Source organism: Leopardus geoffroyi, chromosome B2 (assembly GCF_018350155.1).
Source record: "Leopardus geoffroyi isolate Oge1 chromosome B2, O.geoffroyi_Oge1_pat1.0, whole genome shotgun sequence".
Taxonomy (NCBI): Eukaryota; Metazoa; Chordata; class Mammalia; order Carnivora; family Felidae; genus Leopardus; species Leopardus geoffroyi.
Window position 1 is genome coordinate 47,650,760 of NC_059332.1, and position 72,089 is coordinate 47,722,848.

The window sequence follows — 72,089 nt, forward strand, 5'->3', positions numbered from 1 at the left end:
CCATTCTCTTACACCATACATAAAAATAAACTCAAAATGGATGAAAAACCTAAATGTAAGACAGGAAGCCATCATAATCCTCGAGGAGAAAACAGGCTAAAACCTCTTTGATCTTGGCTGTGGCAACTTCTTACTCAACACGTCTCAGGAGGCAAGGGAAACAAAAGCAAAAATGAACTACTGGGACCTCATCAAAATAAAAAGCTTCTGCACAGCAAAGGAAACAATCAGCAAAACTAAAAGGCAACCGACAGAATGGGAGAAGATATTTGCAAATGACATATCAGATAAAGGGTTAGTATCCAAAGTCTATAAAAACTTATCAAACTCAACACCCAAAAAACAAATAATCCAGTGAAGAAATGGGCTAAAGACATGAATAGACACTTCTCCAAAGAAGACATCCAGATGGCCAACCGACATATGAAAAAATGCTCAACATCACTCATCATCAGGGAAATACTAATCAAAACCAAACTGAGATACCACCTTACACTTTCAGAATGGCTAACATTAACAACTCAGGCAATAACAGATGTTGGCGAGGATGCAGAGAAAGAGGATCTCTTTTGCACTGCTGGTGGGAATGCAAGCTGGTGCAGCCACTCTGGAAAACAGTATGGAGTTTCCTCAAAAAATTAAAAATAGAACTACCCTATGACCCAGCAATTGTACTACTAGGTATTTATCCAAGGGATACAGGTGTATTGTTTCTAAGGGACATATGCACCCCAATGTTTATAGCAGCACTATGAACAATAGCCAAAGTATGGAAAGAGCCCAAATATCCATCGATGGATGAATGGATAAAGAAGATGTGGTATATATATACAAGGTAGTATTACTCGACAATCAAAAAGAATGAAATCTTGCCACATGGATGGAACTGGAGGGTATTATGCTAAGCGAAATTAGTCAGAGAAAGACAAATGTCATATGACTTCACTTATATGAGGACTTTAGGAAACAAAACAGATGAACATAAGGGAAGGGAAACAAAAATAATATAAAAACAGGGAGGGGAACAAAACATAAGACACTCTTAAATATGGAGAACAAACAGAAGTTTACTGGAGAGGTTTTTGGGAGGGGGGATGAGCTAAATGGGTAAGGGGCATTAAGGAATTGACTCCTGAAATCATTGTTGCACTATATGCTAATTTGGATATAAATTAAAACAAATAAAATTAAAAAAAAAAGTTCTAGACAAATATAAACCACCAAATTTTTTTTAAAAAGGAAAAAACACACAAATTAAAATTTAAAATTTAAACACTAACGCTGAAAAAATATAACATAAAAAACATGTTAGAAATGTTGAACATGGTTAAAGAGTCTGGCATAATCTGGGTTGGAGTCCCACAAAAGAAGCAAAGAGAGAATGGAGCAAAAGCAATGTTCGACAGATATCAACAATTTGTTTTACACTTTCTGTGGTGTCATTAAAATCTTCAAAGAAATAGGAAGACAATTTGAAGTTATATTTTCAAATTAGAGTACCTAAGAGCTAAAGTGATAATTTTTTGTTGGCATGATTCAATTCTTCACATGATATACTGCAAGAAGTATGTTCCTTTGTAAGATATGCTGTAGTAGTCAACACATCTGGTTCACAAATCTTCCCTTTTGTATCCCCACAGGATTATTTTAGTTCTAAATTCTGAATCAGAAAAATGTAACTTTACTCAATTACACAGGCAAATCAAGAGAATGATAATATGGGCTCTAGTACATGAGGCAATTCAGCAGCTTCTATTTTTGACTGAGCATTGGTGTTTTTTGGGGGAGATGAGTAAACTTTTGATTTTTCAATAAAAAAAACAAAAAAATATTTTAGGATTGTAGGATTATAGAAGAAAAAACTTCAACAATTGCAGTAATTGAGTATTTTTAAAATTAAAGAATTAACCACATGGTATGATTTGATAGAATTAGTGATGGGTGAATGTGTATTTCTGATATATTGTTTATTTTTTTGTTTGTTGTCAATAATTCATAATAAAAAATTAAAAGCAGAAAAAAATAAAATTTATATTAAAATCCCAAGCACTGAATAAGGCCAAGACAATTTTGACATAAAGAACAATGCTGGGGAACTTATACTACTTGATTACAAGACTTACTATAATGCTGTATAAGCAAGAAACTGTGCTATTGGAAAAAAATAGTCATATAGAACAATGAATCAGAATAAAGAGTACAGTGATAGATGAACACACATTTGGTCAATTGATTTTCAAAACAGGTATTAAAGCAATTCAGTGGGGCAAGGATAATATTATCAACAATTGAGGTTGAAACAATTGGATATAGCCATATTTCAAAAAATCATTCTCATCCCTTATGTCACAAAACATATGAAAATTAACTTGAAAACCATCATACATCTAAATATAAGATACAAAGAAAACTGTGAAATAAAATCTAATATAGTAGACTTAGTGAAAAGTAAAAATGTTTTCTAATATCACTGTTAAAAATGTAAAATTGTTGGAGCACCTGGGTGGCTCAGTTGCTTAAGTGTCCGACTTCAGCTCAGGTCATGATCTCATGGTCAGTGAGTTCAAGCCCTGCTTTGGGCTCTGTGGTGACAGCTCTGAGTCTGGAGCCTGCTTCAGATTCTGTCTCTCTGTCTCTCTCTCTCTCAAAAATAAATAAATGTTAAAAGAGTATAAAAATGTAAAAGCTTAAGTCATAGACCAGAAGAAACTATTGCAAACAATATAAAGAGGTTATATTACATAAAACAAATACTAATTTCTAGAATATGCAACAAACTCTTAAAAGGTCAACAGTAAGAAGCTAAGCAAAAACAAACCAAATCAAACAATGTTTGAGCCACACATTTCACCAAAGAAGATGTAGAATAGCCAGTAAGCAAATGGGACATGTTTAACATAATTAGACATCATAAACTTGCAAGTTAAAAGCACATGGAGAAACTACTCCACAAACACTAGAATGGCTATGATTGAAAAGACTGACAATATCAAGTGCTGGTGACGGTAAGGAGCAACTGGAATTCTCATCTATTGTTCATGGGAATTTAAATGGTACAATCTCTTAAATTTGGCAATGTATTACAAGTTAAAATTATTCTTACCATATGTTCCACACATCCATACTTTGTATTTACACATGAGAAATAAAAGCATGGATCAACCCCAACTCTTGTGCATCGATATTCACAGTAGCATCATTTTTAATATTCAAAAACTGGCCAGAGATCAAATATCCATAGATATATGAATGAATAAAAAGAAAAACAAATCTATAGTATATCTGTACATGGAATGCTAGTCAGGAATGATAAAATCAAACTACTGATGTATGCAACAAGAAATAAATTCTGATTTGTTAAGTAAAAAAGTAGGATAAATAAAAGCACATATAATTCCATTTACATAAACCCAGAAAATGTTGATAAATGTACAGTGACAGAAAGCAGATCTATGATTTTTCAGGCATGGCAGAAGGGGAAAAATTGATTAAATAAAAGACAAAGAAAACATTTAAGGTGATAAGCATGTTGATTATCTTGATGGTTATGATGTTTTTCTGATACACACATATATCAAAACTCTTCAAAAGTTCTTTTTAATTTGTGAAGTTTATTATATGTAAGTACAAACTAAGAAAAAGGTGTTAATAAAAAGTGTAAAATGTCACTAATGACAACCGGTATTTTCAGCATCCAACACAATTGATGTTGACAGTTAATTCATATCCTTCAAGTCTATTTTTGTTATGTATATGCTCAATAGTTTATTTATGCAATGAAAATATAATGTATATAGAATGTTTTATCATTTTTTTTCAAACGACTGGCATTTCCCTTATTATTATTCATTTATGATGCAGAAGACAAAGTGAATATATATAATATATATGAGTATGTATTTATATAATATATGATAATTCAATGAAGCTAATAACTCAAATAACCTATTAACTCAATGCAGTGTGATATAATCCAAATAATACTTATCCTTAGTGGATTTAAAAACTGCAAGTATGGGATGCCTGGGTGGCTCAGTCAACTAAGCGTCCATCTTCGGCTCTGGTCTATGATCTCTCGGTTCATGAGTTTGAGCCCCGCATTGAGCTCTGAGTTGTCAGCTCAGATTCCGCTTCAGATTCTGTGTCTCCCTCTCTCTCTGTCCTTTGCCCACTCACAGTGTCTGTGTGTGTCTGTCTGCCTCAAAAATAAAGTAAAACATTTTTAAAAATTAAAAAAAATACCAAATATTTAAAAAATGGAGGTCTGAACTTAAGTTCTCTTATTATTTGTGATATTGATAAATAACAAATTTTCTACAATTCCACTTTCTCATGTTTAGAATAAAGCACAAAATGGCTCAAAATTAATTAATTACATACTTATATGTCTGTTATAGTACTAGAACACAAAATGAAACTTAATGACTATCATTTACCAAGTAAAAAATTTTTAAAAGCAGTTGAAATTATTTCTGCTTGTTTTATTGTTATTAATCGGTACACTCTTTTCTTTCAGAAACTAATGCTCACAAATCAAAAACTAAATAAAACCAAGCACTGAAAGAGGAAGAACAAAGTTCATTTTTAACATAGAAAATATATAAATATGCTTTATGTAACCTTTTCTGTTTCCAGGGAACAATGACCCTGAAGCTGAAGACACTTGGTTAAGGTGAAGGAATTGCCAGGGTCAGCCAACTCCTAGCCCTTGCAAAGAGCCCCTTATGTGATTGATGTTATCAGAACTCACCCCCCACTCAGAGCATCTTTTGCCTCCCAGATCCCCCCCAAGGTCAGTTAGTTCCTTTTGTTCCATCTCCTAACATTCTCTCAATACAGAAATTTCCAACCAGCAGATAATGATGTGACCCATACAAGCACTGCCATATGCCATTCTAGGGTCTCTGTGAGATTAAAATCCATGAGTTCTCCTTACCTGCACATGGGTAATTCTTGAGTGAAAAGGCTTTGGCTCTGCCACGGTGACTAGGTGCATATGGGGAAACCACATTTCTGTCAATATGATTACATAAGCTGCTGTTAGATGAGACTGGAGCCAAGCAAAACAAATGGAAGAGAAATTTGGAAAGGAGTTAGGAAATATTTGCTTTCAACCTAATTAGAAAAGACTATTTTGACTTCTTGTGTTCACATAATGTTTCTGCTCATCATTTCCACCGGAGGACAGGAAAAATTTAAAGGAAAACTACAGATAGTCCCCAATTTACAATGGCTCAACTTACAACTTTTTGACTTTAAAATGGCACAAAACTGAAATGCATCCAGTAGAAACTGTACTTTTGTAGCAGGGTTCTCTCACAGAGAGTCGTGACACCAAGGCTTTTTTTTTCCAGGAAGCATCTTTATTCATGCCAGCACGACTTAGTTGGCTTCCTACCCGAAGAACTGAGCCCCCAACGCCACGTGGTGGTGTGGTTTTTTATACATTTTTTACTTCTTTGTCTCCCATATATGGTAACCCACAAACAGGCAGTCAGATTAAGTGGTCTCATGTTACAAGGTCTTGATGGATGTTGTCAGGTACTTATGCATAACCAGGTTGCCTTGAGGGTTTTTTTTTCCTTTCCTTAGGGAGGGGACCCTACCACACTTTCAGTTCTGAATTTTGACCTTTCTGGGGCTCACAATATTGCCTGTGACCCTCTCTCTTGATGCTGGGCAGCCACAGTTCCCAGTCAGCCACAGGATCACAAGGTTTAAACAAATGATACATTTACTACTGTTTTGTACCCAAGCATTCTGTTTTTCACTTTCAGTGCAGTATTCAGTAAGTTACAGGAAATAGTCAACACAGCATTTATTATAAAAGCAGGGCTTGTGTTAGATGATTTTGCCCAACTGTAGACTAATGTAACTAATGTAGCCTAGGCTGGCTAGACTAAGCTGTGATGTTCGGTAGGTGTATTAAGTGTGTTATCAACTCACATTATTTTCAACTTAACGTAGGATTATCAGAACATAACCTCACAGTACATTGAGAAAGATCTCTATTAAAAATATTTCCCCCCTGAAAACACTGCAAGCAAGAGTCAGTCTGAAAAATTGTTCTTCAACTTTTTTCATTCTTCACGAAATGAAAGAATCTGCTTTACCCTTTTGCAGTGGTTTCCTCATTTTCATCCCCAAATTGAAATTTGTGGGTATGTTAATGAGAATTTTTTTTGATGACAGATTCAATGTCAGAAGAGTAGAAGTCACATTTAACTCACTAAAGACAGCTACTGTTATTCTTCTGAATTTGCAATTTCCATAACAGACTTCAGTATCCACAGGTAACTCAAAGTATACCTTATTTTATAAATGGGTTCTAATTATTTCAGAAAGAATTCCTTGGAGAACATATATTTTCTGTATTTTTGACAAAATGTGGTGATCTGAGAGTTATAAATAAATATATAATTTTTTCTTCTGTCACAAATACATTAGAAAACATTGTTTAAGGATAAGAATATGCATAGAGAATTAGATAACATTACTGAGCATTGTTGACATAGTTCCAGATATCCTGCACAAGGACTTGAGAGCAGACACTAGCAAATGTATCATCATCTTTTTTCCCTACATCTCCATAAAAATTTCAGTGGAGTAAATTTTTGATCAGAGCAGTATTGTTTTCCTTTGGACCTACTCCTGAGTGATTCAACTGTAGGAAAACATTTGTTTATGTGTGTATGTATGTATGTATGTATGTTTATTTTTGAGAGAGAGCACAAGCATGGGAGGGGAAGAGAAGAGAGGGAGAGAGAGAATCATAGGGCCTGATCTCACCAACCGTGAGATCATGACCTAAGCCGAAACCAAGAGTCGGTTGCTTACCTGACTGAGCCACCCAGAAAATCTTTATTTATAATTGATGAGATCTGTATTTAAAAAAATAGCAAAATTGAAAGGTATTAAGAAATATAATAATTATAGATTATATATTCTTCCATGCATTTCAATTTCATATAGTCACACCTGAAGGGAGAGAATTCTGAGTATTATTTTTTATTGTAAAATGTCTACATACTTATGAAAATTAGTCCTACATGAATTTAATAAAACTGTGTTTTGCTTTCAAATCTCTTCATATCCATTTCTTGCTTCTGTCGATATGCTAACAAGAAATTATTTAAGCCACTCTTCTATATTACATCTCATAATTTTACAGTGGTAAATAGGTCAATTTTTATTCTGGTCAGCATTCTGAATATGGATAGTATTACTGTGTTACTCACTTTCTATGTTGTAATCTTGGGGAGACTCATGGATATCCTGGCCATAGCTACATCTCTATTGTATCTCTAATTTTAATCACAAACAGTAGCTCTATAATGATTTTTCACAGGCTGATGTATTCTCCTTATTTGTGCTTTTAAATGACAGGACTGTGGGGGCGCCTGGGTGGCGCCTGGGTGGCGCAGTCGGTTAAGCGTCCCCGACTTCAGCCAGGTCACGATCTCGCGGTCCGTGAGTTCGAGCCCCGCGTCAGGCTCTGGGCTGATGGCTCAGAGCCTGGAGCCTGTTTCCGATTCTGTGTCTCCCTCTCTCTCTGCCCCTCCCCCGTTCATGCTCTGTCTCTCTCTGTCCCAAAAATAAATAAACGTTGAAAAAAAATTTTTTTTTAAATGACAGGACTGTAAACCTAGTAATTTCTCGTCTTTCTCCAACTGAATGGAAAGAAAGTCACACCTCCAGAACACTTGTTTGCTCCTCTTCACTTCTTGATAGATAGTCGAAGAGTTTCTAGTTTGGGGCTAATAGAAAAAAAATTTGTGGGGCGCCTGGGTGGCTCGTCGGTTAAGCGTCCGACTTCGGCTCAGGTCATGATCTCACTGCTTGTGGGTTGGAGCCCGCATCAGGCTCTGTGCTGACAGCTCCGAGCCTGGAGTCTGCTTCGGATTCTGTGACTGCCCCTCCCCTGCTCACGCTCCGTCTCTCTGTCTCTCAAAAATCAAATGAACGTTAAAAAAATCTTTAAAAAAAAAGAAAAAAGAAAAAAAATTGTTATGGACATTGGTGTGCATCTTTGCATGGGCTGTGATTTCATTCTCTTGGTTAAATACATAACAGTGGAATGGTCAGCTGCCAAACTGTTTTTGATAGTAGTTGTGCCGTTGAACATTCACATAGTAAAACATGAATTGAGTTGGTCCACATTTTCACCGACATTTGCTCTTGTTCATTTTTGTCATTCTAATGGATGTGTAGTTGTATCTCATTGTGATAATAATTTGGATTTCCCTACTGGTGAATGATGTAGAACATCTTTTCCTGTTTTTTTTTGTTTTTTTTTTTTTTTTTTACCAATTATATATCCTCTTCTGTGAATTGTCTGTTCAAAACTTTGAAGATCATAATTGCTTTTGTCTTCAGATTGTTATCAGACTTTTTATATAAAATGGATACAATTCCAGTTTCACATATGTAATTTTGAACCAAATTTCTACTCATCTTTTAATGGTGCTTTGTTGCTTAACTGTGCCTTTCCAAAATCAAGAATTCTAGTTTTGAAAGAGGTCAAATTATCAACTTTTTCATTTATGAATCATATGTTTGGCATCGATTCTAATAAATTTACCTTACTATTGTCACATATTTTGCTTGTTTTTTTTCTATACACTTTACAGTTTTACACATTACACTTTGGTCAAGAATCCATGTTGAATTAATTGTATAATTTTAAACATATGGAGAAAAATTCAAAATTTATGCCTATTAATACCAAGTGTTCCTTTCTCCACTGAATATTCAGCTTTTAAAATAAATTGGTAATTTATGCCTGCATCTGTTTTGGGATTCTATTCTCTTCCACTGAGTATCTTAGTCCAACTGCTATACTGTCTTGATTACCCAGAATTATAATAAGAACTTACTTCTCTAACATAGTTATTTAGCAATTTAAATTTTCTCTCAACACTCCTTTAAATTCCTCTCACACAATTTTGAATTTTATGTCTTTTTTAAAAATTGTATTAAAAATGCTTCCTAATTTTCTATTAGATTTATTTTCAGCTCATGATCTATTTAAATGTGTATTACTTAGTATTCAAAATTTTGAGCATATTCCAGATATATCTGTAACTGATTTATAATACTTTTCTATTATAGACACAGATCAATGCACTTTGTATGCTTTGAAGTACTTTTAAAATATCGACCTCTCTTATAGAACCAGAATATCTTCTATCTTGATAAATACCTGTGTGTACTAAAAAAGTGTATTGTGCCTGAGAGAGTTTATTCAAAGAGCACCACATGAATTTGTTATAGAAATTTGGTCTTGCACAAATGTGTGAGCTGACTAAGCAGTATGTAAGGTTTATTCTTCATATCTCCTGCTGGAGATTAAGGCCACTGGAGAGGCAGTTGGGAAGGACAGATGTGTGAGAGAGAGAGAGAGATCAGACTGGAGTCAACTTCATGGTCTGAAAACCCACCAGGATGGAGGGTGGGTGACAGACACCTGGCAGAAGTGAGGCCCTTCATCTTGGAGTTAATTATGCCTACCCGCCCCAGATACCGTAGAAGTTGAAGGAAGATCCAACAGAAGACGGAGCGGTTGCTATCGACCTGCTACTTCTAACAAATTGATTCAGCAGATTATCAGCAACATCCAAAAGCTACAAAATGGTTTCCGCTTCATTTCCACCCAGAAATCTGCCACAAGAATCTCCTTGGTGGCCCCAAATGACCAGAAATTCATAGGAATGATCATCATGGGAAATGTAGTTCAGTCTTCTTAAGTTCATGCATATCAAAGTGGCTTCATGTTTTCTGCTGATTTGGTTAGATGTTCAATAAATGCCAAATGAGTTTAGTAGTTGATCATATTAAGTCCTGTATATCAATTCTGATTATTTGTCTTTATGTTGTATCAATTTTTGAGAGAGAGGTGATGAATTTTCTAACTATATTTGTGGGGTCCTTTTGTTTCCCCTTGCTTTATTTTATTTTAAAGTTTATTTATTTTGAAAGAGAGAGAGAGAGAAAAGAGAGAGAGAGCAGGGGAGGGGCAAAGAGAGGGAGAGAGAATCTCAAGCAGGCTCCAGGCCCTGGTGCGGAGCCAGACCTCCTGACTGTGAGATCATGACTTAGCTGACATCAAGAGTTGGTCACTTAACTGACTGAGCCACCCACATGCCCCTCCCCTTGCTTTATAAAACAAAAAATTTCCAATAAAAATGTAAAATAGCCACTTAGTCAATGTTTGTTATTTGAGTAATAAGGCTTTGTGTGGGTTTTTTGCTAAATGTATTAAATATTTAAATGGTGAAGAATGGAACTATAAGAAATAATGTGAAAAAAACACTGCATATCAAGGCAATAGTTGAGATTGCTTTTAAAAATTTAAAAATAGTAGTGTTTGCACATACAAGTACATAATAGTCTGTAGGTATACCTAATCCCAGTTTAAAAATATGTATATGTGATTTAAAGAGAAATTGATGAGGGGCGCCTGGGTGGCGCAGTCGGTTAGGCGTCCGACTTCAGCCAGGTCACGATCTCGCGGTCCGTGAGTTCGAGCCCCGCGTCAGGCTCTGGGCTGATGGCTCAGAGCCTGGAGCCTGTTTCCGATTCTGTGTCTCCCTCTCTCTCTGCCCCTCCCCCGTTCATGCTCTGTCTCTCTCTGTCCCAAAGATAAATAAACGTTGAAAAAAAAAATTTTAAAGAGAAATTGATGAGAGGTATATAATTGGTGCCCATTACTGTTAACCTCAGAAACAGGAAGTGGTTTATATATGTTTACTAAGGTTCATTCTATTTTCATCCACACTGAATGGATATTTTTTCCTTTTGGAAAGATTTCAAGCATCAGCTGAATTTCTACAATAATCAAAAGAAAGGGAGGTAATGGAAGACAAGGATTCAGCCACTCAGCTGGTGTTTTCTTTGGCTTATTTATTTACAATGAAGATCTACCTTCATAGTATTTTGTTTGCTCACTAGTCTAAGTCTATTTTCCTGTAGTGGTGATTGAACACAAAGGGAGAGATATCAATACACATTATTAATACAGAAAGTGATGTTTGAAAAATCAACTTTTATATATGACACAAGAAATTAAAATAATCTACTATTTGTTCTATTAATAACTGATTGAAAATTCATGGCATTATTATATCAATTACATTTCTGTTGACAATTAATATGAAATATATGTTTCACTATGCTTTGAAGAGATTCTGGGTACTGAGATGACCATTAACCCGTATGCCTATAATTGCCAAAATGCCCAATTTAGTCACCTGAATTATGAAAAGTAGACCAAGCTCTCATTAAATATTAATATTTAATGATACAGTAAACTCTGTTTTGACACTAGACACAGCTGCAATGTTTGCATTGCAAAAAAATTTCATGAGTTCTTATTATTAAAAGGAGGGGCACCGGGGTCACTCAGTCGGTTAAGCATCCGCCTTTGGCTCAGGTCATGATCTCGCAGTTTGTGGGTTCGAGCCCTGCATCGGGCTCTGTACTGACAGCTCAAAGCCTGGAGCCTGCTTTGGATTCTGTGTCTCCCTCTCTCTCTGCCCCTCCCCAGCTCATGCTCTGTCTCTTTCTTTCTCTCTCAAAAATAAATAAACACCAAAAAAAAAAATTTAAAGGAAAAAATCAGTTGTGCAATTTTTAAAAACTTATTTAAAGCAGAACTAGATTTATAAAGCTACATATCAGATATAACAGTTGTGGCTGGATGTTTAATTCACACTTTTTAAAGTATATGCTGTACCTTCCTAGCATTTTGTTGATTCCCTCACCTATTTATCTTTTTCTCTAACATAGTACTCTTACATAAAGAGTAAGATATCTTATTTTTTTACATTTTTATGTTTCACATATTGTTGTTGTTTTGTTAGTGACTACAAAGGATATCAGATAGAGGGACAAAATAAAATGACTAAACCATCTGAACCACAAATATTTATTCTCTTAAGGTCTTTAATACTGATTCCCTACTAAACTCTATAATGAGTTATTCACTCACGTAGGCATGGAATAAGACAAATCCATGATGTGAGGACTTGGATGGGAATTTTAATTTTATTAAATTGAGGCAAATAATAATCATTTAAAAATAAACAAGACAAATCATCTCCAGCTCAACCTAACCCTATGAGAGAAATGGTGTGCTGCTGAGATTACAGTTGCATTTCATAGTCACCTAAAGATCCAGAGTGAAGCTGCAAAAAAACATGAACAGCCAGAAAAATATGGTCTAAAATTTTTTGTTGCAATGAAATATTTCAAAAGTGATTCCTTCCTTAAAATGTTAACAAAATAGTGATTAGAAGCTATAGAGTTCAAATAAACAGTAACAGGGGCACCTGGGTGGCTCAGTTGGTTAAATGTCTGACTTCAGCTAAGGTCATGATCTCATCTGTGAGTTCGAGCCCTGAGTCTGGTTTTGTGCTGATGACTCAGAGCCTGGAGCCTGCTTCAGATTCTGTATCTTCCTCTTCTCTTTCTCTCTCTCTCTCTCTCAAAAATAAATAAACATTTTAAAAAATTAAAAAAAAACCCACAAACAGTAACAGTTATTTATCATTTTTAAGTTTATTTATTTATTTTTGTTAGAGAGAGAGAGAGAGAGAGAGGGCACAGAGAGAGTGGGGAAGGGGCAGAAAGAGAGGAAGAGGGAGGATCCCAAGCAGGTTCCATCCACACTATCAGTGCAAGAGCCTGAATCAGGGTTTAAACCTATGCACCAGGAGATCATGGTCTGAGCCGAAATCAAGAGTTGGATGCTTAACCAACAGAGCCACCCAGGCTCCCCAAGAGTTACTTTTCTGATACTTCGAACACTAACTTTTTTCAAAATGTAGCTTTAATTTGGTTTTATTATTATAAGATAAGGTAACAAATTGTTTAACCAAAACTTGAAATCGGGGCACCTGGCTGGCTTAGTATGTAGAGTCTGAAACTCTTGATCTTGGGGTGAGGAGTTTGAGCCCCACATTGGGGGTAGAGATTACTTTAAAAAATAAATAAACTTAAAAAGAAACAACTTGAAATCAAATTAAGCATGTGTGTGTAAATGCCTTCTAATATACACACCCAGGAATCTTCTCTTCTTACATAAATTTTTATTACTGAAAAGTTTACAACTTCTAATAGGAAACAGGATAATGTCACTAAGGCAATCTGTCACTGAGTTTTCATAAAACACCTTTCCATCACTATCATAGATATATCCTTTACCTTCTGAAGGCCTGCATAGTGTAGAGCATGCTTTCAAATTAAATGACTATTTGTTTATCTTTTATTATAAGAAAATTTAAAATTTATTATAAGAAATGTATTAATCTATTATAAAGATTATAAGAAATATATATTTGGTCTTCAGCCCTGTTTCTGGTTCACAGTTCCCAAAAACCTTGGAATATTAAAAGTGTTGAGGGTGATAAGGGTGTCTTTTGTCATGTTGACCTTTGGAAAGCAGCCCGCCCCACCCCTCCCCCCCTCCCCCCAGCCCTGACCTCCAGGGAAGGGACCAGGACTGAAGGTTGAATAAGCCAATGTCCACAATCATGACATTGTAATGAAGCCTCCATAAAAACTCAAAAGGGAAAGCTTTTTAATCTTTCTCTTTTGGAGTACTTCCAGGCTTAGGGAACCAGGACATTTTTGAGTGTCATTGAGCCCAGGCTGCAAACTCCATGACAGGAACTTCTTTGTCAGGCACCTTGCCTTATGTATGTCTTCATCTGCCTGTTGAAACATTGTTTCCCTGAGTTCTATGAGCTGCTCTAGCAAATTAATCAAAGGTAAGGAGAAGGTCACTGGAATCTCCAATCTGTAGTTTGTAAATCAGAAACATGCGTAAGAGGGGCACCTGAGTGGCTAGGTTGGTTAAGTGTCTGACTCTTGATTTTGGCTCAGCTCTTGATCTGGTGGGTTGTGGGTTTGAGCCCCATGTCAGGCTTTGTGCTGACAGCACAGAGGCTGCTTGGGATTCTCTGCCACTCCCCTGCTCATGTTCTCTTTCTCTCTTTCTCACTCTCTCTCTCAAAACAAACAAACAAACAAACAAACAAACAAACTTAAAGAAAAAAGAAACAGACAAGGGCTTGCCTCTGATATCTGATGTTGGAGGTAAAGAGACAGTCTTGCAGAACTGAACCCTTAACATAGGGCATCTGATGCTAACTTCAAGTAGATAGTATCAGAATTGAGTTGAATTGTCAAACACCATGGAGTCTGAGAATTGCTTGGTGTTGTATGTGAGGGACCCACCCCTCCCACCCCACATCAGCATTGAGTCCAGGATCCCTAAAAATAATTACATCCAATTGAAAATTTTTGCACTGTGATATAAAATGTGGATTCACCCATTATAATATGTTGAATATAACATTGCCACAAGGGAGAAATAAAAATGAGAGAAGAGAGTTGTAGTCTAGATAAGGTCTAGCTAAAGGAAAGACAAAGAATGAGAATATGTTTCTCTGTGTATACAGCATTATGTAGGACCAAGGAGAATTTTTAGACAGATTATGAAGAGGACAAGGAGAACTCATTCTAACAGCTTTATCAGAAACATCTCTGAAGAATATATATACTACAAAAAATGGCCGGGTGACACCAAGTTTCTTACAAATTAGAGACCTAAACAGTACATGCTTATTCTCTGTCCCTCATCTAGCCCTGGAGATGACAGAAAAGAGACAGGAATTTTGAGAGTCCTTTTTTTTTTTTTTTTTTTTTTTTTTTTTTGCAGTTCTAAAATGGATGCAATGTTTATGGACTGTAGGATGTTTACATCCTTTTGTTTTCTGAGGGGGCACAAAGACATGGCCTCAGTTCTAGAAGTTGAAAGACCAAGAAGAGGAGATGGGCTGCTGTATAGGATAGTCACATTGTTTCTCTCTCCCTCATGCCCTGATAAGGTCAAGCCAGTGACTGAGAAAGGAAGGGCTTAATTGGGGTAGCAGTTGGAAGGGGTGTGAAATTTGATGAAATAAGTACTAAGTACGCCCGGAATTTAGGTTAGAATAGTCAGCAAGGTGCCAAATGAAAAGAAATTGCAAAATTTAAGTTGGAAGAAGAAACTTGTTCCCTAATGATGAGTGTCCTAGAGATAGATTCTAAATATGTGTTACTCACCCTTTGCCAATTACAGAGTAATGTTCAGTGTTAAGACACTGCTGGGGGCAGGTAGAGTGGAGAGCCAAGAACCTAGAACCACAAATATACTTAGTTCTGGCAGCCTCTAGTCCTTTTTAATTAAAAGGGTTGCAGCCAGGAACAGAAGTTGCAAAATACAGCTGCAGTGATGTTATCTTGAGGATGGGAAGTGTGCATTTTGGGGGATAAAGGGTAAGGAGCAGATGACCATTGACAGTAAAATAAAGCCTCTCAGAACTAATGTCTTTTTCCAACTCTGCCAAACACACCATGAAAAAATGGAAGACAAAGCCCTATCTGATCTTTGCAGACTTAACTACCCAAACTAACAAATATGGGGAAATTTTCAGTATATCAAAGTTATCTTCTGATGTTGTGAGAGAAAGATAACAACAGAGCATTTGCCAAAGGAAGCTGAATTATTAAAAAGTCAATACACATTTGAAATAAACACGAATGTCATTATAGAAAAATACACAATGAAAATGTAAATGATCAAATGTTTATGAATCATAACCATTTGGAAATATTGGAAATTAAAAAAAATAGTTGAGATGAAAAACTCAAAAGGAAAGATTGCAAAGTCAATGAGATACAAATGTAGGTAAAGTATAAATTAGTAAGAAAAAATATTGGTGGAGAAATTGCTTACGTATTGGAACATCTTTTTTGATTGATGACTTTTTATCTAGCTTCTGTGCTGAACTATCTAATATAGTTAACTATAAATTTTAATAGAAAAAATATAAAAGTAACTTAAGTGATATTTTTTTGAAAATTTAGAAAAATCATTGTACAGTCTTTTTTTTAAAGTTTGTCTATTTATTTTTGAGAGAGAGAGAGAGAGAGAGAGAGAGAGCAAGAGAACACGGGTGGGGGGAGGGGCAGAGAGAGGGAGAGACAGAATCCAAGCAGGCTCCGTGCTGTCAGCACAGAGCCCCATGCGGAGCTCCAACTCATGAACCATGAGATCATAACCTGAGCCAAAATCAAGAGTCAGCACTTAACCGACTGAGCCACCCACGTGCCCCCATTGTCATAGTCTTTATCATCTTTGTTAATTCTTTGTTAAGTACTCCTAGCATATTATAAATATTCCTTAATATACTGGGAAATTGGAGATAGTTACAGGCTGATCTAAGAATATGAGACATACCACATCCCCACTATTATTCAATGGTTCAGGATATATGATCCCTAAACTGTCCAGGGATCTCTGGGCTCTCACCAGTGAAGGAACAATGATGCCCTTTCCTATTAGAGAAAACATGATTATGAAAATGCTGTCCAAACTGCTTAACCCTTGAGAACATTTTGAAAATTCACAGTGACCCCTAATTTGGACCAGTTGTCAGTCTGCACATCTTGGACTGTTCTATTATACACATCTCCATACAAAACTGCATAGAACCCAATTTTTATCGTAGACCTCTTATAATTGAGAATCAGGGCTGTGTTGTCTTTGCTCATGGCATCAAATAAAAGTCATTAGTCTGGCTTTTCTTTAGGTTTCCCTGTAATCAGATCAACTTTTGTGCCCATTTGCTCTCCACTGTGAATCCAACAACCTAATCAGACTTGTCCTCAATACTGCTCTTTACTAGCTTTGCTTCACAGATCTTATGGACATGCCTCAGTATTACGTGTGCACACGTGTGTGTGCGTATACACACACATACACACACACACACGCAGTTTTAATGGAACAGTGTGTTCCAGCTTTTGAGTCCAATCATGAGAGTGACTCTGAAGTTACCCTGAGATTTCTTTCCATGTGTAAGTGTGTTGCTGTGTGCACAAACACTCCTGATAAGCTCTGGTCATGGGAGTGATGTTGGGAAGTATTCAAAAAGTTGCATTATAATTTGTGTCACATTTCCTTATAGATATTTAGCATATGAAGTTCATTGGGGGCCACACAAACAATTCTCATCCTCAAAGTAACTTGGTTTCTACTGCCTCTTTCTTACACATGATATGACCAATGATGAAAACCTAGAGAATTTTCTTTTATATAAACTTGTAGAAGGAAAGATCATATCTATGGGGGGGAAAAGAACAAACTGAAACTGAAAACAAAATACCAGGTGCTGGGATCTCTGTGTGGTCATACACTTTAGCAGGTTTCTTTAGTGTTGAGATTCACTAATATTTATGTCTACATTTGAAATAAGGGAGACAATATCCTCTATAGATGTATTATATTGTATATAATCAGTGCTGAATATATATTTTGTTAAATTAAGGAAAACAATTCCACCCCTGCTTTACAAATGTAGATATCAAACAATAAGACATTTAAATCACTTCCAATTAAGCAATTGCCTTGTAAGTAATAAGACTGGACTCTTCGATTGCTTTGTGAATTATTTTAATCATCAATTTAAAATAGAAGTAAAGTTAAGATATAAAGAATTACAGTGCATGTTAGTTGGGCAGGAAAGACAAACATCGAGGAGGTAGCAGGGGAAGGAGTTAATGCAAAAAGACAAAGTTATTGTCAAGGGGCCAGTTATACCATGAGTTGAATTTTGTCAACCTGAGAACTACGGGTCACATGAATTAAACGTGGGGCAGGTGTTGGGCTGGACGTTTCACTTCTGTTCACTTCACAACTTTAAACCAGTGTTGGATCAGGACAGGAGTGGGTGGCATTGATGTAAATCTACTGATGCCTGTATGTGCTTAGTAAAGATTAGGGTCTCACATGTAATTAAAACCAAATGAAACTCAGCAAAAGCTACAGAAGCAAAGTAAGGTAGAAGGTGTAATCCAGCAGACATTTTCTAACAGCACATTATACTTGCAAATATATTATTTTATCTCCGTGTCACACAGACAACTAGCTTTGCAGAACTGTTGAACCCACTGGCGGCTGCATCCAAAACTACGTTTTTGTGTCTTACAGTTATTGTATTCATCATAGTAGAGGCAGGGGTTAGCTGGAAGGACAAAGCATGTTTACACCGTATTATCTCAAACATTCACCATCACTGAAGAAACAGATAAACTTCTCAAACACATAAATGAAATTATCCACACCCCACATGTCCAAGGCCTCTGGAAATCACCAATCTTTTCTCTGTATCTGTGTGTTTGGTTTTTTAGATTCCACATGTAAGGGAGATCATATGGTATTTGTCTTTCTATATCTGACTTATTCACTTAGAATATGCCTTCAAGATCCATCCCTGTTGCTGTAAATGATAAGACTTCCATTTATTTTATAGCTGAACAGTATACATAGTGTATACACACACACATACACACACACACACACAGATGCACAGTATACTATACATAGTATATACTACACTATATACAGAGAATATATATATACGTACATACACATACATATATACATATGTACACATATATACATATATATGTATATATATGTACACATATATACAGATATATGTGTATATATATATGTATACACACACACACACACACCATATTTTCTCTATCCATTCATCTGTCAATGGACACTTAGGTTGTTTCCATGCCTTAGCTATTATAGGTAATGCTTCAAAGAACATAGAGGTGTAAATATCTTCTTGAGTTAATGTTTTTGGTTTCTTTTAGATAAATATCCAGAAGTAGAATTGCTAGATCATATGTTAATTATACTTTTTAATATTTTGAGGAGCCTCCATACCATTTGCCATAGTGACTACACCCATTTACATTCCCTTTAACTTCACAGAATGGTTTGTTATTTGCCACACCCTTGCCAACATTTATTATCTCTTGTCTTTTTTATGAGAGCCATTCTAACAGGTATGCATTATATCCCTGCGTTTCCCTGGGGAAATGATGTGATGTTAAATACTTTTTCATGTACCTGTTGGCCATATGGACATCTTTGGAAAAATGTCAATTTAGTTCCTCTGCCAATGTTTTAATTGGATTTTTTAATTTAGCTTTCTAATTTCTTTATATATTTTGGAGATTAACTTCTTATCAGACATATGATTTGCAAGTTTTTCCCCCATTCAATAGGTTGTCTTTTCATTTTGTTAATGCATTTCCTTTTTTGCAGAAGCTTTTTAGTTTGATGCAGTCCCACTTGTTTATTTTTGCTTTTGTTATTTTTGCTTTCAGTGTCAAATCTGAACAATCATCACCAAGATTGATGTTGAGGAGTTTGCCCCCATGCTTTCTTCTAGGAGTTTTATGGTTTCAGGTTTAATGTTCAAATCTTTAATTCATTTTGAGTTGATTTTTGTGTTCAGTGTAATATATGGGTCCTGTTCCATTCTTTTGCCTATGACTGCCTAGTTTTCCCAACACCATTTATTGAAGAGACTGTCTGTTCCCTTTGCATGTATTTGGCTTCTTTGTTGTAAATTAATCAACCATGTATGAGTTGGATTATTCCTGGGCTCTCCATTCTGTTGCATTGATCTATGTGTCAGTTTTTATACTAATACCATGCTGTTTTGATTACTATATGTAGCTTTGTAATATAGTTTGAAACCAGGGAGTTTGATACCAATAGCTTTATTCTTTTGTCTCAAGATTGCTTTGGCTAGTTGGAGTCTTTTGTGGTTTCATATAAGTTTTAGGATTATTTGTTCTAATTCTATGAAAAATACCATTGAAGGGGCACCTGGGTGGCTCAGTCAGTTAAGCAACACATTTTGGCTCAGGTCATGATCTCACAGTTCGTGGGTTTGAGCCCCACATTCAGCTCTGTGCTGACAGTGTTGAGGACCCTGTCTGGGATTCTCTCTCTCTCCCTCTCTCTCTGCCCCACCCCTATGCACGCTCTCTCTCTCTCTTTCTCCCTCATTCTCTCTCTTTCTCAAAATAAATAAATAAACTTAAAAAAATGCCGTTGGGATTTTGATAAGAATTGCACTGAATCTATAGGTAGCTTTGGGTCATATGGAAATTTAAAAAATATATTAATTCTTCTAATCCATGAACATGGAATATATTTCTATTTATTTGTACCGTTTTCAGTACCGTTTTCATCATCAATGTCTTAAAATTTTTGATATATAGATCTTTCATCTCCTTGATTAAATTTATTGTTAGGTGTTTTTTTCTTTTTGATGCAATTGTTTTTTAAATTTCTTTTTCTGATAGTTTGTTGGTAGTGTACTTAAAATAATGGATTTTTGTATATTGATTTTGTATTCTGCAATTTTAATGAATTCACTTATTAATTTCAACAGTTTTCTGGTGGAGTCTTTCTGGTTTTCTATACATACTGTCATGTCATCAAATAGAGACTGTTTAACTTCTGCTTTCTGATTTTAATTATTTGTATTTTAATTTTTATTTATTTTAATTTTAATTTCTGATTTTAATTATTTGTATTTCTTTTCTTGCCAAATTACTCTGATTAGGACCTCCAATACTATGTTGAGTTAAAGTGGTAAGAGTATTCATTCTTCTCTTATTCATGGTCTTAGAGGAAAAACTTTTCACCACTGAATATAATACTTTTTGTGGGCTTGTCATATCTGACCTTTATAATGTCGAGGTAAGTTCCCTGTACACCCAGTTTGAGAGTTTTTATCATGAAAGAATGTCAAATTTTGTCAAATGCTTTTTTTGCGTCTATTGAGATGGCTATATGATTTTTATTTTTCATTTTTTGGTGTGGTATATCACATTGTCTGATTTGTGGATGGTGAGCCATTCTTGTATCCATAGAATAAACTCCACTTGATTGTGGTGTATGATATTTTCAGTGTATTGTTGCAATTGTTTTGCTAAAGTTTGTTGCTCTTTTTGCATCTATGTTCATCAGATATATTGGACTGTAATTTTTTTTTTTTTTACTGCAGTGTTCTCACCTGATATTAGTATCATGGTAATGGTAGCCTCATAAAATGAGTTTGGAAGAGTTTTAGATGTATTGGTATTAGTTATTTAAATGTTTGGTAGAATTCACTGGTAAAGACATCTGGTCTCTGGCTTTTCTAAGTTGGGAGGTTTTTTATTATTGATTCAATCTACTTCTTAGAACTTTGTTCACAGTTTCTACTTATTCATAGAACATAATTATATTCACAGAATATAATTATTCTGTCATTCAGTCTTGGTGGGGTCATGTTTATTTATTCATAATTTAGTCTTTGTAAGTTGTATGTTTCTGGGAATTTATCCATTTCTTCAAATTAGTTGTTTAATTTGTTGCCATACAGTTGTGCATAGCATTCTTATGTTCTTTTTGGTTTGTGTGGTATATGTCTCTTCTTTATAATGTCTCTAATTTATAATGTCTCTTCTTTAATTTATAATGTCTCAGTTATAATGTCTCTTCTTTAATTTATATTTTTAATTATTTGAGTCCTCTATTTTCTTCTTTTCCTTCCTCCTCCTCCCCCTCCTCCCCCTCCTCCCCTTCCTCCTCCTCCTCCTTCTTCTTCCTCTTCTTCTTCTTCTTCTTCTTCTTCTTCTTCTTCTTCTTCTGTGTGACTAAAGCTAAAGATTTTTCTGGGTTATCTTGAACAAAACAGCTCTTTCATTGATCTTTTCCATTGTCTTTTTAGTCTCTATTTTATTTATTACTACTCTGATTTTGTTATTTTCTTCCTTCTGCTGACTTTGAGCTTAGTTTGTTTTTTCTGTAATTGAGGAATAAAGTAAAGTTGTTTTGAGCTCTTTTTTAGCTGTTGTTAATAGAGGTATTTATTGTTATGAATTTCCCTCTTAGAACTAACTGCTTTTACTACTGTTATATACACTATATTAATTTATATAACTTCCCTATTTTATAAGCATGAATTTTGCTTTTAGAAAATTTATTTGAATTACACTTAAGTTGACACTTAAGTTTATTTACAGTATAAATTTATTTATTTAAGTATAATTAAATAAATAAATAAACTTATTTATTTAAGTATAATTACACTTAAGTTTATAAAAGTTACACTTTTATAAAATTTATTTGAATTACAATTAAGTTGATTATACCTACATATCCAGGTCTTTATATTTTTAGGCTTGTTTTCATTCCAGGGTGGCCCAATTTTAGATATCTATCTTTCTTCAATATTTCATATATTCTCATGCATCTGTAGGTGATCAAAGGGTTTAAGATATGCATCTTCTATGTCATAGATTTAACCTTCTTAAGTAATACTTTCTCTTTCCTACTCTCATTTTACTTCTCTGACATTTTTTTTTTCCACTATAGACATTGCTTTTATATTTTGGATTAAGAAAATGTACCCCTTTCAGCAAACATAGATAATTAGTAGATATTTTCTTTCTCAAACAACATTTCTTTCCAGAAATGTGGTGTAAAAAGTGAAGTTGAAAGTAAGACAAAAGGAAGAAAAAGAAAGAATAAAGGAAAACGAGAAAGAGAATATCTATCTATCTATCAAGAGAGAGAGAGAATTTGAGAAAGATAAAAAGAATCCATTTTCCTTACTTTAAAAGTAAATAGGGACACCTATGTGGCTCAGTTGGTTAAGCGTCTGACTCTTGGTTTCTGCTCAGGTCATGATCTCATGGTTTATGAGTTTTAGCCCTATGTCAGGCTCTGTGCTGACAGTGCGGAGCATGATTGGGATTCTCTCTCTCACCTTCTCTCTGTCCCTCCCCTGCTCACACACTCTCTCTTTCTCTCAAAATAAATAAATTAACTTTAAAAAAATTAATAAAAGTAAACAGAATGACTTGGTCAGGTGTAGGAAAATAAGTCTTCTGGCTTTCCAAGTCTGAAGTTAAAAGATTTTTTTTTTTCTGGGTTAGTTATTTCTCTATGAACTTATTGAAAATTTTCTTATCAACATTATCCTCAGGGATTAAGGAATTGTTTTCAGAAGGCTCTAGAAAAAAGAACTTTGCCATCTAAAGGAACTTTTGCTATCTAATTGGATGCCATTTAGTGAATACCACGTTGTAGGTAAGGTTTATTTAAGAATTAAAAGGAAGTAGGGGCACCTGGGTGGCTCAGTTGGTTAAGTGGCCAACTTTGGCTCAGGTCATGATCTTGTGGTTCACAAGTTCGAGCCCTGCATTGGGCTCTGAGGTGACAGCTAGAGCCTGGAGACTGCTTCAGATTCTGTGTCTCCCTGTCTCTGCCCTCTCCCTGTTCATGCTCCATCTCTCTCTCTCTTTCTAAAAAAATAAATAAATAAACATTAAAATTAAAAAAAAAAAAAAGAAAGAAAAGGAAGTATTATAAGGGGACAGTGTGACTATCGTCTAATATGTTCTGATGTGTCAGTAGGAACATAGAAGAATAAAGATCACTCAGTAAGAAATTACCTGCCCTAATAAGTGGTCAGGCAGGTAGGGGAGTTATGGAGTAGCAAGAAAGCTGAGAGTGCTGGTATCCTGAAAGAGTATGTCTAATTCCAAGGCTGCAATGAGAGAACCCAGAAACTTTTTTATAGAGCACAGAAAAATTTATACTTCTATTTACATCTTATCCAGGTTTCCCCTATTAGGGTCATTAACTTTAGGGTGGGAACTTGAGTTTAGGCCTAGACATTCTAATTTCCATTCCAATAGATTTAATCAATCATCTTCTTGGTCACTCTGGGAGAGTGATCTTTGGGAATATTGATCTTTCCTGTGAGATGGTTCGGATAAAAGTTATAGAAAAGTGCAATATTGTCAAATGCTTAATTTTAAGGACACATGGCTCCTGGGTCAACAGTCTACATTAAGCAAACTGAAGGTAAAACTTACTACAAAGTTTATTTTCACAGTCATTTGGACAGTCTTCACATGGATTTCCCACATTATAAGGTTCATTCCTTTTGGCAAGATCATTGCCCCTTAAAAACAGAATAAAGAAAAAATTGATGTAATAAAATTGATGTTTGAACAATGCATATAAAAGTTTACTTACTTTTTATAATAAACTTTGAAAACAGTTTTTGAAAACCACTTCTAGATAATGATTATAGTATTTAAGATCGGTTTAAGATTTCTAGATTTACAATGATGAAAATTTATCTTTTTGAATGTATAAAAGGTAACTGTGGGGTCCCAAGAATGTTTTCAGACAATTTACACCTATTTGGACAGTCAAGTTCTAACAGGATTGGGGCCTATGAACAGTCAAATCTTACCAAGCAGAAGAGCTTTAGAATCACTTATAATAGGTCATTTTTCTTTATTTATACTCATAAGGACTTGGTGAATAGTCATGTAAAAAAGGATGTTAAGAAAATTTTGAGTCTAATTGGAGATGCTCTAACTTCATCTTGCACGATGTCATGAAAAACTTGATACATGTTGCTGCTTGTGTAGAATCACAGGGAGCATTGTAAAAGATGAAAGTCCCTCAGTATGGCTAAATCTAAAGTGATAGAGTTGGGGGAGAGAGAGTAGAGAGAGTCTCTAGTTCTAAGCTAATATGAAATTCAGGGAAGACAGTCTTACCTGCAGACATCTAAAAAAAAAAAAAAACAAAAAACAAAACAATGTGGATGATAGCCAATTCTTAATATGCTTGGAAAATAAAATAAATGTTCAGCATTCTATCTGATAATTGTTAGAATTGTTTGATATCTGAATTGTTAGAATTTCACTTTATTTCCTCCTACATTTTTTTTAACTAAGCTTTATTCCCAATGTGGTACTTGAACTCATGACCTTGAGATCAAGAGTCTCATGCTCTACCAACTGAGCCCTCTAAGCACCCCTAAATTTCACTTTATAAAAGAATATTATTACTTAATTTAACAAGGGATTTTTGTCAGACAGTTGGGCTAATCTTTGCCATAGAAAATTATCCTACCATATCTCTGTATGTTTTACTTTTGTGTATTGTCAGAAATTCACTAGAGACCACCAGCCCCAGCAAAGATTTAGTACAATTTATGTGTTGTAGATGCAAAGAGATCTTACTGCCTTCAATACTAATTACATAGATAAAATCATAACAAATATTAACTACTGAAATCAAGAAATGATAAGACCACAAAATAACTCATATAGAGCTATTATATGAATATATCTATCGAATCTATACTGATATTGGAGACCTCATTTGAAGTATGAATATGGTAGCATATTACCAGATAAATAGTTTTTGCTGATTTATATTGAACATCTTTTATTTTGCAACAAAAATGAGGGATAACAGTTAAACATCATGTAAACAGATATTTGTGGTAAACTATTGGGAGAATATATCCTGTTCTGAACAGTCTCTAATTTTTCATAATTACCACTGGAGCCATACAGTGTGCCCTTATGGGATTCTGCAATCATTGTCTGAAACTGATTTTACTCTATAACCACAGTTGATAGGGCAAAGGAGTTCACTTATTCTTCACCGAAGCAATCATATTATCTCTTGTGGGAATTGTACTCATACCATGATAACATGGAAATTTAATTTCTAAAGAAAAGACACATACTGAGAGATTAAAAAGCTAACCATGAGAACACTTCAATTTTTGTTTGTTTACTCTTGATATTCCACTATATTTCTGCCCTTGCATTCTAAATATACTCTTGAATTGCTTAAGTAAATATTGTTTCTTTGCTTATGCTAATCAATAACACATAACAAGACTACTGGTAATAGCTTTGATTTTGGACATTCTACTAATGAGATATAAATTCATTTAAAAAATATGATATAAGGGCATCTGGGTGACTCAGTCGGTTAAGTATCTGACTCTTGATTTCAGCTTAGGTCATGATCTTATAGTTCGTGAGTTTGAACCCCCCATCAGTCTCTGCCTGACAGTGCAGGCTTTTTGGAATTCTCTCTCTCTCCCACGACTTTGGTCCCTCCCCAACTTGTGCACATCCTCTCTCTCACTCAAAATAAATAAATAAACTTTAAAATGAATATGATATAAATAAAAATACATGTGTGATATTTTAGGTATTGGCTAAATGACATTTTATCCCTAAAGTTCTGCTTAACTGAAGTGAAATATTTGTGTTTTCTTTTGTAATGTTTGAGAAACTGGATTATGTAAGGAGGATATATTTCTAACAGCTATGTGAAACAAAGCTGTATAATACATACTCATGACAATAGTGGCAAACATAGAGATACTGAGTTGACATTCTTTTGGAGCATGATGAGATTCCACACCCAATGAGGTAAGAAGTGGCCCAAACTACCTATAAAGACAAAGAGATGTTTTTAATTAATAATTTGATGTTTTGCTAAATGATTAAAATACGTATATTGTTACCCATGGCTTAAAATAAACATGTTTGCTTCCAGTATTCTTTGAGCATGACTTATTAGGAATTCATAGAAATAGCAAGATTTCCATGTGTCTGGACAACAAACATGCATATGCACACTTAGTGGCCATCCCTAATCCTGGCTCATTCCCTTATCAAATCTATGTGGACAATCAGATAACATGATGAAGACTGCTTGGTGGTTATGTAAAAAATCAGGGGTGTCTGGGTGGCTCAGTCGGTTGAGCATCTGACTTCAGCTCATGTCATGATCTCACAGTTCGTGGGTTTAAGCACCGCGTCGAGCTCTGTGCTGACAGCTCAGAGCCTGGAGCCTGCTTCAGATTCTGTGTGTGTGTGTGTCTCTCTCTCTCTGCCCCTCTCCTGCTCATGCTCTGTCTCTCTCTCCCTCTCTCAAAAATAAATAAAGATTAAAAAAAATCAAAGCAGGAGGAAATTTACTTAATCATCAGGGAAAAGGCATAGTGTAGAGCTATGAATTGGCCTTTGAAGCAAAATAACTCAAGTTCAAATTCTATCTCTACCACTTTCTGGTTGTATGGTATTTACCAATTTGATTTATATCTTGAATTTTTTTTGTTTTTAAAGTGGGATATAATAATATCATTTTCTACATCATAGGTGTGTAGTGGAAATTGAACAATAAAATTTTTAAGTGTTTGGAAGAGGAAATATTATTATCTGAGTATGATGTAACTAAAGGTCTTATGATGTAAATAGTGGGTCTAGTCTACCTTTATCTGAAAGAAATAGAAGGTAGGAATTGATGTCACAAATTTGTCAGATTTTTAGCTCTCGGGGTGACCATTTTATTTTTATCTTCTGTTGATAAGGTAAATTATATGAATACATAGTCTAATGTTATAACATTCTTGGATTCCTAGCACATACCCTTTTTGTACAAGGGTATCAATCTTAAAATAAGAATTCTACTTGCTAATCTTTTATTTAGAATTTCTGCATTGTTATCTATAAGTGATTAAGTCTATGATTTTAAATAGGCAGATAGTCTTGAAAAGCAGAACAAAGCTGGAAGTCTTATATTTGCCAATATCAAACCTTACTACAAGCAGTGGCACTTGCATAACAAAAGACAGATAAACCTATGAACTGAAATAGAGATTCCACATATAGATCTTCACATGTATGTTCTAATGATTTTCAAGAAGGGTGCCAAGACCATTCAAGGAGGACAAAAAAAGTGGGAAAAAACTAGATATCCACACACAAGCAAATGGACAGTACCTTATACCATATTAAAAACTCACTCAAAATGATCAAATACCTAAGTGTAAGAGTTAATATCATAAAAAACTCTTCGAAGGAAACACAAAGAAAAACCTTCATGATATTGAATTTTGCAGTGATTTCTTGAATGTGACACCAAGAGCACAGACAGAAAAGGAAAAAATAGATAAATTGGACTTTACCAAAATTAAAATTAAAAATTTTTAAATTAAAAATCTTTGTCCATTATAGCATACTATTATCAGAGTGAAAAGGCAATCCATGTAATAGGAATTAATATTTGCAAATACTATACCTGATTAAGGATAGATACCTAGAATATGTAAAGAACTCTTATAACTCAACAACAAGAAACCAAAGAACCTGATTTAACCCAGCAGCTCTAATTAGAGATGGAATCTCTAAGGAATTAATTTACAAGTTATAAGTGTGGGACCATGATCTGATAGGATTTGTGTCCTTACAAGAAAAGGCACTAGAGGCACTAGAGTGCTAGCTCTGGTTCTTGTACTCTCTCTTTATTTATCTCTTTCTCTCTCTCTCTCCACTCCGCCCCTCTCTCTGCAAGCATTAGCAGAGGAAAGGAAAGGAAACTCCATGCAAGGATATAGTGAAAAGAAGACAGGAAGAGAGCTCTCACAAACTATGCTGCAGAAATTCACAGACTTCCAGCCTCTGGAATTATGAGAAAATAATTTCTGTTGTTTAATCCATCCAGCCTGTGATATTTGTAATGACAGCCCAAGCAGACCAATACAGTGTGTGGATGTGAGAAACCAGAAACTTCATTGCTGCTGGGAATGTGAAATAATGCAGTTGTTGTGGAAGACAATATGCCAGCTCCTCAAATAATTAATTATACATAGAATTTCCATATGATCCAGCAACTCCACTTAGGGGTGTATACTCAAAAGAATTGAAAGCAGTATATGCACAAATATTTGAACTCCAAAGTTCATACTAGTCTTATTCTCAACAGCCAAAATTGGAAACAACTTAAATACCCACCAGTGGATGAATGGATAAACAACCAGTAGTAAACAGATATGATGAAATATTATTCAGCCTTAAAAAGGAATAAAATTTTGACACATGCTACAACATGGATGGATGTCAAATGAGAATATAATGCTAAGTGAAATAGGGCAGACACAAAAGGACAAATTTTTTATGATTCTAGTTATATGAGGTACCTAGAGTAATCAAATCCATAGATACAGAAAGTAGAAAGGTGATTGCCAGAGGCTGGACACAGAGGAAATGGGAAGTTGTTGTTTAACAGGTGCAGAGCTTTAGTTTGGGAAGATGAAAAGTTTTGGAGATATATAGCGGTGATTTCTGCATAAGAATTTGAATACAGTTAATGCTACTGAACATTAATGCTGCATAATTTAAAAGTAACTAAAATGACAAATTTTATAAAATATATACATATATTATATATGCATATATAGATAATTATTATGTGTCATATATGTATGTATACATAGTATATGTGTATATAAATAACATTATATACATATAATTTTTTACAATAAAAATAAACTAGAAAGAAGAGGATTCTCTGTATTATAAGGTACTGTTATTTTCATTCTTTACAAATATCAGAAATGTAATATATAAGTGACACTGATGTTTTATGATTTTGTTAATTTCCAGAAAATCAAATGTATAAAAACGGAGACTAAGCAGTTAAGCAGCTTCTCCAAGCCAGCTATTGAGGGAATCACACTTCCTTGTGTTCCAAATGATAGCAGGAACTCAGTGGGTCAAGTGTAAGTTTGCAGGAAAAGGTAGAATGATTTTCTCAGTCACCTATGTTCCACACATGCTTATAGTCATTTAAACAATGTGTATATTTGCAAGTATGAAGGTTACCTGAGTATAATGCTCAATTGTTATGCCATTATCCATTGACGTCCATTCCCCATACTTGAAATATTTAGATTCGTTGTACCAGATTTCAATTACATTTGACCATGAGATAGCATAAGATGTCAAATGCATATTTTCTCCACAAAAAGTATCTGAAAGGGAGAAAAAAGTCTGTGTCATACTCTATGAAACCTGGAAATATAAGGACACTTTCCTCACTTCCATTTTACAAATGTTTCTCTTATCATCTAAGCAATGTCTTATAAAAAGAAAGCTGACTCAGCTGTATCTCTGCTGGCAATCATCTTTCCCACTGATGAGTGAATTTGTGGTACTTAGGTTTGGTGAGAAGTCGACAGTAGGAGATGATGTGCAAGCTTGGAAATCAGCTCGACATTTCAGTCTCCAAGCTGATGGAGAAGGGTGAAACCAATCCAAGCAGCCTGTGGGTTGTAACAAGGCCTGTGACATGCAAACAGCTACCCAAAGGTATTCATTATGCAAGGACCATGAAATAAACATTTGCTCATTTAGCCATCCACTGGTGATGTGGGTTCTTGACCAAACATGGTATTCAGGAATTATCTACCTTTCTCTGAGACTCATATTGCTAATTCACAGGTCAACAATATTGGGCAAAGATGCCCAATAACCTGTAAATATGGAAGTTTCATTAGTATCTTTGAAATATTTTGTAACAAGCAAGTATCTCAAAAATGTTAATAATGTCTACTTGTGTAGGAAGTATTAATGGCTTTTCTGGAAACAAGCAATGATCCACCTAACATTTGTGTCATGAGATGGACTCATTTTTGAGCACCTAAATTTGTTCACATGTACAGCCCAGTAGACTTGAATATAACTTACCTATCATCTGTATTAGTATTTCAAAGCCAAAGATATCCCTAATGCATTGTTGTGTGTAGCTGAAATAACTACATAGAATAGACAACTTCCAGCTATCCAGCTCTCCATCCAGTTATCACTGTATTACTCAACTACTCTATAATGTTGAGAGTTTTGATTCTTGTTTCTGATGATCAGAATCTGGAATTTGAAATTCTGAAATATCCAAGTTTAAAAATTGATAATAATAAAAGTGTAGTGGGCCACAATCTACTGCCATTTATGGGGCCCATATAATATACCAAAAGACTTAACTTACCCTTGCCAGGTTATTTAACAATCACCAAAGACTTCTGAGTACCAAGGTGAGTCATGTAGACATATACCTACTTGTAATTCGCCTCCTAGGTCCGCTGCTCTCTCTTAATTCGCACTGTGTTGACAACATTCTGGCATTTTGTGCAGCTTCCTCACTCCAGTCCTACAGTGGAAGAGTAAATATAAGTGCTTGGTCTTATTGGTATTTCCATGATAATATTTTAGTTTATTGTTTCTAAAAAGCCAAGGTTAGCAATATCTTCAATTGTATAAGCTAACAATTTAAATAATATTATTAAACGTTCTGGTTAGAAGAGGAAGACGAAACTTTCACCTTACTACTTTAGCCCTTGAATTTACAAAATCAAAATTTGGTAGTAATGCTCAGAAGTATGAAAGAGTTTAAGTAAATGCTTTCTGTAAAACAGATCAGGGTTAGGACTCCATTCTGTTTTTTTTAAGTTTATTTATTTTTGAGAGAGAGAGAGAGAGAGAGAGAGAGAGAGAGAGAGAGAGAGAATGCAAGAAGGGGAGGGTCAGGGAGAGAGAGGGAGACACAGAATCTGAAGCAGGCTCTATGCTGACAGCTCAGAACCTGAAATGGGGCTCAAACCCATGAACTGTGAAATCATAACCTGAGCTGAAGTTGGACAAATAACTGACTGAGCCACCCAGGCGCCCCTCCATTCTGTTATTTGATAGTAGTTTTATCTCTGAAACATTATTTAACCTCTTTGAATATGTTTCTTCCTCTATAAAATGTGACCCTCAATGCCTAATAGCTTGTTCTAAAGTTTTAATGTAATAATTCATGCAATACAATTATGATATGACAAATCTTATACTATGTGCTCGGTAAATAAATGATGGCTATGTACAGTGTCACACATCTCCATCTAAAATGACAAATGAGGGGCGCCTGGGTGGCGCAGTCGGTTAAGCGTCCGGCTTCAGCCAGGTCACGATCTCGCGGTCGGTGAGTTCGAGCCCCGCGTCAGGCTCTGGGCTGATGGCTCAGAGCCTGGAGCCTGTTTCTGATTCTGTGTCTCCCTCTCTCTCTGCCCCTCCCCCGTTCATGCTCTGTCTCTCTCTGTCCCAAAAATGAATAAACGTTGAAAAAAAAATTTAAAAAAATAAAATGACAAATGATAATAAAAAATAGTAGCTAGTACTACATGCCAGGATCTGTTACCAATTCTGTATGTATATTCCCTTCTTTTGGCTCACAGAATCTCCACAAGAGAAGTACTATTATTATCCCCGTTTGCAAATGGGGAAAATGAGGCACAGAGATGTTGCATAATTTCTCAGGATGACACAACCAATAAGGAACCAAAAAAAAAGTAGGATCCAGCTTATTATACCTTCAGAGTATATGTTCTTAACTCTTAATGTGTGTCAACTGTATTGAGTTGAAGAATTTTGTCAGGTGTATCTCCAAGTAAGTTGAAAGGCAGGAAGTCTATATCACCAGTTACAGGACTCTGTGGCAAAATTCTCCCTAATACTCTTTAATCCTCACAGGGTGTACATCCACTTAAAAGACTGTATCAATATCTTCACGCAACACATTATCAAGAAAAGTTGTAGGCCTTGTTTTGTAATATAGACTGAGACATAGGTCATTCACTTACTCTTCAGAATAAGTTTTGTATGACACCTAACTGTAGGCTTTGATTGTTTCACGCAGCAAAAGTTGTATTTTACTGGTGGATACATTTTAACTGAGGGAGTAGAGATGACACAACACATCCCATTAAGTCCCAGGATCTCCTGGCAGTGGGAATATCATCATTGCATGCACTAGTAATCTTGCCTACTATGACCAGGTTACCAAGTGATTAGGACTAGAAATCATCCAGATAATTTACAACTAGTTGCTTATTGTGCATGTTGTGATGCACTAGCAGGTTGCTTTCTAAACAGAAGCACTTATTTCCTTGCAAGGAGTCCCGCCCACTCACAGCTCTCTTGTCTGTCCTTTCTAAAAATTGTCCTCATCCAGGAGCAAAATCACTTCCTGGAGGTAGTTTGTACCCAACAACTGGTAGATGTGGGAATTGTAAATGACAGGCCACCTCCCTCCAACTTAGGACAATTCAGAAGGGCCATCCTAGCTGTACAGCTTCCTGAAAAATTAGCTGAAACCTCTGTCATGACAATGTCACAACCCAGCTTTTCTATATGCCCAATGCTGCTTCTCTCTCTACCTCTACAGGTAGGTGTCATTCTGGAGATTGTTCTCCAATAAACATCCTGTGTGCTAATCTCCGTCTGAGTATGCTTATCTTGTATAACTATCTGAAACATTCAGTACATACTATCTGTGGTTCAGACCTCTTTGCAGAATCTCTCTAGAATATTACCTCTGATTAATGGTGGTAAGATATTCCTTTTGGAGGGGGGACTCATGGGTGGCTCAGTTGGTCAAGTATCTGATTCTGGATTTTGGCTGAGGTCATGATCTCACAGTTCATGGGTTCAAGCCATTTGTCGGGCTGACAGCACGGAACCTGCTTGGAATTCTCTCTCTCTCTCCCTCTGCCTCTCTCCTGTTCATACTCTCTCTCTCTCAAAATAAATAAACTTGAAAAAAAAAGATACTCTTTTTCGGGTGATGTATCCATGATCAAAATCACAAGTGAGTATTTATGGTTATTGCACCAAAGCTATGAATTCTGTCCTTAATACCTGATTCCATTTAATCAGCTTCTAACCTTATGTATGAAAATTTTTCTTTTTGGAAAACCTCTGCCTGGCAGTTATGACCAGCTCTTTAGCCCTGCTGTAACTCTATCAATTCCTTTCTTTCTATGTCCTATGTATTGTTTATGGGAACAATTCAACTCCCATATTTCCTTTAAAATATGATTCAGTTTTGGGCACCTGGGTGGCTCAGTCCATTAAGTGTCCAACTCTAGATTTTGGCTCAGGTCATGACCTCGAATCTCATGAGTTCAAGCGCTGCATTGGGCTCTGTGCTGGCAGTATGGAGTCTGCTTGGGATTCTCTTTCTCTGTCTGCCCCTCCCCATCTCTCTCTCTCTTCTCTCGAAGTAAATAAGTAAAGTTTAAAAAAATAAAATAAAATATGATTCAGTTTTACTGGTGCGCTTAATTTATTGTCTTGATCTTTCATACCTTTACACTTCAACACTTGAATATATTTATTCTTACATTGTGCTCTATTTCCTTTGTAGTTACCTTTAATTCATAATAAAAAAAGTCTCTGAAATCAGAAGTTATATTTTCCATTTACTCTAAAATTTTTCTTTAGTACCTCCTAACTGTGTTTGCTTTCCTGGAAACCAAGAAGTTTGAGCCCTGTTTGTCTTAAGGGAGGCAAATAGTTAAGAGCAGGTGCCTGGAGTTGGACCATTTGAATCTGAATCTTGACTTATCCAGTACTTATTACTTTGGATGTTAGCTAATTTCTCTGAGGTTCAGATCCATCATCTGCAAAATGGAGATGATAATATAATCTACATCACAGAATTATTGATTTAAATGAATTAATGTAGGGGTGCATGGTGGCTCAGTTAAGTGTCTGACTCTTGATTTTGGCTCAGGTCGTGATCTCATGGTTTGTGAGATTGAGCCCCATGTGGGGCTCAGTGCTGACGGGTGGAGCCTGCCTGAGATTCTCTCTCTCCCTCTCTCTCTCACAAAATAAATAAACTTAAAATAAATAAATAAATAAATAAATAAATAAATAAATGAGTTAATGTAATAAGGTTCTAAAAGAGTGCCTGTCAACAGTCAGCACAATATATATGTCAGTTACATCACTCACAATGCAAGACTGACTATGATAGCTACTGATTTTTATTGTTTTGTTTGAATAACACTTTTGATTCTAAGATGACCAAGAGATAAATTTCAAAATAATTTTTTTATTCACTTACTTTCCACCCTTTGTCATTTCCATGAGAAAGCTGTCCTTTAGAATCATCCTCCAGAGCCTGCACTATTTCTAACTCTTGTACCTTAGGTCCATCCAGGGTTAAAGGAATTGGGATAAAGTTGCCCAGAAACCTGAGGGATACTTCTGGGAGATAATGAATACAAGCCTAATCACCTGGTACATCTGAGACTGCCCTGAATTTGTTTGTTTTATAGCACTTAATCTGCTCACACAGCAGGTTTATAGTGGAAAGACCATTTGTCTTATCTTTTAAGGTGCAAGGGAACTGGGAAATAGATTTGTCAATATTTGTTTATCTAGCAGCACCCCCTGACTTAGAATCTGGACATCTTTCTTCTCAGGTGAGTGTCTAGCCTCTGGGCTGCTCCCCAGTGAAGACAGTTATGAAACGCCTCTCTCACTTAAAGCTCACTATGCTGACAATGCCGGCTGGCAGCATGAGCTTCAGCTGGGAGCTTGTAGTGGTCTCTACCCCAGACTTCCCCAAATCGGGATCTCAGACAGTGGGGCCCAGGAATCTGTGCTTTACCAAGTTGTTCAAGTAATTCTTAGCACGCTCAAGTTTATAAAGCACTGTCCCAGGGTATATTATGAATGGAGTTAAACTGTCTGAGTTGGAATTGTTGCTCTGTCATTTAATAACTGTGATTTTGGGAGAGGGCATCCAGGTAGCTCAGTTGGTTAAGCATCTGGCTCTCGATCTTGGCTCAGATCATGATCTCATGGTTTGTGAGTTCGAGCCCCACATCAGACTCCATGCTGACAGTGTGGAGCCTGATTGGGATTCTATCTCCCTTCTCTCTCTGCCCTGCTCTGCTCACACACGCTCTCTCTCTCTCTCTCAAAATAAATAATAAACTTGAAAACCAACCAAACAAAAAATCACTGGTTTGGGGAAAGTTACATACCTTCTCCATGCCTCTGTTTCTTTTGCTGCTAGGTCAAAGTTTTCTTTGGGAAGACCAAACTTTTAGTAGATTGAAAGTGAATAGAAGTTAAGTAAAAGCTCAGTTAACACTATTACTACTACTGACATCATCGTCGCTGCTATTTAATTAATCTTACCATCTTCAGCATGTTGCTGGCTGATGGAATTACCCCTCTCCTGAGGTTGTTATGTACAGTAACGATTTCTTCTTGGACAGTTGCCAATTCAGTGAGGAGTGTGTTGTATGGAACTGAAGCTGGTTTTGCCTGTTACCAGAAAGCTATTAATTAGTGTTGCTTCTTCCATGTGCAATTTGTCTTATATAATATATCACTGGCAGACCTATAGCAGTATGAATTTGTGGCTTATATTGAATAAATCACGATCTACAGCATTTTAAAATTTACGATAGCTCAGGAGATTAGTTTCCATTTCTCCTGTGCTATTTCTGTGGGTTTCTGAATGTCATCTGACATTTTATAAGTCTATAGCATAATGCACTGAATGCTCTGTGATTCTTTTTTCCCCCCAGTTTATGATTGGTACTTTGGGCCATGTTAAAGTACTTTTTATCAGGCAATATGAATCACAGTGGAAGATATCTTGATTCCCTTGCTTGGCTCCTTCCCCACCCCATTTACTGTAAGTGTTTTCCTTGTTTCCCAAATAAACCACTTGCACTTGAATACAATCTTAAGGATGTGTCTAATCTAAGAGTTTCATTATTGAATACAAAGCCCCTACTATCTCCAATTCAGAGTCTATATTTTTATCTAATGCAAATGAAAAAAGCATTAATGTTTACATCTGTATGTGTACATATAAAGTAGAATGCAAATCAGCTACAATCTGGAATTCCTGACTGTTCTTTTAAGCTGTTTACCTTTTATCCTTCAACTAACAAGAAAACTAAATGACCTTAATATTTTGTGTTAGCATTTGGGGAACCTGGGTGGCTTAGTCCGTTAAGCATCTGGCTCTTGATTGAAGCTAGGGTCATGATCCTCTCACGGTTTGTGGAATCGGGGACTACGTCTGGCTCTGTGCTGACAGCATGGAGCCTGTTTGGGATCCTCTCTCTCTGCCGCTACCCCACTCACACACTGTCTCTCTCAAAATAAATTAATAAACATGTTTTAAAAATTAAAAAAATATTTTAGGTTAGCATTAATTGCTATGAAAAGCAGCTTAATTTGTGTGTATGTTATGTATCACATTTACTCATGCCTTTTACTAAAAAAAAGTGGCAAAATCTAGTTAGTATAACTTGAGTAGTATCTATTTATTCCTCAGCTACCACAGGGCTATCAGCAGTCTCTGAATGGATGAGATCCAACACCATACCTTATTCAAATAGAGTAGTTATTGTCATTTACTTTATGCCAACATAAAATGGTATGGGGGAAAGGCAAAAATATGAAATCCGGAGGACCCCTCTAGAGACTGTCCCCTGTGAACATCATTTTCAAAAACACATTCATGTGGTGCTATTTTCCTTTATACTCCAGGTAGCTCTAGTCTAGACTACAGGAAAGGTGGGGAACCCACCAGAATCCCTTTACCATTTCCAAGATATAACTTCCCTTGCTCCTCTGAACTCTGCTCCACTGAAACTCATGACATATTGCTCTACCCTCTCATCACTGACCGTTTACTCTCCTATGACAGTTTCCCTATTACTTCCTCTCGTTCACAGAAATTGGGTCTCCTGAAACAAATTCATCCTGTCCACCCATTTCTTCAGTCAACTCAGGGACTGCCGCATTCACAAGGATGACTCCAGCCACCTGATATCACAGGCCCCTTGAATTCTCCCTCTCTTAGATGGTTCCACCAAGTGTCTTTAGTCTCCACCATGATGATCACAGTCTATATCTCATAATCACTGCCAAGTGCCAAACCTCCCAAATCCCCTGGGCAAACTTTTCCCTGCCTCATCAGTTCCTGCTCTTCCAAGTTGCCAAGGTCAATCACTCTTTTCAACATATTCTAGCCTTCTAGCTCATGATTTTCTCCCTGTCCCCGCTCTTGAATTTTCTTCTTTTCTATTCATGTACTCTTATTTCAACAACTCTCTTGCTAAAATATCGAATCTTTTCCCTGCCCATCATTATTTAGGAACACCCCCACTTTGGATGGGACCAAAAATTTCTTTGCCTGCATGGAGTCAGATGAGCATTGTCAGAAAAATATCCCACAAAATGACAGATATTGGTGTCATCCCAAATCAGGATTTCTAATCTCAAATTGCTCGTTAATTTTTCTCATCAATTCTATTAATTTACCTCGTTAACTCACTTTGTCTTTTTCCACAATGTTATTGTAGAACTTGTGCACTCTACCTCAGTAACATTTACTTCTCTCAGCAGATTGTGATATGTTTTAGTTTCCTCAGTAAAGAGACAATATCTGATGATAGCTGTTTTAGGTTCTCTTGGCCAGTCTACCAATCTGCCTATATCTGTTCTCATTCTTTCCCCCTTACCTTTTGTGGTACTACTGAACAGGTCATACTTTGTTGTTGTTGTTGTTGTTTGTTGTTGTTGTTGTTGTTTTTAAACTATTTTATTGAGGTACAATTGACATGTGAAAGCTATACACGTTTAATGTATACAATTCAAGGAGTTTGGGTAAGTATACACTTGTGAAACCATCAAGACCATAAACAAACAAACAAACAAACAAAAACAAAAGACCATACATAACAATCACCTCTCAAAGATTTCCCCTGCCCCCTTTATTATAACCATTGTTATTATTTTGTGTATATTGTAAAAGCATGTAACTTAAGACTTACCCTCCTGGCAAATTTAAAACTGGATATCCACATGCAAAAGAATGAAATTAGATCCTTATACCATACATAAAAATCAACTCAAAATGGATTAAAGACTTAAATGTAAGACCTGAAATCAGAAAACTGCTAGAAGAAAACATAAGTATAAAGTTCCTTGACGTTTGTCTTGGAAAGCACAGACAATAAAAGTAAAAATAAACAAGTGGGATTGTATCAAACTAAAAAGCTTCTGCACAGCAAGAATTGTTTCCTTAACAATCAACAAAATGAAAAGACAATTTAATAAATGGGAGAAAATATTTTAAGCTATATATCTGATAAGGGGTTAATATCCAAAAAATATAAAAACTCATACAACCCAATAGCAAAAAACAAACAAACAAACAAACAAACAAATAACCTGATTAAAAAAATACACAAAGGACCTAAACAGACATTTTTCCAAAAAAGACATATAAATGGTCAACGGGGTATATGAAAATGTACTTAACCTCATTGATCATCAGGGAAATAAAGGTGAAAACCACAATAAGATATCACCTCAGCTATTAGGTGCACTATTGTTAAAAAACAAGATTTCAAATGTTGCAAGGATGTGGAGAAAATGGAATCCTGATACACTGTTGGTGGAAATGTAAAATGGTAGAGCCATTATGGAAAATAGTATAACAGTTCCTCAAAAAATGGAAAAAAAAAAGTCATTCTTTCAAAAGCTTTGTCCCCGGTGTTATTTACCCCATTCTCTTCCACATTTTCCCAAATTTCACATTACTCATTATCTTTCCAGTATATCTTCTACCATTCTTTTGTCTTGGTCCTTCCCACTGGCATTTACTCATAATCATGTTGCTGGTAACTTAAACAAACAAAACTTTGCATTTATTCCACTTCCCCACTCAATCACTGTACTTTCTACTTTCCTTCCCTATCACAATTTCTGAAAATGTTGCCCATACTGGCTCTCTGTAATTTCCCACCCTCCAGTAATATGGTCTGCATTCACCCTTCCCCCACTTACTCCAGTAAAACAAAAGTTCTATAGTAGGAGTAATATACCCCGTCTCAAGCCCCTCTTCCTTTCCCTGGAATTAAACAATGTCTGGAGAAATTTCTGGTTGTCATGACTGGGTTGGGGCGAGTACTCTGCCATTTTGTAGATACAAGTCAGTGATTTTGCTAAACATCCTGAAAGTTTTAGGACAGACTCCCCTGACAAAAAATTATTCCATACAAAATGCCAGTAGTTCTGAAGTTGAGATATTTTGTTTTGAAACAGCTCCTATTAAGGCCACCAACAAGCTTAATTTGTAAGTTCAATATTCTTGTATTGTCTTCATTCTACTCGATCTATTGGCTGCTAACTCCTCTGACTAAGCTCTCAGTGTAGAAATAGTCTTTCTCTCCATGTAAGGGACAACACATTCTCTTCATTTTTTCTCCTACCTCTCAGATTTCTCTTTCCTCACCTGGACTGACTATGGCTATAGCCTGACCTCCTACTGGCCTCCCAGCCTTCAAATACATACCAACACCCCCTACACTCTCCTTCCAACCCCTCTATCCAGTCTTCCACAGTCCATTCTGCAGGAATCTACCAGAGTAAATATTTCACAACACTGACACAATGGGTCTCTTTCCTGTTAAGTCTTTCAACAATTTCTTAGAAAGAAAAACTAAATCTTTTATAAGGTCTGTGAAGATCATGCTGACTTCTCAGCCTCTACTTAAGACATGCTCCCCTACTTTTATCTGCTTTTGTCTCAGTGATTTTCTTTTAATTATTGTAATGTGCCAGCTTCTGTTCTGCCTCAGAGTATTAGTCCAAGCCTGTCACTTTGTTAGTATCCTCTTTTGGCTTGCTCTACTAGGTGATGACAATTAACCCTTCAGATCTCAGGTCTACCACCGCCTCATTCCAAGAGAAGTCTCTAATTACCTCAGACAAGATCAGATCTCCTTATTACCTGATCACGATTTCCTGTACTTTTCCTACAAAGATCTTTTTGTGTAACATCTACTAGATTCTCACAGAAAACTATATCTCAGTAAAAAGTGATTTTTGTCCAAGTAGATGCCTACTATCTCAGTAAACTCTAACATTGAAGGGGAGTTTAAAATAAGATTCAAGCCTGGTAGTCTATTTGGTCTCTACTTGGAGTCTAAAAAGGGAATATATCATACTGTTTATTTTCATTGGACAAAGAGGAACAGTTTGTTTTTTACTTCAACTAGGCTTAATGTTTAAATTTTATGTAATGAATTTGTGTTTGGGGCTTAATTTGTTTTATGTTTTGTTTTTTTTTTTTTTTCATTTAAAATTCTTAAGCCTTGGAACACCTGGGTTGCTCAGTCCATTAAGCATCCTAGTCTTGATTTTGACTCAGGTCATGATCTCACAGTTTGTGAGTTTGAGCCCCAAGTCAGGCTCCTCACTCTCTGAATGGAACTTGCTTGGGATTCTGTCTCTCCCTCTCTCTGTGTCCCTTCCCTGCTCTCTCTCTCTTTCTGTCAAAATAAATAAATAAACTTTAAAAAATTCTTAATTTTTTAATTTTGCCTTAGTTTTCTGAGCAAATTTTCTGTAAAATTACATGCAAATATTCCAATAATTATCTTTCTATAGAATGTATACATGTTGTTTTATCAATGCCTTCAACCCTTTCATATTTTTCCTTTGTATTGTCGGTCAGTAAATGGACTAGGCTCTGGTTGCCTTGACGGGAAAGGGTTCTACTTACCTGCTTTTTGATCTGGGCTTTTAACTTTGATACTGATTCCTTCTTTCACATGGCAGCCTGAGCCAGGCAGTCTCCTAGAATGTGAGCTAAATGACCTAGTGACCTAGACTAGACCAACCCAGACTATTCTTTAAAGGCAAAGGTAGCGTTCTTGCTGCCTTTCTTCTTTCCCTCTGATGGAGGCTATGTTTAGGTTTTCCTTACTTTGAAGTGTGAATATCCCCCCTTCATACTGTGGAAGTAAAATGGGAAGATAATCAAAGAGAAGGAAGGAGAACTCTTCTTTAAGACTCTACTTCCAACTTACTAGAGCATTATTGAGTATTAGACAAGAGGTCTACCTGGTTTCTCTTTGTGGAAGAGGTGTGAATAATAAGACCCAAATCAGCACCCCAATAGTCTGATGTATATAGATTTTTTTCATTTATAAAATTAGATGCCTTCCAATCTTGACTTCTCCGAGCTAGTCCATGAAATCATAGAAATCACTTATATGTGTGCTCATCATAAAAATATTTTCAATATGTTAAAAATGTAATTTTTAAAATATCATTGAGGCTATATAGAGATACATATTATTGGGTGATCATAAAATCCTAAGGCCCTATACCTTATACCATTGAATGTTTTGTTTTTATTTTGTAATATTGCAGTTATTGCCTTTAATAAGTAGTAGGATGCAGACCTCATGTATTGACTCCATTGCTTACAGTTCCTCACACTTCTCTTCTTGCTGTTCACACCTTTCATTTTATATTTAATTTTGATATGTTTAATTCTTGTTATAGTCACAAATCAAATAGTTCAATTGGGATATGGAAATACTTACTTTTTCTGGGTTAAACAAAATCCAAACAATTTTTTTTCCCGTTTAGTCATAGAAAATGCATGGATTGGCTATATGCTCTACATTCTCAGCTTTTTAATCATCCAGAGGGGCTGTAAATGAAATTGGCATGAGCCCATGGAGCTAAACTGGTTAGGTTTACTTTCAAGCTCTGCCACTTGCCAGTATTCTGACATTGGCCACATGACTTCACCTCCTTATGCTTTGGTTCTTTTCCCTGCAATATGAAATTAAGAGTGGTACTTGCATGCTAGAGTCTATGGTGAGACAGAGGTGAGTAAAGGGCATAGCATCCACACAACAATGTCCATAATGAAATGAGTTCTACAGGAGGAGCTCTTATCCTTTCCTGGAAAGTAATTATGAAACATATAATCCTCACATACTCTTACAATCAAAATAGTCAGGAAACCAGCAGTGGCAGCCAAATACAATAAGTGTTTCATTGTCATCCCTGAAAAGAAAACATAAATTTAGGTTATTGTCAACTCCTAGAATAATGTGTTATAATAAAGCTTTTTTTCAAACCACTTCTGCAGTACATTTGCATTTTCTGCAAAAAGAGACCTGTAGGATCAGAACAAAATTGAATATGTTAGTCAGTGGAACCAACAGAGGAGAACAGAACTGTGATTTGAAGCATGGTAGATTTCATGTCTTAATCCCCTGAACCTTTGAATATGTTACATTACATGACAAAAGAGAATTAAGGTAGCAGATGGAATCCAAACTGCTAATCAGCTGACTTTAAAGTAAGGAGATTATCCTGGACTATCCGTGTGAGCTCATAAGGGTACTAAATGTGGAAGAGGGAATCAATGTCAGTGATGGATCATGAGAAAGACTGCACCCACCCATTGCTAACTTTGAAGAAAGAAGAGACCATGAGCTAAAGAATGTGGGCATGCTCTGGAAGTAAGAAAAGGCAAGGAAATGGATTCTCCCCTGGTGCTTCCTCCTTGAGTCTTGATTTAGCCTGCCCAGTGAGACCCATTTGGACTTTTGACATCTAGAACTGTAAGATAATAAATTTGCATTGTCTTGAGACACTAAGTTTATAATAATTTGTTACAGTAGCAACAGGAAAATGATATAAAAACACAACAGGATTATATTTGAATTGTCTATTACCCACAGAGAAGAGATGTGATCATAATACTGGTAATTTATATGCATGACTTACAAATATTCTGTGTATATGATCACTCTGCTGAGAATGATCAGGAAAATCAGAGCTAATATACTCTTTCCTTTATTTCTGTTTGATAAGGTAGTTGACTCTAGGTTATTAAATTTAGCAAATGTACGTTATTAAATTTGGTTAACACCTTCTTTTAATAATCTGCCAACCTTATTTCTGAATCAGTTCTGCTGGGTTGAAAGCAGAAAAGGCTAACAGTTCTCATTTTAAACAAAACTTTCAAAGAACAGGTTAAATGATTTGTGCAGAATTATACACATGATAATGATTGGCCATTGCTTTCAACCTTCCCCCACCCACTGCCAAACATGATATGAGGGGAATTCTGTAAATAATCTTTTACATAATCTTTAAAAAATCCAGTAGAACATATTCCCCCTGAGTTAACTGAAGAAAAAATAAAATAAAAAGAGTTTCTGCAGTATAAGTTGATATATATACATTAATATATGTATACATTAATATATATACATTTTATGCATTAATATTTGTACCGACCACACTGAGGTGTTATTATTCCAGTTGGTTCCCATTATGAAGCTGTCTATAACTTCTGTTGTTGCATTTTCTGAGGAGAATTTTGGGGTGGTGGTGTGTATGCTCATTATCTTAATTGCTATGATGTTTTCTTGAGTACACACTAAGATGTACCTTAATTATACCACAAAAACACTGTTATAAAAGGTTTAAGAAATTAAAAAAAAATATCTGGTTCACACCAGTCAAACAACTTGTTTGTTTTGAGGCCATTTACATTTAGTCTTTCAAGTATTTTTTTCCTTATATACAAATTTAGTACTTAGATTTCCTCGTAAACAAATAATTTGTATAAAATATTGTATCCTATTTTTCCCAGAATTTCAATTTATATATTTATTATTATTATTATTATTATTATTATTACTTATGTATATTTTAACATAAGCACCAAGCCATTTTTAGGATTTTTTTCATGAGTAACCATTAGATTTGTGCTCCAAAATTGAAATCAATTGAAATCTTTGGAATTTTTTTTAAGATGACATAAATCTAATTTTATTTCTAAGTGTACCTGATATATAATAGTGTTTAATAAATATTTAATAAATGAATTAATTTTTGTACAGGTGAAAAATTGGCTAATTCAGACACACATGCCCATGCAGACACACACACACACACACACACACACACACGCGTGCATAATCTGTCAATTCACTATACTGAGATACAATAAAACTCATACTGATCCTGGAGTTAAAATACTAGCATTTTATCCTAGGCTCTCCTATTATCTATGATGCTGGCAAATACACAAGTTCTGTTAAAATCAACTTCCTTTTGTTTAGAGTGAAGTCCAATATGCCAGAGATACAGATGGCATATCACGGCTATGTAACACAACCAGTTCTTTAGAGTTTAATTACTTTTTTTTTTTTTCAGAATGCTGCAATCTGCTTAATGGGCTTCATAATCCAAGTTTAAAAGTATATATCATATTTTGTAAATGGTTTCTAATTAATTCTGATAAAAGGCCTTTGAAAACATACAGCATTGCCCATATTATTGTAAATGTATAAATACAACCTGGATATTTTTCATACAAATATAATATATTTCTTCTGTCATAAATGGGTGAAAAAATCATTGTTCTATGATATAAGATGCATAAGGAATTTGATACAATATTGTGTAGTGATGATTTAAAGCCAGGATTTGTAACCCATGCAAGAATTGAAAGCAATCACAAGATAACTATTGTGACTCCTGAGAGTGATCACGGGACAATTAGTGTCAATGGGGATTATCGTTATTTTAGCATTTTTGGCTCCTTCAAAGAGCTTTGTTTTTTTTTTCATTAGCATATAATTTATTAATAACTAGCTACAGCTCCTTGGTGGCTCTGTGTTGAAAATCTTTTATTTATTTATTGAGGTATAATTGACATATAATATTTTATTGGTTTCAAGTGTACAACATAGTGATTTGACAGTTGTATACATTGTAAAATGATCACTACAATAAGTCTAGTTACCATCTGTCATCTTACCAAGTTAACACAATATTATTAAGTATATTCTCTATGCTTTATTCCCTAGGAATTATTTATTTTATAGCTGGAAATTTGTACTTATTAATCCTTTCACTCATTTCACCCTCCCAACCTGCCCCTCACCACCTTCCTCCTGGAAACCACTTATCTGTTCTCTGTGTCTATGACTCTAGGGTTTGTTTTTTAGATTTGACCTAAAAGTGAAATAATGTGGTATTTGTCCTTTTTTGTCTGACTAAGTTTACTTGGCATAGTTAAGGGCAAATTAAGGTCAAACTCAAAGTTAAGGACAACTAAACTGGAGAGTAATGCTAAAATAGAACCCTCAGATCCTGGACCCCAAGTTTTGGCTTGAGATTTATGAATAGGTAAAATGTGCACACTCAATTCTTCAGAGAACAGAGGCTACAAGGAAAAAAGGAGGATACCTTTGTTTATTGAAGAGTCAAATATGCACTTGGAGCAACTGAATCAAAACATGAAGGTAAAGGTTAATAATCAGACATTGGTAATATATTAAGCATTTTTTAATAAGGATTGAATCCAGGTAATTATGAAACTATATCTGTTAGCCAAGAATTATTATGAAGTACAGATTTTGGGGCCTGGGTTAGACCTCAGAGATAGAATTCAAGGGTCAGTCTAAAGGGTTGGAAACAGCAGACAATAGGCAGAGATTTGGGCAAACAGGGAATCCTGCAAAAGTTATCCCACACAAAGGTGAAGACATAGAGGTTAGAATTGGAGAGCATGACTCAAAGGTCGAGTAGCGGTTGTAGGGGTGGAGAAATAAGTGAGTGAGTCTAGGGTGAGAGGGTCTGGGGACCCAGACTGAGGCATATTCACTAGAGAATTAGATCAGATTGATGGCTGGGCCTGGATCAGTGCTAAACTCCAGAATGGTCTAAATGATTCCCCATTGCCTGGATAGCTGCAAACCTCAGGACCAAGTAGGTCATATTAACCAAGGAAAATAGTTACACATACCCAAGGAAGTGCACCTTTTCTGAACAGAACTATTATGGAAGCTGCAGAAATATTACCTCACTGATTTCAGTATCAAAACCTATTTAACACAATTATTTTATATGCAATAGATAATTTTAAGCCAAAACTCTTAAAATATTTTTAGATAATAACACCAGAAAATTGATATACTGATTATTTAAATTATTTTTCTTATATTTAAGTTTTCCTAGCAGAAAATGAGCAGAATGTGGATATTTGCAAGTTAATATTTAGTAGAAGGAAAAGGCTGAGAATTGATTACTGCCCTCTAGCAAGCCCTTGGGAATATATTCTCACATATTAACTTGGCTAGACCATGACTTTCCCAGAAAGCATTTACACAAAGAAGCCCTTCCTTTCCTGAACCAAAGACGTAGGGAGAATAAGCTCTGTAAAGGAACATATCATCAATCTTTTTTTCTTTGCCTCTGTGAATTTGTCAATTAAAAAAAAATTACTAAGGTAAAAATTACATTTTGTAAAGTACATAAATTTTAAGTATACAGACTGATAAATTTGTAAATATGTACATACCTGTGTAACCACAACCCAAATCAATAAGTATAGTAGTTCTAGCATTATTGGATCTAGAGCATCCTTTATTCCCCCTTTCAGTCAGTAAGTCCCAAGAGTAAAAAACATTCTGATTTCCAGAGCTGTGGGTTAATTTTATTAGTTTGAAAATTCATATAGGTAGAATATATATTTTTAGTATTTAACCTCTTCCCCTTAATAGGCCTATGAGACTGATTCATGTTGCATGCAAAGCTTATTTTTGTTAATAGCTGTGTAGTATTGTACTGTATGCAGACAATATAATTTATTTATCCATTCTATTATTAATGAACGCTTCATGTATTTTCAGTTTAAATCTATTATGAATAAAACTTATATAAACATTTTGTCCATGGGTCTTTTGGTGCATATTAGTATTCACTTTTTGGGAGGCAGATATATACCCAAGAATGAAATTATTGGGTTATATGGTATACATATGTTTTCTTTTAGTAGATACTATCAAAGAATTTTCCAAAGGAGTTCTAGAAGTTGATACTTTTATACTTCCATCAACTTTACATCCTCACTCATACTTGGTAGTCTCAGGTTTTTTTTTTTAATGATCTATTATGTTTTGTAGTAGTACTTATCACAGTTTTTAATTTGTATTTGTCTAATTGCTAATGATATTGAATACATTTTTGTATGTTTATCAGGCACTTTGATACCGTCTTTCATAAAGTCTCTGTCAAAGCTTTTGCCTGCTGTTATAATTAGGTTGGCTGTCATTATTATTATTATTGTTATTATTGATTTGTAGGAATTCTATGTTCTTAATATAAAGTGTGGTGTTTAATTAGATTAGATGGGGACCCCAGATGTGGGGTGATGTGCGGGTGGAAGCCAATGGCATTGGAGGTTAAAGAATTCACTCAAGGCAGAACAAAGGAGATAGTTTATGGAACATACCACAAAGAAGCAGCAGGCAGGACAGTGGAGAAGAGACTGTTTGCAAGGAGATAGTGGGAGGGGACTATTTTTAAAGGGGGAAGATGAGTGGTGTGCCTGGGTGACTCCAACGGTTGAGCCTGAGACTTTGACTCAGGTCCTGATCTCACAGTCTGAATTCGAGCCCCACTCAGGCTTTGTGCAGACAGCTCGGAGCCTGGATCCTACTTTGGATTCTGTGTCTCCGTCTGTCTCTGATCCTCCCCCACTAGTGCTCTGTCTCTATCTCAAAAAATAAAATAAAATAAAATAAAAAATAAATAAAAAATAAGAAAAATAAAGGGGAAGATGAGGAAGTAGGGAAACTAATGGAATCTTCCCTTTATTGTTATTTGTGCCTAGATGTAAGTAGCCCATTGGTTAGTTAGGGCCTAAGGATATTTTGAAATGGGTCACCTGATGGACCTGTTTGTATTCAGCCAGTTGGTCACTATGGCCCTTTCTACATTCCATTGCTCAAGCCTGTTTGACTAAAAGCAGCCTATACATGAAGTAATTGCCAAATGTATGTGTTGCTAATATCTTCTCTTAGTCTGTGGATTATTTTTTTTTTTTTTAATTTTTTTTTTTCAACGTTTATTTATTTTTGGGACAGAGAGAGACTGAGCATGAACGGGGGAGGGGCAGAGAGAGAGGGAGACACAGAATCGGAAACAGGCTCCAGGCTCTGAGCCATCAGCCCAGAGCCTGACGCGGGGCTCGAACTGCCGGACCGCGAGATCGTGACCTGGCTGAAGTCGGACGCTTAACCGACTGCGCCACCCAGGCGCCCCTGTGGATTATTTTTTGAAGTATTAATGGTATCTTTTGTTAAACAAAAGGTCTTAATTTAAATATGTCGTTTATTTTTTCTCTTTATGGTTAATGTGTGTCTATGCATGTGTGAGTGAAAAAAAGAGAGAGAGAGGAAAAGAGAGATCCTATTTAAGAAATTTCAATCATCCCAAAATCATGAGTCATTAAGCTATTTTCTTGTATAAACTTGATTCAACACTGATGAAAACATCCCAAAGCTGGAAGACTTATACTATCAGATATCAAGGTTTATTATAATGCTGTAGTAATTAAGACAAAGAACCATAGGTACAAGTATAGATATGAACCAAAGTAATTCAAGTCATATAATGGAAAACACAGATTCAGGTATATACTTACCTGATTTATGGCAACCCATGAAATTCCTGGTTACTCCCCTTGGTAAAATTTGAAACTAGCCTGCCTTCAATTACAAAAGAGACAGAGGCCACTGCCTTTTGAATATGACTGCCTGGTTATTTTTGCAACAGTGTCATATAGTTTCTGAAATACGAGATATCTACCTTCATTCTTTAAGATCTATGTAACTAGATGGTAATTGGCCCTCCATGAAAAATAGTGTCTTTGTGCACTGCCACAAGAAGTTTATGAGAATGATCTGAATTAGTAATATTACCTTATATTTGTATGGTATGTCTAAGTATATTAATCCCCTATTAAAAGCATGGAAATAATAAGCATTTCCTTCTGGATTATAATGGATAGTGTTAAGGTAAGACTGCATATAATCTCTTATTTAACATCATGACAATCCAATTAGGTACTCATTTGTCATTAACCTCACTTTTCAAATAAGTAAACTGACACTTAAAGACATTATATAACTTACCCAAGTTTGTACAGTTTGTAAAATTCAGTGTCCTGATGAGAACCGGATATTTGGCTACATGGTGTGCCCTTGCTTTAAACAATACTCTTGCAGGGAAGATTTGCTCTATGAGGAAGTCAGTGCAAGGAAAATGCTTACAAGAGATCCGAGAATTTACAGCAGACAAAGGGTGAGTGTATAATAATCAGAACAAAGCTAAAGACCGTGAAGATTGCAAATCACGATTGTGGAGGCATTTCTAGTTTAGAATCCAGACAACGTCATCAATGGACCTCACCCATCTTAAACTTCCTCGTGTTGAAGGAGTTGCAAAGATTAGCTGCATAATTCAGTGGAGCCACAATCAGATAACAAAGCCACAATCAGATACTTAAATGGAAAGAAGCCCCATGGCCCAGATAAGGGAAGAAATTTATCAGCTTTATTACATTCATACATGCAATCACTCAATAAATATTTATTGAGGCATTACTAGGAATCATGTCCTCTTTTAGACACTGAGGATACATAGAATAACCAAACATAAACCGCACAATCTCATGAAGTCTGCAGTCTAGTCCCTGCAAATAGTATATTCAGTGCATTTATGGCAGCTACACTATAAATGCCTGGCACTTTGACATTCTGGGAATGAAAAGATAAATAGTCCGCTTTCCTCAGGATCTTCTTGTCCAACAGGAAATCCACATGCAATATGGGAGCATTCTATTAGAAATTTGCCCAGAAGTTACATAGCAACAACTAACTGAAAAGTCTGGATATTCTAAATTTTATTATACTACATACTAAATAGTAAAATATTAAGTACTCCAGATTTTATCTGAGCTAGATGATGATGAATAAATAGGACTTTAACAGCAAAGAAGGATGGCACAGACAGAAATAATCTTTGAGAGGAGAAAAACAACTATGAAACTAATGTAATCAGATGTTTTATTATTCTGAAAATTTGTTTTATTATTCTGAAAATTATTCTGAAATATTATTCTGAAAACTTGTTATCTGAAAATTCTGAAAATATGAGTGTGTGGCCATTTATATTGAAATCTCTATCTACATCACATACTGGTATTGTTGTGGGATTTTTTTTTACCACAATACTTGGGATTCGTTGTCTCGTGCTTTGAAGAATGGAGAAGTAGACACAAAATGAGCAGCTGGTAAAAGTTTATTAGAGTATAAGATCAGAAAAGAAGAATAGTATGAAAGTTCTCTTTAGCAAGAGAGGTATTTGAAAGTGAATGCCCAAGGACTATAGGCAAGGGTCTTTGTTTTATAAGGTTCTTGTCAGCTCCTCTTTCCCTTCCCCCTTGTTTATTCTCAGGTTCTACCCTTAATGGCTGGACAACTCTTGCTGGGTTGTCCATTCCTGATTGGCTCGTTTCCATTGTATGAGGGGTTGTCTATGGCCATGCCTTTCCTTGTGAGTCATAGATTTTATGGTCTACTTACTTTTAGTCAGGTCTTTTGTTAATTCCTGAGAGAAACCTGAGGGGGAGTAGGTGGTGTCTGTTACATTCTTAAGAGGGACCTTAGGCCTTGGTGGGGGGAGGGGGGTAGTTTGCTGTGGTCAGACATTCCCATAATTGTTTCAAAATATATCTTTTTCCTCCCAGGGACCTCAGGTCCTAACTTTCCCTCTCTGCCAATTTTATCCTATCTTTTCCTATTATAGGATCTTTTTCTTTTTCCTTCCCCCCACCTCCCCCACTGTGGAATTTGCTTTGTTCCCTGGAAGAAAGAAGACATTATTACTTAATAATAAAGTTTTCCTCAGATCTTTCCTGAGAAAGGTTTGTGGAATATTTCAGGGGACAAAGTAAGATAAAAAGTGTATAGTCATGAGTTATTTTGTATTATGTGCCGAGGCAAAGGAATATGAAATAAAAATAACAGAGATTGGAGGCTCTTTGAGACTAAATTTTCCAGTCTTGCCAAAGAGTTCATAATGAATCCCTGGGAAACAGTCTGTAGGGAAGGAGGACTAACCATTCAAAAATCGCTCACTGTAGCCATACAAATACTTTTGTTGTTGTCAATGGGAGATTGTATTAAGCTGGAAGCACACCAGAGCTCATCTATAAATCTTTTAATATTTTGCAGACAGAAAATTTTGGATGATTTCAGAAGTAAAACTCACAAATTACTGAGCCACTTTTTTTTCTCCCACATTGTAAAAAGAAAGCTGGAAAAGAATTCTGCTTCTTCATCAAACCAGCATGGTTTATATATTGGGAATGTATGATTTGTCATTTATGTCTTCCTACACTGTTATTTATAAAGAAGACTGTTGATTCAATCCAAGTCAAGTGTTTATGGAAACTTAATTGCTTTGGTTTTATCTGCTGGTCCTGTCAATTCCTGGCATTGCTCTACCCAACACAATGCTGTCCGTATTTATATCACTGATGTCTTCATATAGAGTTGCTATCCAGCTTCAAATATGGTTTTAAAGGAATTTGGGAAGTGTTGGAAAGCAAAGAATAACTTGATTTGCATGTGAGCCCCAAACATGGATGCCAGTTGGCTGCTTCTGCTCACATCTCTCCTATTTTCATACATTGTTCTTTTTCTGTTTAAGCTTCTCAGCATAGTAAGAAATGATCTGCAGTGACTTTTTTTCTAAAACAAAAAATCAAGACACATTGGTCTAACATATGATATAACAACATGATGGAATATTTTTAATTGGAACTATCCCAGAAAACCCTCAAGAGATAGATGAAGACTAATGTGTTTGTAAGCACATAATGTTGATTCAAATATATGCATTTAAAAAAAACTATAAAAAATCAATTATTTTCTTAAAAAACAACATATAACTGCAGAAAAGGAAGAAACAAGGATCTATGTGTTAAACATGACTTGAAAATGGTGCTTGCACAAGAACAGATACACACATTATGGATGTAACACCTGAGGGCAAGAGTCAACCTCATAATATGTTCCATGTATGCCTTTTTTGACTGCAACACACACACACACACACACACACACACACACACACACACACAATTCCAATTCAAAGACTTCACTCCCATTTTCTATTGGCCCTGATCTCCTCTCTCTTCTCTTCCCCCATGGTTGAGCTCTTACCTACTAAAGACCCATTTGAGGCAAATCACTTGTTCACATCACTCAGGAAAATTGTATTTATGCTTCAGTCTTTTATGTTGCAAGGACTCAATGACTCTAGACTTGCCTGGAAATGTGGGCCCACCCATTTAAAATTTTCTAAACACTGTGAAATCCAAATATTTGTCACACAGAATAAAGTCAAATTAATTTTTTGAATTTGATTCTAATAAACCTCCTGGATGTCACAACCCTTTGAAATTTTCCCCCTCTTGTTCTATAATTTATAGCTCCTGTAGGGGTGGAAGACTTTTCCCTTTTTCCCTTCTAGCATCTTTGGCTGGTCTAATAATTACATTGATATAAGACATATTAACAAGAACAAAACAAATTTCATATGTACTGGAGCCCCATAAAAATATGAGACTCATAGGCAATTGAGGTTTTATATTCCTTCCTGAGCTCCTTGGACAAGGGAGTAGGAGTCTGGGGCTTCAAAGGGAAAGAAGACAATTCACAGGAAGATGACAAAAGCAAATGTTTGGTAAACAGATGTTTGCCCTGCCATGCAAATAACTCTTTCTGATATAAAAATTTATCTAAGGTAATAGCTCTCTTCCTGCTATAGATCGCCTATCTAAATTCTTTTAGGTTGGGGCGCCTGGGTGGCGCAGTCGGTTAAGCGTCCGACTTCAGCCAGGTCACGATCTCGCGGTCCGTAAGTTCGAGCCCCGCGTCAGGCTCTGGCCTGATGGCCTGGAGCCTGTTTCCGATTTTGTGTCTCCCTCTCTCTCTGCCCCTCCCCCGTTCATGGTCTGTCTCTCTCTGTCCCAAAAATAAATAAATGTTGAAAAAAAAATTTTTAAAAAGTTCTTTTAGGCAGTTAAGAGAGAGAAAAGGTTTTCCTGAGCCTAATGGGTCTTAATTGCCTTCAGTTCAAAACCACATGACAAAGTGGCACGTTTTGGGGTCACATATTCTGTCCTCCTGACTTCCATAATCTGGAATGAAAGTCAGTATACATTGTTCTATTCAGCTTTATTTTAGTTCTTTGCTTTTTGTGATGAATTATCCCAAAGGTAAGTGACTTAAAACAATACATACTACCTCTCACGATTTCTGGGGGTTAGGAATTTGGGAACAGATTAATTGAGCAGTTTTAGTTTAGAGTTCCTCATTAATTGTAGTCAGATGCAATTAACTGCAGGCTGCAGGCATTTATCTCTCTGATGACTTAACTGCTTCCAAGTTGACTCATTCATAGACTTACAAGTTGGTTTTGTTTGTTGGTGGGAACCTTTATTTGTTCTCCTGACTGGCCTCTCCACTGGGGATGCTTGAAAGTCCTTAAAATACTGCAGCTATTTACTTCTAACAAGGGATTCAGAATTATAGGGAAAGGCTGCCATAACTTGTGTGACATAGATTTGGAAGTCATACACTATAGTATTCTACTGGTCTCAGAAACTAGCCCTAATTCAGTTAAGGAGATCACACAAGAAGATAAATAACAGGAGGCAAGCGACTGGTGAGCTGAGACATGAGTCTTCTCCTGCCCTCAAACTGGGACTTTTATGACCAGGACTCCTGGTCCTTAGGTCTATAGACTTAGACTGGAACTACACCACCAGCTTTCTCAAATTTCCGGCCTGCAGATGGCAGATTATGAGACTTCTCAGCTTCCATAATCATGTGTGAGTCAATTCTTCATAAATATATGTGTGTGTGTGTGTGTGTGTGTGTGTGTGTGTATGTGTGTATAAATATCTTTTATAAATCTCAAAACAAAACAAAACAGGAGGCAAGGATTGTTGGAGCCATCTTGGAGGTAACTGTTATAAACCCCTAATCCCATCCCCTTTTTAACTCTATATCCAGTTTTTCTATCTCCAGCTTAAAGGTTTGTAATTGCCCTCCAGTTTTCAGGAAGATATTAGGAGGAAGCTGGAGGTATAAAAGTCTGTCCCTTCTTTCTCAGAAGTCAAAGTGTTTAAACATTTTGCCTAAAACATAAATGGCAGAGGAAGGACATATAAAATGCACTCATAACCCCTTCCCAAAATTCCTAAGCAATGCAAAGTGCCAAAATCATCTGAATCGTTCTAAAAGATTACTATAGAGATTTAGATATCATTAATTTGTATCAGTCAGGGGACCAACAGAAAACAAGGCATTCTCAAGTAGGGTAATTTGAAAAGAGTTTAATAAAGAGAATTTCTGGAGGTGGGGGGGGGAAGGGGTAAAGAGACCACTATGAACAATGCAATAACCAGTAATAGTAAGTAAATTTATCACATCTAGCCTGAATTCATGAGGGGAAAGTGGAGTTATAGGAAGCTGGAAAGTGAGAAAGAGAGCCATGGGGAAAGGGCTATCTTAATAGGAAGCTGTGGCCTTGGGTATAGGAACACAGACAACTCATGAAAACCTTGCTTAGAGGGAGATGAGGGAATAAACACCCCTGACCTTGGCCAACTCAACCTGAAATGAAGTTCTGGAAAGGTTCTTGATATATAGACAATTATACAAATATGTGTGTTTTAATTTCTCAACTTTAGTTCCTTGTGATACCCAGCCATATTTCCTGTCCTTGGGTTGTAAAGGGAATTATATTCTGCTTCAAATCAATTCCCAGTGTGCACTTAAGGTAGTTTGTGTAAACTTTAGTTTGGGTTCCCAACAACAAAATCATCTCTGCCTAAAACATACGCAACATCCATTCTTTTACTCTGCCTTAAACTGTATACCAAATGTATCTCTTGTTAATGTGGAATGGGAACTAAAATGGGACATGAAGCAAATGTTTATCAGTTGAGTTGGTGAAGAATATTGCAAAGTTTACCAGGTGAGTGACAGAAATCAGTAAGGCTGTGTTAAGAATCAGGTGGAGAAGAGCCTAATTCTGCCAAAAAACAAAAGTTTGGGAAGAAGAAGAGTTAAAGGCAATAGCTCAATCTGAAATTAAAGGGTTACCAGAAGCAAATACAGGTGTGAAAGCCTGTAGGATAGAATGGCTGAGAAGTAAACTGGAGTGAGGATGCCCGGGTTTGATTCCTGTGGCTGCTTCTCACTAGGATAATTGCCACTTAACATCCCTTTGCTCTAATTTCCTCATTTCTATACACAGGTAATCATAATACCCACCTCTCAGGGTTTCTCTAGTGATTACATTATTCTAATGCGTCTGAAGCATCTTGATCAGTTTCAAACACCAAATACTAGTTATTTTTATCATCATCATTACTATAAATCTAGTATCCATTAGAGGTCATACAACCTGAAAGAAGAAAGGTATCAAGAAGAATACAGGAAAGTTTAGTTTGAAATGATGATTAAATACCATGAATAAGTAAACATGACACAGGTGTATTTATTACATAAACAGGATTTGGTGTCTTCCAACATGATGCACTCATTCATTTAATGGACATTGATTGAATGCTAATTCTGTGCCAGGTGTGAATGCCAATTCTGTGGAAAATGATGAAGACATAGTTATGAACAAAACAATTGCCCTCTGAGAATGGAGACTGCATTACAATGACTTCATGGCTTCGGGAAATAGATACAGTAATGACGACAAAAAAAGAAGAATGTGACACAAGAGGTCAGTAAGACAGGGTGATAATCCATGTTGAGGTATATGAACTGGAAGTAGATTACCATGAAATTTTGAGAGCATCCTAAAGCAATGAACTTGAAACTTCTATGTACTCTAGCTAAGCTGTTTTCTCTATGCAGGTAATACACCACTTAAAATGATTCCTAAATGTGTGTGCTCGGACTTGTGATATTTCAGTGTGAAATTTACACTACTCAACAGCAAAATGAGAAACAAGTAAGGACAATGTATTGAGGCCTTCATAGAAATAAGTTATGTTAAATATAAAAGAGTGTTCTTTTTTCTAACATGGCTGACGTGTGCTGTTGGTGTTAACATTTTTATCCGTAATGAAATTATAGTAATAGTGGATGGAAGATTTAAAGTTGTTTTTAAAGCTTAGTAGACACAGTTGACAAAATGTAAATTTGGCAACTCACTTGATCTCCAGACTTCATTTCTCTAAATAGTTTCATTTCTGTGAACCAAACCATTCATGTGAGCCACTAACATAAAGACTGTTAGATCAATAGCCAAAGCAGATACCTATTTATGACTTTTCTCTGAATTAGCCAAGATAGACTTTTGTTTTCTTATTTTTAAAATAAACAAGTTGGAATATATGCTCCACAAATTTTCTACTTGAACAATATGCCATGTTGAATTTTTAGCATTTCTCCACAGTCCCAAAGTTGTGTTGTTAGGAAAAAAATAAGCGAATGAGGGGACAAACTTCTAGTCAATGATAGAGCTTTAGCAAACCAGAAACTAATGTACACATTTTACTACTAATCACAGATCATCTTATTATTTTTAGCAGTTATTGAAAAATAAACCTGGCAACTCCAAATAATATAAGAGCTAAAAAATTATATTGTTTCTTAAGGAAAATAGTACTGCTCAGTGCTATAAATTATTTTTTTAATAAACCCAATTCATTTCAGAAAATGGGAAACACTCAGAAGTATTGAATTTTTCTTTGTGTTCTGCCAGAAAAATTCAAACCATAAATGCTAAACTTCAAACACTAGTGAATTTTAATTTTTAATATAAATGTAAGAAAAACATTCTTCCAGTTTTTCTGCCCTTTCTAGTTCTGCCCTGATCTGAGCCCTTTCTAGTTCACTTCTTGCTGTTTGACCTTTACAGAATTATTTATTACTCCCTGTACTTCCCCAGATACCCCTCTTCCCTCAGCCTTCACCAAGCCTGACAAATGGACAGGCTATTCCGTATGGGTTACATAGTACAAGTATCAGTACTACCTAGATCTTCAAAATCCAGAATCTAGATAAAAATAGTGGGCTAAAGAGACCGTACAATGCTGCAATTATGGTACAGGAAGAGGAAGATATTTGAGATTATAATTTGACGGAAGAATAGAAGGCAATCAAGGCCAAGTATCCTCCAGTTGTTGGGAAGTACAAGTATATGGATCATACAGCAGATATCCCATTACATGCATTCGGAGATACTCTGGAGGAAGCATTTGAGCAATGTGCGATGGCCATGTTTGGTTACATGACAGATACTGGGACTGTGGAGCCTGTCCAAACTCTAGAAAGAGAAAACCAAGGAGATGACTTACAGTCTCTTCTGATTCACTTTTTGGATGAGTTGCTTTAGGTGCTGATGAATTCTTCATACCCTGGGAAGTGAAGGCACTTCATACGATCAATGAAATTTCAGATTACAGTCAATTGGGTGGGGAGAAGAATTTTCATTGTTCACATAGCCTCAGGGAACTGAAATCAAAGCAATAACCTACTTGGCGATGCAAGTCTATAATGAAGAGAAGCCAGAAGTCTTCGTGATCATTGACATTTAAGATACCAAAAAGACAACAGCAAAACCCCCCTCCTATGAAGAACTGTTTTTTTTCCCCCTCTTCTTTTTAAAAAAGATACCATGATACTATGATCTGTTGATATATGGAGATTTTCAGAACAGAACTTTTAACTTAAAGTGTGACTTTCAGAAATGGAACATTAAGGGGCAGCCTTGGTTCACGTTACCCAAATATTCCAACTTTAAGGAATTCTTCAGATGGCAAGTATGGCATCTCATCTCTTAGTTCCCTGCTAAAGAAGCAGGTGCCTCTACCTTTCCAATGGAACATAAGCCACCCTGACTGGTCCTCAAAGGGATCAATGATGTAAGCAGCAGCCTGAGATACTCAACCTTGCATAATTGAATCCATTTTGAAAAAAAAAATAATAACAATTTGAGAAATCCTACAACCAGGACTTTGCTTTTTTCCCAAATTGGTTGGAACATATATTTTCTAAATGTACATTAAGAGAGGTTGTGTTTTAGATTCCTGTTGGACAAAGCCATCCTGAATTCTGCCTGGTTTTCTTAGAAGAAATAATTATAGTTGAACAGCTGGAAGACTTCTCTAGAAAGAGTCTTGAGTTTCTGTCTCTCTCTCAGGAGTTTTTAAAGCACTAATATACAGACACTGTCCTATTTTCCCATGAGAAAAATTCAGTACCCTTACAAATGGGCCCTTCCTTCTAACATGTGATTTTATATTAAAGCCACTATATTTATATAGTTAGAAAAGAAAATAACTGTTTTACATTTCTTTGTTTTTTTTTTTTTAGTTACCTAATTTCTTCATCACTGGAAAACCATGTTAAAAATGACTTGAGTGTTTTCAAAGTAAAAAAACAAACAAAAAAAAAATGATGGGCTCTAACTTTTACAAAAAATACAGGCAAATTGTGACTTATTTTAAGCATTATTTAAAATAAGTGACTTATTTTAAGCTCAGGATAAGCATCAGAAAATCACAAAGCAAACATACAATGTGTTATGCTTCAATAATGTCAATACTTGTGAACCCGCTTTATGCATTATTATATCCTATACAGGATCCCCTGGTGATTCTTCATAGCTTTTATGAAACATTTTATATTCTTAGTTAAAAAATCACTTCCCTCAAAATTTGGACCTGCCTACCTCTTTTTTGTATTTGCCTCTGTAACCTCGTAAACCTCATTTGGAAATCTCTGCCTTTGCGTTGAGTAAATCATTTCAAAGCTGCTTCTGGTAAGGGTGGATGAGATAACACAAGGAGCATGTTTACATAACATGTAGTCATTTTTCACCATTTTTTTTAAAACTGTAAACTGAATTGGCTCTTTTTACTTTATAATTACTTTCCCTGTTTGTTGGCGTTGGTACCTTTTATTTTTATGCTCAAAATATTTGCTGATCTACGGCTGTCAGCTCATATTGGAGAATGAAACCCTTCAGACGCTAACTGGAAGCTAGTATGTAAGGGCGGGGCTTAGCCACTGGTAAACTTGACCATAGAGTAATCACACATCAGAGTGGCTTATCTTCTAGATACCCAGGGGTTTACCTGTCAGGGTCAGGTAAACCGTGTTGATGGAGAAGGGTATCTCATGGGATGCTTAAGTCCAGGTATGGCTTCTCTTGTTTTCCAAAGTGAATTCCAAACTGCAAAGAAATTTTAATGCTTCTGACTCTCTTTTTACTTTTGCTTTCTCCCTCCCCTCTTCTGATGTTTTTGTTTTTGTTTTTTTTTTTTTTTGTTTGTTTGTTTCTGATTCATGCACAACTAGTAAATTATTCCCCATTGGTGGGTGGTAACAATAATTGAAAATTCAGTTTTATTGTCTGGTGTTCTTGGTTGATGGAGGATAGAAATCTAGTCTCCACTAGGTGGGACATGATGGAGACTCCAGTTTGTTAGTCATTTTCATTTATATGTCTATTTTCAAGCTCAGATAAATGAATAATTTCATGCCTTCTAGTGAAGGAATGTGAGAGTTTTTGTTTGTTTACTTGTGACCCGAGGCTGAAGTTACAGAATTGCAGCTGTAAGCTCTATATGTGTATTTAAACACTTGAGTCTGTGTGTCTATAATCAAGAAGAACATTGACTTTCGTTGTGTGAGTAGGAAATGTCTTCCTACCACCAAAAATCATAAACAAATTATTATAAAAGGGATGTACATGACTATGCAAAGTATGCTATGTGACAGGCAAATGCACAGAGAAATTAAAGAGTTAATTTTATTCACTCTATTGCAATAGGGAGAGAAGGATGAGGAAAATCTCAAAGAAAAGGATGAGTCAGGGGTTTTACAGAGGCAAGTAAACAAAGGAGTCATAAGTGTTATGAGAGCTGTGAGCAAGGGGGGAAAGTGTCTTATCTCTAAATACGTGACAGCAGGATGGTCCTTTGTGATTAGCCTCCTCTCAGAACACACAGAGTGGGGAGGGGTGGTTCTTGTATTGTTGTTTTCCAGGAAGATGGTGTTCAGATAAAATTCAACATTGACAGTTACATGTATTCAGTTAATCTCTTAACATGTTTTCGTGTGACAATTCTCATTTACCTACCTTTCATGTTTTTCTCTGTAAGGTAGAAGTTAGGATATTTTGATTAGAAGTTATAAATAGTATTGTTCATGAAGTTTATATGAGGAACAACACTGACAGGTGTATACGTTCTTTTTTCAAGGAGAAATAGAATACTTTTACCTTAAAGCTTCAGTTTGTTCTAAAATATGAAAGCATATAGAGCAACTAACATACAAAGAAAAGCAAAACTATTCTATCACACCTGAATCTGAGTAGAAGCAATGATATAGATAAATGCTTTTACAAAGTTTGCTCAGTTCCAACGGGCTTCCTCTTTTGTTTTATTGGTTAATGCCTTCCTTTCCATTAGGAAAGATTATTCTTTACCTTCTATGTAATGTGCCTAGATAACAAAGATTCCTTTTCTTACCAGAATTATTTTTAATCATTTCAAAGAGATAACACCCCTATCTCCCTATTTCTGTGAGAGGTAGGAGCTTAATTGTGGTGGGGTGCCTTGCTCCAAGTTATAAAACTACTTTCTGTCATAAAGATGTGAGAAGTTTATTTTTACTTTGAAAAAAAAAAAACTAATTAGTAAACAGAGATGGTTTATGACATCTCCCCAATCTTGTCCAGTACTTTTCTTCTAGCTCACCCCAGCCCTTAAAAATCCTACAGCCCTCTGCTTTAGTGTAATTGAATTGACTTAGTTCTGGTCTCTCCCCCTATTGCAAAAGTCTCATTTTCTCCCCTATAATAATCTTTTTGAATAAAAATCTGTCCTTACTAAGTACAGATTGGTTTTTGATTTGACATAATTACGTTTGTGTAAGAACAATGATTTTCTCTTTAAAAAATATTTGAACACCTTAAACATCACAATGTGGAGCCCCCCCCACACACACACATACCCCAAGGGAAAAAATAATCTTTTAATTTAAAAAGTAAGGGACAGAATTAGCTGCTGGCATTCTAGGAGCAGGGAGGAAGATTAGAATTAGAATTCTGATTTACCATATAGAGATTACCATGTAACATGCCTTCTTTTCATTTATTTTTTATAATTTATCCTTGCTCTGTGCTTCATTCTGCATCCATAAATCCAAAGATTTTTTTTGTTCAATTTCTCCATGTATAAAACTCCCATTTGGAGCAGGTGGGGGTCATTTGCCTCTAGAGATAAAGAGGGGCACTGAAGAAGAGCCAGAGGGGGTTAGCTCTTCTAAATAAAGATTTTAATCAATTATATTTCTTATATATCAGTCATTTACATACATTTATGCTTTCCAGACCGGGTTATAAATTCATGTTCTAAAAATATCATATTTTCCACTGATAGGAGTAGTACAATATTTATAGGCATATTTGTTTGTTGAGCAAATATGTAATAAGCATACAGTCACCATATTTGTTTATAACTATAAATTACAAATGTCCCTAAGAGTTTGTTCTCTTCTTTTATACACAGTAAAATATTTTGAGTTTTTAAAATTATTTTATATGATGATGATGATGATGATGATGATGATTTTAAGGACAGGCATCATCATTCAAGTATTGTTGTAATTGCATTTGTGAAGCTCTGCATTTCTGCGGTGGCAAACCAGACTGAGTTCCCCCAAAATTAAAAAAAAAAGTCATTACTAGTATGAAATTTTGAAGTGTGAGAAGAAAGGGATTTTTAATGTGAGCCCTCGACATGTTCCACAAAGGGCTTCCCTGAATCTAAAAGGAGAAATGACTCAGGAATCCCTCTATTTAGGAGTAGAGGGGAAATGTGTTGTAATTTTAGCAGTGCCAAGGAGTGGTACAGATGGGACGCCGAGATAGCCAGGCAGATGGTGCCAAAGCAAGAACGGCAGCTGCTGGTGCGTGAGAGCAGAGCAGATGGTGCAATGACACGGGCCACGGCAGCTATCAGCAGCGAGAAGTCCAAGTTCACATTCGAAGATTCTGCAACAGCTGTCCTGCACCTAGCACAATATGAAGTCATTCATTTCAATGATCATTTGTTAGTGTGCATTGGTATAGAGTGTTAGGTAAAGACCACTAATGATCATCGATCAGAGGAGATACCTCTATAAGAATAGTCATTGATTTCATATTTTCAGTAAGCTGAGGGAGTAAAGCAACATTTATTCATTGCATGTCTCCTTGCAGGGATGAGAAGACCTAATATCTGCATGCACTAGGCATCGCTGTTGATGTTTTTTAAGCACTACCAAGACATATAATTTCTTAATCCTTAAAGCTAGTTTTCCTTGAGGTATGAAAACACTCAGATGTATGAGACACACAGGATATTGGCTTAAAAATGCAAATTCCTGTGTTCTTTCCTGAAGCATTTACATTAGAAATTCTAGGAGTGAAGGTATAAATCGGTCAATAGCAAGCTTCTCCAGGGATTTTTCTTCCTACCAAGTTTAGGGTCCCCATTTTAAGGATATTTGAGGGAAAATTAAAAACAACAAAAATCTGTGTGAAACATAGTGTAGCTGCAAATTCAAGAAATATATTTGACACAGTGTATGGCTAGATCCAGGAACTCTGATGCCTTTTCTCCTTCCCTTTCTCCCTTTCTCAGGTCAGCTTGTCTCCTTTGGGCCTCTCTTTCTGGAAAATCAGAAGGTTTACCTTCCAAACAACTTCTTTGCTTGTGACTGAAAATGACTGTGTTCTTAATGGGGTCATATTTTCATTCTGGAAAAGAATCATCCCCAGCTCTGCAGTAGGGATGTTTTCATCAGCTCCCCAAGTGTAAGGACTGGGGAGATAAGTGCTTTTGGTCATTTGAGAAACTGAATATAGTTTAGTTAAACTCTCACTATACACAAGATGGGGATGGGCCTGAAAAATCAACAGAGGGCAGATCAAAATAATCATATACTAAAAAGTTTGAATCTTATTATTGAGTAAATGAAAAACATTGAAAGACTTAGGCAATTGGCAGCTATAGATAATCATTTTAGAAAGATCACCTTTATCATTCATTCCCTGTATTCTTAGGTATAAATATTGTTCAAAGACTCCCTGAAATACTAACAGAGGGATCTTGACAATGGATCTCCTCTCACATGTCCATCTTCCCACCTCAAAATGTACTTCTTTTAAAATTGACGAAAGGATAAAAACCAAATATTTTGAAAAGAATTTACTGAGAGACCCAGAACTTATAATTCTGCAATGTTTTATTCCTAGGACAAGAGTAGTAAAGTGTATTGTCCACATTAAAAAAAAAATGAAAGAAAGAAAGAAAGAAAGAAAAGAAAGAAAAGAAAAAGAACCAAAGAAAGAATGCTATTCATGTAAGGAATTGATATCTTTGTGCCATGCTTGCAAACTTGATTGTATCTGATTCTTTGTGATATGAAAATGCCCCATCTAAAAATTGATTTTGTCTATATCCTCACCTAAGCATTAAAAAAAGTTAAATATTAAAAGTTGTCAAGCAGCTTGTGGATTTGTGACGATATAAGAAAAATACTTCTCCATTATTAAGTGCTTACAACATGTTAAGAATTTAACATATAATATCACTGGATTCCCCTTGTAATTCTACAAGGAGATACTATAATTATTTCCATTTCTCAGATGAAGGAATTGAGAATCTAAGATATTAAATAGCCTAGCCAAGATCATGTAAGAAGTAAGTGGCTAAGAAAAGACTTGAACATTTCTCTGTCAAGAGATGATATTCTTAATCAGTATGCCCATCATGGCAGTGGCAACAGATTTTATCCTCAATTTTCTAATTTATGAAATGGATATAACACTACCCATTGTGTTATACCTGAGAGTATTAAATGAAACACACATGCACATAAATGGCTAAGGCAATAATTTAGACTTATCATCTGCAACGTGTTAACTCTTGAATCACTGTGGCTTTGGAAGAAACAGTTGGAGCACTGTTTACCAGTATGTTTGTATTCTTAGGGTAGGAAGTAACTCAGGGGCACCTCGGTGGCTTTCTGCTCAGTATATGATCTCACAGTTGGAGAGTTTGACCCCCCGGGATAGCTGTCAGCACAGAGCCTGCGTGGAATTCTCTCTCTCCCTCTCTCTCTGTACCACCCCCCCCATACTCTCTCACTCTCTCTCAAAATAAATAAATAAACTTAAGAAAAAAAGAAGTAACTCATTTCACCTTTGCTCACAGTTTAATGGCTGGAGAGGTACAAAGGCTGAGAAGTATGGGAAGTAGATGGACCATTTGGTGAGCACCACTGTCAATGAAATGCAGCCAAAAAAATCATGTTTTGATTTCAAGAAAGGATTGTCATGATATACATCTTAATTCTGCCTCAACAGTCATACAATTTCAGGGAGTATTTAAATGGAAGTGAAAATTTTGACCTAATCTTCTGACACTTTAAACTGTATAATTCCATCGTTTATAATGTATTTCAGTTTTTTTAGGTATTGTAACTTTCTAACTGGTCTTCCAATCACAGATGTTTTAAAGAATTTATATATCTTTATTTTTATAGATATTTTTCAATTACTCTGTTTTTCACATAACATAGTGAGATTTTATATTCCTGGTTTTAAAACATGAGCCATTGAACCAGTCAAGTTAGATGGGGGATATGTCTGCCTCCTTAATCTCTAAGAACCAGGTTTTAGTCATATCATGACTCATAATTAGCAAAATGCCAGCAGACCTTCCCCCCCTTTTCTCATGCAGGGTCTAAATGAAGAATATCAAAGAGTCACTTTTTATTTATAACATCAATTATAAACACTCTACATAACACACAATCATTCATGAGAATGTTTTCCTTGCTTCTTGCTTATAATTCTGAGCTCTTACGATTTCAAGAGCACGTTATAAAACTATGGTTAACATTTTACAAACATATAATGAATTTCACTAAGAGCTTATTTTGCCCACAAATTTTCTTGCTTCATAACTTCCTATCAGTACATGATAACCATAACTAAGGAAATAATTAATTTTCATTCTAGGAATTCCTATAGGAATAACTTATTTTTCTGGCAGTGTTCATGAATACTTGCAGATATGCCAAAAATAAATCATGAGAGCGTGCTGTTTGTCAGGATATTAGCCCCAAAATGGGTTATTGTCAGCATCTAGCAGATGTGAGGTGATGATGACACAGTGGCAGGTCATATTCCCAACTAGACTTGCCAGTCCTTTGAGTAATAGAAGCCAAGGCATGTTAACCTTGACTTAGGCTAAAATATTCCCCTAAAATTTCTTTTCCTCACTAACCCATAAGGAATCAAGGCTTCTTAGGCCAATTAATATATCTAATCCTAAAGATAAATAACCAAAGGAATAAATACAGAGGATGTATAGACAAAGAGGAACCATCTGACTTGATGAAGGTGAAGTTTATTCTAAACAGAAGAATCTTAAACTTTTAATTGTATTTGGTCCCTTTACATCTAGTGGATCTGTGCCATTATCATAATGAGTTAACTTAGAACTTGTTTCTACTTATTTTTCCACTTACAGACATATAAGCATGGTTATAAGAAGCTCAATCATTTTAGGGGAACTCATTTTAAAATTATTTTCCTAAAATATGAGATTTTTCTACCTTAGCAAAATGGATTCAATTCACCATGTAAAAACATCCATTAATTTGCTATAGATACTTGCTTTTTTAATAAAGTAAAAGAATTGAAACTAATCTACTCATATTTAATGAGTAGACAGTCCAAAAATGACATTGCAGATTTATTTTTAGGAAAGCCCTAAGAAAAAATTATGTGACATCTGTTCTTGTTATAATCAAATAAACTTTCCCTATCTATTCAGAAGGATTTCCTTAGTTACCAACTTTCTAATGTGTTTTTTATTCTTCATTATAGGTAACTCAAAAAGTATGTTTACCATGTCTGAACTTAGGTGGTAAGATGAAGACCCACTATTTTATATTATATATATATTTTATATTTAAGACCCTGTCTTTATGAGTATATCTACAATGTAAAGGGTTTACTCTTTAGTCTTGGACATATAAGAGCTTTGTAAAATGTTTTGTGAGCAAAATATATATTCAGAGTATCTCAGTGTCTGAACTTTGAATGAAGGGATAACGAAATAGCATATATTGTTAGAGTAATTTTTCAGATAATGATAATGAATTTGATATAGTCTATCATTTTGTATCTTTACTGCCAAATGCTCAGCTAGTCTCTTTGACTAACTCTAACTCTAACAACACCCCTCTCTGTACTTACCCAAAGACATAGCTAGAGATTCTTGAGGTAGGATGCTAATCCAGCATCTTTCTGGGGCATGACATTGGTCTTATCTTATGGACATTTTTCTCAATATTAGGTTTTTTAGTCTAGATACCAATATTTTGATTAATGTCAAAGAGCTAGATTTTCAGTTAATAGAATAAGGATTGACACAGAAATCAAAACATGTAATATTGGAAATGCATGATTAATTTCTTTCATTGGAAAATGTTGAATTTCTTTCACCTAATGAGATTTATTCTCTAATTTTAAAGAAAGTTTATTAAGCACCTTAATACTTAAAATATTTAATATCTAAGTAGTGACATTGGTTATTCACAGTGCCCAAATTGACTATGTGAGTATCAACTTTGCACATCATTTTGTGCATCAAATTTCACATAACGCCTCCATTATTTTTTATTTGGGTTTTACTATTAGTGTGTTCATCAGATCACATTATTTCCCAAAACAGTTATTGAAATTTGGTTACCCCAGTGACACATTTGAATGTAATTTTAACTCTTCCTTTAGCATAGCAACTAAAAGGGAAAGAAATGACAGGATAATGAATTAATAGCAGTTTGGAGATACAAAGTATTTAGGAGTGCTGCTTGAGAAAGATAAATGTTTATAAAAAGATATATGCTTGCAATTCATTGGGAATGAATTCAGTCTCAGTCCTCCCCACTCCCTTAAAACATCTCCACAAAGTAGTATAGCCTTCAGTAGCCAATAAAATGCTTTGAGCAACTCAATGGTCTCTTTTATTTCTAACCATCCACCTTTACCTTTCAGCTTAGGGTGGAAACCAGCCTTACTGATATGTAAAAGTTTGGGATAATGAAAGCAAGGAGATTAAACTAAATGTAGATGTGTAAACCTTGGTATTTTAAAGAAAAGAACAAACCTCTAAGAAAGACATGGCTAGAAGTCTCAACCAACCCCCTTTACAAAAATGTGTTTCATTTTCAAATAAACATATAATGAAAAAGATACAATTTGGAGCAACTAGGAGAAATATTGACAAAAAAAATCCCTGTCAGGGGGAGCCTGGCTGGCTCAGTTGGTATAGTAAGCTACTCTTGATTTCGGATTTGTGAGTTCAAGCCCCACATTGAGCTTAGAGCTTACTTGGGAAAAAAAAATCTTTATCAGTGTCAATCTTGGGAGGACACTGCCTTACACAAATGTGGAGTGATGGAGGATACTATGTGATCAATTTTTTTTTTAAAGTGTATATCTTTAAGTTGTATTCCTATTTCAAAGATGTTATTAAGGATAGAGCACAGAAATTTAAGGAGAGAGAAAACAGGGGAGAAGTGAGGACCCGGTGGTTGATTGTACTAAAATAAAATGCTGAGAGTCCCAACAATGGAATATTGCAGAATCGTAGTTAAAGTCCACAAGAATTTACTGAATGTTAGACAATTTCTTATCACTATGTATATATATGTGTGTGTGTGTGTGCATATATATGCACACACATATATATATGCACACATATATATATATATGCACACACACGTATACATAAACAACCTGTTTCTTATGTTCACTATGAGTAAGAAAATGGTTATTGTTATTTTTAATTTTTTTTTAATTTTATTTTAGAGGGAGAGAGAGAGAGCATGAGTAGAGGAGAGAGACAGAAGGAGAGAGAAAGAGAGAGAGAGAGGGAGAGAGAGAGAGAGGGAGAGAGGGAGAGAGAGAGAGAGAGAGAGAGAGAGAGAATCTCAAGTAGGCTCTACACTCAGCACTGAGCACAATGTGGGGGATCATGACCTGAGCCGAAATCAAGAGTTGGATGCACAGCCGACTGAGCCACTTAGACACCTCAGAAAATTATTTTTTAAATATCAGATATAATGTAATTATTTTCATGGCTTTCTTGTTTACTAAAGCTATATATTTTTTCCTTACATTTTAAAATTCTTTGTTCTTTACATTTGTCATCCCATTTAGATCATACTATAAGAATTAATTTTCATTATTTAATTTAATAAATCTTGATAGAGTGCTACTCATTGAAAGTTGATATACCAGGTTCAGGTTCTCTAGGGATAGAGTATCCCTCAAAGAAGAGTCTGTGTAAATAAAAAGAACAGGTGATTACTATCGTAAAAAGTGTGACTTATTTTGTGTTCCACATAGAACTTAGCTATGTGCTTTATAGGGTAGATGCCCCCAAATATATTGGCTGAGTAAATGGATGGTTCAAATTTATTACTTTAACATATTGCCATATTTTCATTGGAAAACTAGCATAAAAAATTTTAAGTATGGGCACAATGAAAATTGATGAGTTAGTATTGCCAGCATTGATTGATAAGATTAGTATGTAAACTCTTATAAGAAATCAATTATTTCCAATGGAAGAAAACTTCATTCTACCTGTTTTTTTTTTAAGTTTATTTATTTATTTTGAGAGAGACAGAGATAACATGAGCAGGGGAGGGGCAGAGAGAGAGAGGGAGAGAGAGAGAATCCCAAGCAGACTCAATGCTGTCACTACAGAGCCCCACACAGGACTTGAACCCACAAAACTGTGAGACCATGATCTGAGCCTGAATCAAAAGTTGGATGCTAAACCGACTGAGCCATCCAGATGCCCCTTATCCTACCTATTTCCGAAGAGCATATATATTTCCTCATTTGACTTCTGCAATTAAAATTTTTTTTAATGTTTATTTGTTTTTGAGAGAGAGAGAGAGAGAGAGAGAGAGAGCAAGGGAGGGGCAAAGAGAGAGGGAGACACAGAATCTGAAGCAGGCTCCAGGCTCTGAGCTGTCAGCATAGAGCCCAACGCAGGGTTTGAACTCATGGACCAAGAGATCATAACCTGAGGCAAAGTCAGATGCTTAACTGACTGAGCCACACAAGCGCCCCTGACTTCTGGAATTTTAAATTGATTAAATCAGTAAGAAATTTGATTTATGTTATGCTTATTCTGAATATTCATATTACCAGTTTAAGCTTTTTTTTACTGAAGCAATAAAGTGATTTAACTTGATATTAGATTTTTAAAACAACCTTTTGTGTCAAATACTAATACTAATACTAATTGATGATACTTAAAGATATTTAAGGGAGTACGATATTTTATAGAGTAAGATATTTTACAAGATAAAGTCAATGGTACTTTATTGACAGCATCTGAGCATGCCTTTTGTTGAAGACTTATACATGCCAGGATTACATACTCAAGTCTCAGAATTTCTTAAATCATCTATTGATTTATCAGTCGATAGATTGATAGATCCCAATAGGTATGTTTTGACATTTTAAATTTTGTATCCATGGGCTAGATATATTAAAACTGTAAAATATTGTATATATCAACCTTAAAAATGATCTCCTAGGTCTCTCCACACTTGGATCTAGAACCTCATGCTCAAATAAGTATCCTGCTTTTATTTGAGACTTAGTATATTCTGTATTTCTTCTCATATTTGGATTTTGTTGCAGACTTAATTCATTTTAAAAGTGTCTAAGGTTATATATATATATATATATATATATATATATATATGAGAGAGAGAGAGAGAGTTTATTTTGAGAAAGAGAGTGAGAGTATGGGAGAGACAGAGAGAGAGGCAGAGAGAGAACCCCAAGCAGCCTTGATTTGTGGGGCTTGAATTCATGAACCACCACAAGCTCAGAACCTGAGCTGAAATCAAGAGTAGGATGCTTACCCAACTGAGCCACCTAGGCACCTCAAAAATATATTTTAAAAATGCCTTTGGGAGGTCTTCTGATAAACATGTTAGAGATAGTATGCACTGAATCCCCATACTAAAAACACACATAAAGATAAAATATTTTAAAAGACCTACTTGTGCACAAAAGCAGATTAACTTTATTTGAGAGGCAGAAATGTAATGAAAAAAATAGCAACTCAAAGAGGCAAGCTTACAGGACATCATAAATAATTTGCAGCATCTTTGTGTTCAACTCCCACAAGAAGCAACTTGAACAATCTTCCACCCACTGTGAAGGAACAGAGCAGGAGTTTGCAAATGGAGGGTGGAAATAGCTTTGACTCTGGTTAGGATGGGTAGCCTATGACAAGCAATATTTCTGGAGTGTCAAGGAAGGGCAGTTACGATCCCTCAATCAAAAAGTGGGCCAAATGACATACTAACCCTGGAAATGGATTGGTTGTATTTCCAGAAGACAACAACACACAATCAGAAATATAAAAGCTGGTTTTCATATGAGAACTCTGGGGTCCTGGGAAAACAAGTGCAGAGCAAACAAACATGGAGGAGTAAGTGTGGAGAGAAAACAACCAGCCAGCCAAGAAATTTCTTCCCAAAATATGGTTGTCATACGAAAAATTAATTTAATGGAAAAGATCCCAATGAGAGATTACTCCTGAGGTAACATAAATAAAAGAGTAATCTAAAAAAGAATTAAAATAAAACTAAATAAGCTTCTCAAAAAATATGACTAACATTCTAAAAATAAACAGAAGGCTATGAAACAAAAACAGTTGGATATGTATCAAGAACTGTTGGGAATTTGAAAAAGAACACATAAGTAATCTCAAAAACAAGAAAAATATAGTCACTCAAATGCATTATCCCTTACTTGTATAAGGAATCTTCAGCTCATCCAAAATTTAATGGCTGGAACTGATCTTGTTATGAAAGACCCTGGGACTTCACAGTATTATTATGCACTAAACAACCCTTGTTTCGAATCACACCCAGTAAAGACTTGAATTTGCAAGTCTGCAAGAATCTGCAAGTCTATATTATTATAAAGCAATAATATTAGATGTCAAGATTTCCTGAGTCTGTGAAGCAACTCCCTCCAATCCAGACTAACAGCTCTTAAATATATCAGTGCTTTGAAAGCCTGCATTGGTATGAGCTGCTTAGTGAAGACCAGAGCTAGGAGGAGAAAAGAGCGGCATATATCTCAGGCATTTATTTCAAAGTCAAGTAAAGTGGCCATGTATTTGGTTTTTCTAATACCTAAGATCCCAACAGTTATCTACTTGAAATAGCTATTATTCTTAACCTTCTGCCTAACTCTGTCCATTATTACCTACAGGGTCCTCCATGCCAACTGGGCCACTATTATTCCATCTAGAAAATATTTCTAGGAAAAAAAAAGTCAGTTGAAAGAGAACCATTGGAGGACCATTTTTCATTAAAGAATGTATTTATTGCGATAGCTTAAATGATTACAGAACATTTGTTAAATCATTTTATGCATACATGACTCTACTTAATGCTAAATAAGAAGAAAAATGTTAAGTGCAGCCCATTTAGGCCCTCGGGGTCTGGATTGCATGGTATGTTGGAAGTGTTCAGTGAGCCAAGAAGCTGTCAGCACCACGGTTGCTGATGCCAAGAGAGGCCTGAGCAGACTGCTCGGTGCTGGCACTCTTCTTTCCCTGACAGTGATACTGATGATGGGAAGGACACCACTGCTGTTGTTCTGGTCCTTGTCAGAACAAGAAATCACAAGTAGGTCTATTTGAAACAGGCTTTCAGTATCTTCTAGGAACCAAATACAAAACATTCTTAGTTTGTGTGAGACACAGAAGGATCAGAGGAAGGCTAAAAAAGCACGGTAGATACAATGCTGTATCTTCTGCAGCTTAATTTCTTTCTGATAGCAAATGCAATTAATGGGGATTT

General features: G+C 35.6%; 1 protein-coding gene and 1 pseudogene across 1 annotated transcript; one reads left to right on the plus strand and one right to left on the minus strand.

Annotated features, from left to right (window-relative positions):
• Positions 1-17,483: 17,483 nt before the first annotated feature.
• CRISP1 (cysteine rich secretory protein 1) lies at positions 17,484-49,493 on the minus strand. Its single transcript, XM_045498507.1, has 8 exons — positions 49,203-49,493; positions 42,203-42,264; positions 35,566-35,694; positions 30,649-30,739; positions 29,416-29,564; positions 26,102-26,199; positions 23,797-23,885; positions 17,484-18,071 (listed from the first exon to the last, which is right to left on the minus strand). Exons 2-8 carry the CDS (start codon positions 42,260-42,262, stop codon positions 17,944-17,946), a joined length of 744 nt encoding a protein of 247 aa, XP_045354463.1. The 5' UTR covers positions 42,263-42,264; positions 49,203-49,493; the 3' UTR covers positions 17,484-17,943.
• Positions 49,494-56,878: 7,385 nt separating this feature from the next.
• Positions 56,879-57,717, plus strand: LOC123609733 (annotated as a pseudogene).
• Positions 57,718-72,089: the final 14,372 nt, after the last annotated feature.

Bases quoted from the DNA above. Each gene is read 5' to 3' on its own strand.
- CRISP1 (XM_045498507.1), bottom strand. From the start codon at position 42,262: ATGACAATGAAACACTTATTGTATTTGGCTGCCACTGCTGGTTTCCTG. The intron at 30,740-35,565 runs GTAAGATTAATT...CTTCCACTGTAG, and splicing joins CCAGCAACATGCTGAAGATG to GACTGGAGTGAGGAAGCTGC. The intron at 26,200-29,415 runs GTAACCTTCATA...TTGTCTTTATAG, and splicing joins CAATTGAGCATTATACTCAG to GTAGTTTGGGCCACTTCTTA.